Consider the following 72,089-nt stretch of genomic DNA (forward strand, 5'->3'; position numbering starts at 1 on the left):
TGTCTAACATTTAGAACCTGGTCTTCAATGAATTCGAAGAGCTCTAAACTGTAGGGCATTTGAATTAGAGCTGAGCTAATTCTTCATGAATTTCAATTTTCTTCTTGAATGTACATGCTCACTGAAGGAAAAGCCTTTCATGAACACCTAAGGGCTATATGTTACCTTGAATGCTTGCAGCATTGTCTGTGGTTTTTAATTTATTTATTTTCGCTGTAAAGCGGAGGAGCAATTTTCATCAAGACCAGAGCATGCAAGGAGGGGAAGTCTCCAGCTGCTGCCCCAATGGTCAGCCTAACCCCTGGCAGTTATCTTTAGTGGGGGCAAAATACTCCCATTGAGACAAATAGGAGATCTTTTTTCCTGGGGGTAATAGCAGTGTGGGGAGAGTTTCATCAGGACTCCAATTCCCAGCATCCCGGATGAAATTTGGATCCTGCCGTGCTTAATATAGGGGTGGTCTGAGCCCTAAGCTACTCACAAGAAAAAGAAATGTATCTCCCTGGCTTTTGCCCAAGTTGGGTTGTCTTAAATCAAAGTGGGGTGTCTTGGGAAGATTTAGAGGTTGCTAGATGCAAAGTGGAATCTGTACAAGGCAGCACAAGTAGCAGGATGAACACCTGAAGTGCTTTGTAGCACCTTGGTGATCCAGACAGGGGAGGGGGAATGCTATAGGCAAGCATCTATTAAAAGCAAAACTAAATGTCTTGCACTTACCATATCACAAATAACAAGAGAGCGGGGTAAAATCATCCCTTTTGTTTGCAAGCTTGACCTGCCCAATCAAAATGAAGCTCTCCATCTGCCCACTCTGCACTCTTGTATTTGCTCTTTCTTCTCCAGAGGGGGCAGATGGAGAGCTTCATTTTGATTGGACAGGTCAAGCTTGTAAACAAAAGGGATGATTTTACCTGGAACTTACCCCTTTTAGTTCTCTCCTTCCTTGAAAATCAACTGTAAGGTACCTAGCACAAAAGCCCCTGAACCTGTTTACCTGTAATTTAGCAGGTTCCATACCCAGGAGGACCTCTCTTGTGTCTGCAATTTTCAGATCAATTGCCCACAAAACACAAGAGTGATTCCTATTTCACCCATCTCAAAACTGTAATTACTGTTCTTACAAGCAAACCATTGGAGCTATCATTCTGAAATTTGGCAGGATCCATGCTCTCAGAAGGGGCAATTTTGACTGAAAATTTCTGCCTGAAACATACTGTATTGGCCCTAATATAAGCCACACTTTTTTTCCAAATTCCGATCGTGAAAAGTGCAGCTTATATTTGCGATCTTACGCCGCTGGCAAAGCGGCGCGGCTCCCCCCCCCCAAAAAAAAACCCTCAACAGCCTAGGAGTGTGGGAATGGCGCCTGTCCCATCTGCAGCTCCCAAGCCACACCCAAGCCGCCGAATTTTAAAGGTGCGGCTTATTTGCAGGTGCAGGTTATATTCAGGCCAATATAGTATATATTTGCTATACATATTTCCTTTAAAATAAAGAGAGGAATTTCTCAAAAGGTACAGCACAAAAGTCTCTGGACCAATTTGCCTGTATTTTGGTAGGTTTTTGCCACGGTCAAAAGTGGGGAAAGTTATAGCCAGTTTTAAAATTCCTAGCAGCAAATAGTGGGACATGGAGGCGACTTGGACAGACCCTATGCCAGATCAGGCAGTCTATGAAGTCCATCAGGTCATGGCATGCTGTTTTCCATAGCACTGTACAAAGGCCTGATGTGCACACAACCTCAAGCCAATTGTGGGGCCACAGGGGAAAGATCGGGGGAAGCCTCATTGCACAAACAGAAGTCCTTGTGCAGGACAGAACTCCCAAATGGTTAAACAAACAGTTTTAGATATTACAAACTATTATTATTAATAATAGTTTTATTCACAGTAAGATACATTTGGGCAAGTATCAGTGGGATGGCTGAGTTTACATTTTGCAGAAATGTAGGTCATTGCGGGGCCTGAAATTTGTCAGATATAGTCTTGGATCATTATTGATACAGAGCCTGCTATTTTATTTCGTCTTCAGCTTATTTCATCTTCGTAGCAGTCACTGCAAGAAAAGTTATGTCTTGCAAAAGTCTGTACTACCAAATACAAGCTCAGAATAGTTGGGATGCTTTTGGCAACATGAAATCAAAAAACAGAATTTTATATTTGAGGGTCCTATCAAATGACAGTTTGATCAGCTGCTGTTCTTTTTGCACAAAGACAGACTTTGTGACATCAGCTGCAAATGGGTTTCATACCAGCTCAAACTTCTCTCTCTCTCTTTTTTAGCAGAAAAGTAGTGGACAAATTGTGACTAAGCAAATTTCAAATTACCCTTGGCTTCACCATTAACTAACCCTGGTAGCAAATCCAGTGCCCATACAGGGGATTGCATGACAAAAGCAGCACCTGCACATCGGAGGAAAGTTGTAATAGTCACTCAGAACAACTCCCTCTATCAACACCTTGTGGCAAACTGTCACTGGATCTGCCAGCAGCTGCCACAAGTAATTCCCAAGTATTAAAATGTAACACACAAAATGTAAGTGTAGCTTTCTGATGCTTGTCACAGGTGTCAACACAGCATTATAATATGCCAACAAAAACAATAGGTTGTATGAAGCATCGTTGTTGTTAGCATCTGAAAGACAATGGAGTGCAACTTCAGGGGCGAAGTCAAACCACTGCATTAGCAGCACTTGAGTTACTTCTCCAGGGTGCAAGCCTGGGCAGTGTGTATGGAAGTCCTGGGCTACACAGATGACAAGATCCACCACCGCCTCTCGGCCTCACTAATGTGGTCCAAAGGAGAGCAGAGTGATATATTTGGCACCAGCTTGGCTGCAGGAGTTGCTAGAAAGAGGCGTACAAGGTGACAACCAACCATCTTAGGGAATCCAATCTGGATTTGTGTAGGGTTTGCTCCTAGGCCTTTTGTTCTCCTGAAGATGTCCCACAAGGGGATACAGAGTTTTCCTTGGGGTTAACTCCAAAAGCATTTCTCATGATTGAGTATAGTTGTAAGCCAGTGGAGGCTTAGCCTCGGAGTTTTTCTTCTCCTTCCCAGGTTGTCAAGCCCCGGCTGCCCCTCACTTCCCTCTACAGTACATGTAGAAACCACCTTCTTGATTGTTGGACCCATTATTGGTCTTGTCCCCTCAATCTGCTGGAACCTGTCTTCTCACGCAGGGGAAGTCCCTAACTCATGGAGGGTTTGAGACCCATCAGCTACCCTCACCTGGTTTAGCCAGCCATTCCCGGGGGGTGGCCACTGTCACATGCTGACAGCTTCTAGAAGCCACCAGTGAGAGCAGAGTGCATGGTGGGGACCAAAGTGGGCAGACTAACCAAGGAGGAGCATGACGTGTCCCTCACCAGAGGCACTGTCCCTCCCCAACACCCCATACACCCCATCATCATTGTACTAGGTAAAGGGACCTCTGACCATTAGGTCCAGTCGTGACCAACTCTGGGGTTGCGGCATTCATCTTGCTTTATTGGCTGAAGGAGACGGCATCCATCCGGGTCATGTGGCCAGCATGACTAAGCCGCTTCTGGCGAACCAGAGCAGCGCACAGAAATGCCATTTACCTTCCCACTGGAGCGGTAACTATTTATCTACTTGCACTTTGAGGTGCTTTCGAACTACTAGGTTGGCAGGAGCAGGGACCGAGCAACGGGAGCTCACCCCGTCATGGGGATTCGAACCGCCAACCTTCTGATCAGCAAGCCCTAGGCTCTGTGGTTTAACCCACAGCGCCACCCGCATCCCATAATCCCGTAATCATTGTACTAGTTAAAGTTTAAAAGCAATAATTATTTTGAATTTACTCATATAGCCCACAACCCACTAGTACAGACTTCACAAGCCACAGGTTCGGAAACGCTTATCTAAACTGACTGGCAGCTGTTCTCTAAGGTTTCAGAAATGAGTGTTTAACCACTCCTACCTGGTGATTGGACCGGGACCTTCCTCATGCAAAGTTTGTACTCTACCACTTATCTAGCATCCTTCTCTTTAAATGGGCTGTAGTGGTGCTCTCCCTTTCATTGTCGGAATTCTGCATCATCAAGTCATCTCCTCCTCCCTCCAAAACAACAAATGGACAGAGACAAACTGACAATCTAATCTCTTTGAAGGACTCTAAGGAGTTGTGTGACTTAGCTCGGCTAAGCTATGACCCAGCATTGCTGCTTCAGAAATCAATAGGTAAGCTGAAAGAAAGAAATCCAACTCTGCTAGTCCCTAGGAGCTGATTTAGCAAGATGCAGCCATCAGTGTTAATGTATTCAGTTACAAAAGGCAGGTGATATTATCAGCACCTCGCTGGGTGAGACAATTTCCTCCCGATCAGCATCCAAGCATCTTCCACCCAGAGTCTCACAATTAGCTTTGCAGACACATAACATTAGCTTTTTTGATACAGACGGAAGAACTTAATTGGCAATGCTTTTATCTCCAATATTTTTAGCATTCGATTCAGCTGATGTTCTGTGTCGGGCCCCAGTATCATTTAGCTTAACAGAAGAAGAAGAGCAAGTACATTTAATTACTGGTGCTTGTTGCCTGCTCCTGCATTGTATATTTCTTTTAAAGCCCCTTCCTGTGAAAATGAGCCAAAGATTTATAATAGAGGCGGCCTGCTTTGGTGGTTCTTGTTGTTTCAGTTCTGGTGTAAGCAATAATCTGTGTTTCGAGATAAGTTTAATTGGTTTAAAAATGAACTTTTCCCATTGAAAAATTACCCTCACATATGTGTTTGTACCCAATATGGATATAGATCCAGAAGGAGATGGTTCACTTGCAGAGAAGCTCAGCTTTTACAAGGAGCTCTGCTCAACTCTAGTAATTAAAGTCTTACAAAAGTTTTTTTGATATCTAATTGGCTTATTTAAGGTTGCTCAGCTCCTTGCTTCTCCCCTGCTCAGTTGCTCAGGGATTCTAGTTTACCTAGCACAGTGTTTCCCCAAAAGTGGGTCTCCAGCTGTTTTTGAACTACAACTCCCATCATCCCTAGCTAGCAGGACCAGTGGTCAGGGACGATGGGAATTGTAGTTCAAAAACAATTGGAGACTCCAGTTTGGCAAACACTGTGCTAGCAGCAGATGAACCTTCCCATGTGGTTGAGCTCTAATATCCAGTCAACTGGATGGAGATTGGGAAGGTTTCCATATCTTCTCCCTAAGATCTCCCCCATGCTGCTCAGCTAGTTGGCGATTACAGCTCAGCAACATGGGAAAGGAGGCTTGGAGAGCAGAGGTGTGGCCTGGGGGAAAAGGTTGTAGCGTACACAGAGCATTGGGAACTGCTTTCAGAAGCCTGATGAGCTCCAGTTAGCAATTATTCCTGAGACTGTTGAAGAACAGTAACCTTTACTCACATAATGAGTCATAAGTGGTACATTTTGTGCCATTTCTTGTAAATTGCTCTGTGATTCGGTTTCATTTAAAAGTGACTAATACATGTATCAAATCAATAAAAGAATAATAAACTTGTCTTTAGTAGAAAATGCAGCTATACATCTCACGTTTTTATTTTAAAAAAAGTTTGGTAAATTTTTAATTAAACAGCTTTTCTCACCTCAAATCTTCTCTTGATCTTCTATATTCATATATACAGTGAGATGGTAATTAAACTTTTAATAATATATCCTGCCTATGATTGTATCTCGGAAAATGGTTTTTTTATTTATTTATGCAGTACTTTGATTTCACCATGTCTTTAAAATGCATAGGACATTATTTCACAGGCTGTGGTTCATAAGTATAAAGGCTTTGAAAAAAGTTTCCCATATCAGTTCTACTTTTTTATTTTATTTTTCTTAACTTAATACTGGGAAAGAGAGGGGAGGGGAAACCCTCCTGTGAACCCATTTTCTCTGTCACTACTGCAGGATGAAAGAATTCTTGCTGTGAGATGAGCTTTCTTGAGAAATCCATTAAAGTTCAAGTTTGTGTATTGCATCAAGTAAAGGCTGTGCTCATTTTCCCCAGAGTAGATCACAATTTTACTGTCACTTTTGGTTTTGGGAAAATAGCATCTGCAATCAGCATCCTAAAGAAGAAGAAGAAAGTTATTTTTAGCATTTCTTGACTAATAGCTGCGTTAAGGTCCTATGAAAGGATCAAAACACTTGGAGGCCAACTTTATTTATGCTTATTTATTATATTATACCGTACATTACCTCCAAAGATAAGCTTCTGTCCCCAGGTGCTATACCCTTAAGCCAGCTTCCAGATTCAACAGAATCGCTGCACTTGATGTCTTCCCAGTTGTAGAGACTGCCCTGTTAGGACAATTGTCTGTTTGGTTGTAAGTCATTATGGGCTGCCCTGTTCAAGTGACTAACGACTTCAATAAATAAAATAACAATAATAAATGGGGCATTGCCCCACCAACCTCACACTACCCTCAGCCAGCCCCCGCCTGCCTGCCTTCTTATAAACCCAAACAGAGGGGTAGTGCTGCCTATCAGCTTTCTTATCCTGCTCAGTTTCAGTGCCACCCTTGTGGAATTCAACAGGGATGATGGAGATGAGACATGGAGTAGTTGGATCTGCCTATCATTGACTCCTGCTCCGCCTACTGATTGTGCTCCCTCCCTTCTGCCCCAACAGTCCCAGTGGACAGGAGCCACCACTGATTTCCATGCAATTCCCTGGACCTTTCTTATTCGCTGTCAAAAAGCAAGGTGAACAAAAAAGAGTTTTATTTTCTTATTCTTTCCATTAGTGGTCAACCTAACGAAAAGGAAGGGGGAAAGAAAGGAACTCTAGGTGAGTATTTCTCTGGTTTTTCCTCCAAAAGCTTTCTGTTGACTCAGAGACTTTAGGCAAGGGAAAACTGAATGCAGTCAGGCACACAATCTGGACTTAAAGAAGGCCAGTTTCAAAAAGCTGAAAGAGCTACTGGGTGTGATCCAGTGGTCAGAAATACTCATTGAGAAGGGAGTCCAAGAAGGATGGGAGTTTCAAAAAGGAGAAACACTAAAGGCCCAAATGCAGACAATACCAACAAGAAAGAAAAGTAGGAGGCATCTAAGGAAACTGGTGTGGCTGCGTAAGGAGCATACAGATGAGCTGAGAGTTAAGAAGAGCATGTATAAGAAATGACAGAAAGGGGAAATCACAAAGGAGGAGTATACATGAGTAGCCGACAGTTGCAGGGGGAAAGTCAGGTTGACTAAAGCTCAAAATGAGCTCAGGGTTGCAAGAGAGGCTAAAAATAATTTTAAAAAAGGTTTCTTTGACTATGTCCGAAGTAAGAGGAAGAACAAGCAAGTGACAGGTCCTCCATGTGGGGAACATGGAGAAATGCTATTGTGCGACAGAGAAAAGGTGGAACTACTCAACACCTACTTTGCCTCTGTCTTCACGCAAAAGGAAAATGATGCCCAACCTGGCGATAACAGAATAAATGATGCAAGGAGGGAGCTGCAGCCCAAGATAGGAAAAGAGGTAGTAAGGAAACACCTTGCTACTTTAAATGAAATCAAATCTCCAGGACCTGATGAGCTGCATCCAAGGGTACTAAAGGAGCTTGAAGGTGTAATTTCAGAGCCTTCATCTATTATCTTTGAGATTTCTTGAAAATTGCAGGTCCCTACAGACTGAAGGTGGGCAAATGTTGTCCCCATCTTCAAAAAGGGGGGAAAGGAAGACCCAAGTAACTACCAACCAGTGAGTTTGACATCGATACCAGGGAAGATCCTAGAATAGATGATTCAACAGTCGGTCTGTGAGCATTTAGAAAAGGATGCTGTGATTACTAAGACCCAGCAGGGGTTTCTCAAAAACAAGTCATGCCAGACCAATTTCTTTTCTTTTCTTTTCTTTTCTTTTCTTTTCTTTTCTTTTCTTTTCTTTTCTTTTCTTTTCTTTTCTTGATGGAATTTCAAACTTGGTAGATCAGGGAAATGCTGTGGACATAGTGTATCTTGAATTCAATAAGACTTTTGACTAAGTCCCCCATGATATTCTTGCAAGGAAGCTGGTAAAATGTGAGTTGAATGAGGTAACTGTTAGGTGAATTTGTAGCTGGTTGACTGACCAAACCCAAAGAGTACTCATTAATGGTTCATCATTATCCTGGAAAAAAGTGACAAGTGGGGTGCCTCAGATTTTTGTCCTAGGCCGGTTGTTGTTTAACATTTTTATAAATGACTTAGATGAAGGAATTGAGGGGATGTTCATCAAATTTGCAGATGACACCAAACTGGGAGGGGTAGCTGATGCTGCAGAAGACAGAATCAGAATTCAAAATGACCTTAACAGATTGGAGAACTGGGCGCAAGCTAACAAAATGAATTTCAAAAGGGACAAATGTATGGTTCTGTACTTAGGCAGGAAGAATCAGATGCACAAGTACATGTGAAAAGGATCTAGGGGTCTTGGTGGACCACAAGATTAACATGAGTCAACAGTGTGAAACGGTGTCTCCAAAAAATCTTACACATCACTAGGGAAGACAGGCGAACTAATATCAGTGTACTGGATGAAGCAAAGATCACCAGTGTTGAAGCAATGATTCTTCAACATCAACTTCGTTGGACTGGTCATGTTGTGCAGATGCCTGATTATCGTCTTCCAAAGCAACTACTCTATTCCGAACTTAAAAATGGAAAGTGTAATGCTAGTGGTCAACAAAAGAGGTTTAAAGACTGTCTCAAGGCAAATCTTTAAAAATGTAGTATAAACACTGACAACTGGGAAACACTGGCCTGTGAGTGCTCCAGTTGGAGAACAGCCTTTACCAAAGGTGTCATGGACTTTGAAGACACTCGAACTCAGAACGCAAGGGAGAAACGTGCTAAGAGGAAGACACACTTGGCAAATCCACACTGTGATCAACTTCCACCTGGGAACCAATGTCCTCACTGTGGAAGGACGTGTGGGTCCAGAATTGGCCTCCACAGTCATTTACAGACTCACTGTTAAAACTGTGTTTATGGAAGACAATCTTACTAGGCTACAAGTGATCGCCAAAGATAAGAGAAGCAGCAGCAACAACAAAAAAGCTAATGCTATTCTAGGCTGCATCAACAGAGATATAGTGTCCAGTTCAAGGAAAGTAATAGTACCACTCTATTCTGCCTTAGTCAGACCACACTATGGGAATACTATGTCCCATTCTGGGCACCACAATTTAAGAAGGATGTTGACAAGCTGGAATATGTGCAGAGGAGGGTATAATGAAGGTGCCAGGCAATCCTCCCTGGGGAGAACATTCCACAGATGGGGAGCCACTGCAGAGAAGGTTTGTTCTCATGTTGCCCCCCTCCAGACCTCTCAAGGGGGAGGCACATGAAGGAGAGCCTCAGAAGATGATTTCAGGGTCCAGGTAGGTTCATATGGAAAGAGGTATTGCAGTCCTGAGCCGCAGTTAGCACTTGGTGGGATGATATACATATGTTACTGTACAGTGGTACCTCTGGTTACATACTTAATTCATTCTGGAGGTCTGTTCTTAACTTGAAACTGTTCTTAACCTGAAGCACCACTTTAGCTAATGGGGCCTCCTGCTGCATGATTTCTGTTCTCATCCTGAAGCAAAGTTCTTAACCCGAGGTACTATTTCTGGGTTAGTGGAGTCTGTAACCTGAAACGTATGTAACCCGAGGTACCACTGTATCTTGAAGATGAATAGAATCTTAGAGTCCTAGAATCTTAGAATCCTAGAGAGCTAGTGTGGTATAGGGGTTATGAGTGGTAGACTCGTAATCTGGTGAACAAGGTTCGCGTCCCCCCTCCTCCACATGCAGCTGCTGGATGCTGGTCACACTTCTCTGAAGTCTCTCAGCCTCACTCACCTCACAGAGTGTTTGTTGTGGGGGAGGAAGGGAAAAGGAGATTGTTAGCTGCTTTGAGACTCCTTAGGGTAAAGCGGGATATCAAATCCGAACTCTTCTTCATCTTCTTCTTAAGGTAAGGTCTGTTTAGTTAGCTTTGGCAGTTAGTAATAAAGGTTTTCCCAGTAGTGATGTATGGAAGTGAGAGCTGGACCATAAAGAAGGCTCATCGCCAAAGAATTGATGCTTTTGAATTATGGTGCTGAAGGAGACTCTTGAGAGTCCCATGGACTGCAAGAAGATCAAACCTATCCATTCTTAAGGAAATCAGCCCTGAGTGCTCACTGGAAGGACAGATCCTGAAGCTGAGACTCCAATACTTTGGCCACCTCATGAGAAGAGAAGACTCCCTTGAGAAGACCCTGGTGTTGGGAAAGATGGGGGGCACAAGGAGAAGGGGACGACAGAGGATGAGATGGTTGGATAGTGTTCTCGAAGCTACGAACATGAGTTTGACCAAACTGCAGGAGGCAGTGGAAGACAGAAGTGACTGGCATGCTCTGGTCCATGGGGTCATGAAGAGTCGGACACGACTAAACGACTAAACAACAACAATAAAGGTTAAGTTCAGTTCGTCATTGTTGTACAAACACGTGCGCTTACTTAGAATCATATAATCGTAGAATTGTAGAGTTGGAAGGGACCCTGAGGACGATCTAGTCCAACTCCCTGCAATGCAGGAATATGCAGCTGTTCCACATGGGAATCGACATTATCAGCACCATGCTCTAAGCAACGGAGCTCTGTTTGATATCTGTTTAATACTTGTTATTAAAATGTCTGTCCTAAATGGCCCAATGGTCCATATGATGTTGAACTCCAGTCCCCATCAGCTGCAGCATGGCCAATAGTCAAAGACGATGGGCGTAGTAGTTCAGCAACCTCTGGCAGGCCACACATTCCCTGTCCCTGAACTACAGTGTAACTAAAGTTGCTCTCCTAACCAAACTTAAGGAGTAACATTAGATTACTTGCTTCTGAGTATGCATGCATAGGATTGCTCTGCTGGTTTGTTTGTTTCTTTTAAAAAGACTGTATATTGGTTCCAAAACCTTTTAGGATTTAAAAAAAAATAAAGTTTTGTAAAAACTAACACCACTGATCCTTTCTTTTTCTTTTCTTTTCCTTAAGTTCCAATATTTATCCTCTTCTTAGACAAAATATTATGTCTAAAAGACAGGTTAGTAATATGCAGTACAACTGCTGTGTGTTCAAAGCTCTACATGCTCAGAATAGACAAGCAGAGGGGGGGAAATCAAACCACATCAATTGACAATGATTTCTTTTACAGGAGTGGAGTTGAAAAGGAGTCAACTGCATCGCTCACCAAAAAGCCTGGAACAAATAATGCAAAAACTTTGCACGATGTACTTGAAAAGAAGAACTCAAACGTTATTGCTTTTATTGTCGCATTTGTAGTCGATGTGCTTCTTCTCCCCCAAACTTTGTTTCCATGAAAACTAAATGACACCTAGAAAGTAACCTCTTTCAGAATAGAACTCAAGCAAAAAGAAATTGGATTTCTCCCCACCCACCCCCACTTTGCTTGCTTGGTTGCATAACAAAATTGCATCCCCTGTGCAGAAAGGTCTATAAAATGTTAATCGTAACGATAAACTTTCCATAAAATGTTTCAATCAAGCCATTAAAATTTCATACCAAGGATCTAGCTCTGTTTCTCTCTATACTATATTTGAGCTAGTCCATCATCTCACTATTTTCATTGGCTGTTTCCCAAAGCTCTAAAGGCAGGGGCAGCAGAAGGAGGAGGGAGCAAGAATAAATAGGAGGGGATTCACATCTGTAGTAAATGACCTGTGGAGGGGTTAAGGAAAGAATTGGGGAGGGGGCTCTATGTGGTGACAGAGAGGGATGGGGAAGGGTCAAGTGGCTACACTATTTGTTGGGAAATAACCTGTGAATGCCAATTCATCCTGAAGTCCCACATGTGTGGGGAACTACAAGAAAAATGGGTGACTCCTGAATTCAAAAATATTTTTGAATTCTTGACTCACTCTTTAGCAAAAAACCCACAACCTCCATCAGAGTTTAAAACACAAATCTATGCAGCATTTGCAAAGCACAAAAATATAGATTGTTAGACCTTTGTCCCAGTATTGAGCAGTTAAAATGCTGCTCCCTGACCTATACCCCTCTCAGAGCAAATAGACCACAAACTTGAGTAAGTTTAAATGCTTTACTTACAGTACCCATAGGTCTCACTCAAGCACCATTCAGTGCTACAGCAGAAACAGCAAAGGCAAAGGCAAATACCAAAAGTATTTTCAGACATGGAGTCTGGGCGTGGGAGCTCATGTGGTCTGCTCAGCTTACATGATTTAAGTGGGGGGGGGGGGACAGGAAACAAACAATACTTCCTTCCTCTCCAAAGGGGGGAGGCATGACCTAGCTGTACCATCTCTAGCAATTTACACTTCTGTGGTCTTTAACCCCTTCATTTACTAACTAGCATAGATATGCATTGTGAGTTTTGACTGCAAAAACTCCCACACTATTTGTGGGGCTAAACGTGGCATTTGGAGGAGTGGAGGAGGAATATGGGAGGTAGGGAAGAAGGTGGGTGCATGTGTGAGAGAGAAAGCTTTAGGGCTGTGGTGACAGGAGAAAAGGATGAATTTGGAGAAGATGGAAATGGATGGATTTAAAGGATGTGGAGCCCTCAAATATTTCATAGTATCTTCACACAATGCATTTCACTCTTGGCACCATTCCTTCAACATTCCTTTAGAATGGATATTAACAACAAACATCCGCATACGTATGTACAGCATCCATCAACTGAACTTAACCTGCTCTACATGCTAACTGAAAGCCTTGTTCTTACAGTTCTATTTATCTTAAAGATAATGTAACATGTAGCATTGTGGGAAGTATGTTCAAAGAGAGCAGCAGCATAGGAGAGAGGAAGAGTCATGGACTTGAGAGTGGTCTGTGCGCAAGGGAGAGCTGAGATAAGGAAGGAGGAGGAGGAAGGCGAAGGCAAGATGGGGTACAAAAGAAAGTTGAAAAAAAAGCAGGAGTATGAAGCATGGAAATGGAGGTGGAGATGAAAGGGGCAGCGGAATAGGAAGAGACAGTGGCTTCATTAGTGGGCAGAACTTGAAAAGGTTATTAGTGGTTACAATGTGTGGGAGAAGGAAGAGGAAGGAGGTACTATTATTGGGGAGCATGGCAAATTAGTTCACATTAACTAGCTCTGCCTCCATTCTTCTCTCCTCATCCCACCCCCAATAATCTCTTGGTATACACCTCAAGCAGTGTCGGCTACCAACTCATGTCCTCAGTGGAAGAAACAAAAGCCTTTCAGCTTCCATGCAAACTGTTAGCTCTCTTTCTCCTTCCTGTTGACTGGGTATTTCCCTTCAGAATATGGAAATGTTCTGACAGGGCAGTGGGAGTTACAAGCTTTCCTTGAGTGCCTCAGGCTAATGGTGCATTTCTGATGAGCGACTGGTCATCCTTTCAATTCCCCCCACATCTAAACAAGCAAAATACAATTCGTACTCAGCCTTAGAGCTTTGTATGCCTTACGAAGACTGTGAACCACAAGGCAGAGTTTACTCAGTGTAATCGGGTTACCTGAAAATACCTCTCTTAACGAGTTTTACTTTATTCCACAAGTCCTCCAGACTATGGGATTTATATAAGCACAGCAAGTAACCTTGTTCTGGGCAGACAAGTGCACATTTTTACATCACCGAAACAGTGAAGCTTACATTTAATTTGGCTTGAGTACCAAGGCTACATTTGCCCTTTCAGAGAAGATTGGAATAAGCCTGAACTAAGCCAGGTTAAGCAGCAGCAGGATTTATCATGTTCTGGTAGGTGCTGCACAAGAAGCAGCCAACATGTTTGAAATTGTCACACTCAAGAGGCCCAGTTTCAGACGTGAAGGTAATGTTCCTACAGTGCCGACCTACACATTGTCAAGAAAAAAGGTGGGGTTTTGCATAAAAGCTGCATATTCTAATTCATATGCATTGACACAAATTTAGAAATAACCATTGTCATACTTCCTCCACACCATCCTTTTGATCCCAGTGAGCTGCAGAACCCCAGGGTGTCTGTTACCTTCAGAGACCTGCTGGTGAGCCCTTGGGACTCCTGCCATGATTGGATCCCATCCTGTTCTGTCTACTTGCTTGCTGTATTGTTAGCCCAAACCTATCACTATCTTTCTCCCCTTTCTTCATGTAACTTGTCACTGATGTCACTGGCTCCAGATCTTCACCTAAATACTTTCTCTGTTTCTACCTACTTCCCCTCTGCCTGTCCTTCTTCTCCCATTCTCCTCCCCCCCCCCCTTTCAATTTCTCCTTGCCTTTGACTTTTACCTCTCACCCATCTCTCTCTCTCTCTCTCTCTCTCTCTCTCTCTCTCTCTCTCTCTCTATCTCTCTCTCTCACACACCCACACCCACACCCACCTCTCTTCCCTTTTAGGACCTGCTGAGATTGTGCTTCCAGCTGCTCTTCCAACTCTGGAAGAGTTGCTGCCTCACCTCCCCATTTTCATCCTGACTTCTGGTGTGTCCTCCCAGCTGGGGCACAAGATTAAAGGAGCAGCGGGTGGTTTGCTCAAACACTGTCTTCCTACATTACTTTAAACTGGAAAAAAAATACAATGCATCTTACCATAGAGGGGAAAACTCTGACCTGGTGAACTGTGTGTTTGCTGATGGGCAACCTCAAGACCTGTGCACCCTATTTAAAAATAATGCACCCTATGAAGGGAGAGAAGAGACTGCAAGTGCAATACTCTTCAAATAGAGGGCTCTTGCAAATAGACCACATGATAAAATAGCTGTTTCCCACATGAACTATCTGAAATTCCTGAGCGTCTTGGTCAGCCACTAAGGGCTCATCCATGCTTCAACTTTAACTTGCACAGTGAGACTTTCCCTGTTCCTCACACATGCACCAACTAAATCTGTTCTATGGGTCTACACAACCCTCTAGAACCCATTTGGAAAGGTGTGTGGTGCATGCTGGGAGGGGGGAAAGCACCATTGCTCAGTCAGAATTCCTTGCACTGACAGGACATGTTTGTTGGATACTGCCCCATGCACTGAAACCACACACCTCCAACATCCCCAAGCCTGAGAACATTGTGTCAGGACAAAGTGATGCTATGGAACAAGGCCTTGTGATACCATAGGACATGGGCAGCCATGTTCAGATGCCCAGCCAACTGTGAAAGCTCAGTAGGTGACCATGAACTCGTCACTCTCTTTTAACTTAACCTACCTCACAGGATTGTTGTGAAATGGAGGGAAGCTTATAAGCCCACCTGAGAACTTTGGAGGAAGAGAAGAATGAAAATGTAAATAAAGAAAGAAATATTAGGCAGGGCCCAAAGGTCTGGACCAACAGTAACGGGGAGAAAATATTGAAATTTTTGGGGAAACCCTATAATGCAATATTTTCTCTTTCAGACTGCATTTTGAAGTTGTATTTTAAAACAATATTGTTACTGCTGCAATTTTTTTAGCCCTAATATTCCAGGCAGTAGCTGATAGCCCTGAGATCCTAAATGCTTCCACACAAGAGAATCAATGATTGAGCTTCGAAAAAACAATAACTGCTCAATGTGTGAACCTCAAAGATCATGATTTGTCAGAAAGCAGATAGAACTTAAAATGCAAAAGATGCCCCCATCTCATGCTGACATTTCATTAAACCTTACACATCTAGTGTATTGCTTTTTACGGTCTCTAGCTTGTGCAGTTCATTTCTTACAGAAGGACCTCGGTAAGCATATAAAAGGAGTTATTTACCCTGAGACAAGGCAATGACAACAAAGCTGTGAAACGATTCCTTACTGACCTGCATTCCACCACCACCCCTTCTCTAACAGAGAACCAGAGTTTAATTTTGCTTTGCAAGTGTTTGGGGAACAAGCAAAACAAACAAAGGAAGAAACCATCTTTCCTCATTGGACCAAAGGGGGGAAAGAATCAGTCCAGGCTGTGAGAGGATGACATGCATCTCCCAGATTTACAAACAGTTTGGATTAATGGGCTAATGCAGAACAAGTCTATGGGCCGTTTCCCACTGTGTCCCTCTGCCGAAAGAAGGCTCTTTGGGAGCTTCCATGGGAAGAAGAGAGGGGGAGAGTGATTTTTGCAGATTCTCTTTTTCTCTTGCGGCACCCACCCCATGTCACCTCCTAGGCTATTAATTATTATTGTTATTGCTATTGCTATTACTGTATATTCAGTATATTCTATAACCCTCTGGAGTAAACTTTTTTTTTGCAGGGAAGGAGGAAGCTGCGGAAGACAAGGACAATCAACACAAACCATGTCTCTTTCCCTTACAACCTCTTCTGGTTCAACGAGCTTTGAGTTAGTGGAGAGACCCAAACCAGTCATCCGACCCTTTGAATCAGTGTTGCAAGGCATCACGGGGAGTACCATTCCAACTTTCAGGTTTCTGTCTAATAAAGATCCCAACATTTTCATTCTAAAGTCACACTGGTTTTTGGAGTTCAACATTACCTTGTCATATTTCTTTAGTAGAACGTGCTGCCTAGGCTACTTGTGGGGGAAACGAATACAACTATGCAACTCCTTGTTTGCAAGATCTGCTCCGGCTCTCAATCTGCTCCAAGGTCAAGGTCAAGGTCAAGGTCTGGATACTAACATATACTGGCCAACACCTCTCAGGATCAGGTTCCTAGAAGTTATAGGCCCAGGTTATATACTCAGTTAACTCACTGCTTTCTCCTTGAAGTCCCTAAAGTATCAGAATGTTTAATCTGCATTGTTTTTAAATCTACATATAGTGGTTGGTTTTTTGCACTGTTTCAAAAATGATTTTCATGTAAATTGCCTTGAGATTCATGCAGAAGGTAGTTCATAAAGAATTTAAAAGGGGGGGCTCTCCCATTCTGCTAGTGCAAGGGACATGTGCTGGAGGAATGGAACTTTTCATTCCCTACCTATGCACCCTCAAAATCAGCTGTAGAGGACTGGGAGACCCTTCAGATAGGATTTGGGTTGGGGCATAGGGAAGAATTTGTCCATGGAGTTTGGTCCATGAGTCTGACCAAACTGCAGGAGGCAGTGGAAGACAGGAGTGCCTGGCGTTCTCTGGTCCATGGGGTCACGAAGAGTCGGACACGACTAAACAAGAACAACAACATAGGGAAGAATTGATGCTTTTGAATTATGGTGCTGGAGGAGACTCTTGAGAGTCCCATGGACTTCAAGAAGATCAAACCTATTCCCTTCTGAAGGAATTCAGCCCTGAGTGTTCACTGGAAGGACAGAACCTGAAGCTGAGGCTCCAATACTTTGGCCACCTCATGAGAAGAGAAGACTCCCTGGAAAAGACCCTGATGCTGGGAAAGATGGAGGGCACAAGGAGAAGGGGACAACAGAGGACAAGATGGTTGGACAGTGTTCTCGAAGCTACCAGCATTAGTTTGACCAAACTACGGGAGGCAGTGGAAGACAGGAGTGCCTGGCGTGCTCTGGTCCATGGGGTCACGAAGAGTCGGATGCGACTAAATGACTCAACAATAATACAGAAGAACGGCAGAGGTGAATTCAGGGCAGTGTGACTGGTTCTGCCACACTGGATGCTGAGCCTCAAGGGTGCTTCAGGGTGCAGCAACTATGATGTGGTGAGCTGAGCAGAATGGAAGGTGAGAGAGGGAGGGGCACAGATTTTTGACCATATACATGGCACCCCTGAAATTTGAAAGGCCAAAGTCCGTTCCTGAGAGGAGAGCAGATGGAAGCCATGCTATATGGAACACTGCTTGTGTGTGGATACAAGTAGAATTGATATCCTTTGTGTTAACTGTTCCATTTTCTATTTCCAAATATTATACCAAGCCTCATGTATGGGCAGTTTTCCCACAACTCCTTAAACTCCTCTGTTCTTTAATGTCTGTTCACTATATAGCCGGTGACGATGTTACCCCTTTTATAACACAACAGTGGGTGATGACAGTGGCAAGTCCGTCAAACTGAGGGTGGAGGAGAAAGAGTTGTGGTTCATAGACCATGTTGGCCATTCTTGCCCTCTAGAACCTTCTTCAGGAAAGGCTGCTATAGAATCATAGAATCATAGAGTTGGAAGAGACCACAAGGGTCATCGAGTCCAACCCCCTGCCAAGCAGGAAACACCATCAGAACACTCCTGACATATGGTTGTCAAGCCTCTGCTTAAAGACCTCCAAAGAAGGAGACTCCACCACACTCCTTGGCAGCAAATTCCACTGTCGAGCAGCTCTTACTGTCAGGAAGTTCTTCCTAATGTTTAGGTGGAATCTTCTTTCTTGTAGTTTGGATCCATTGCTCAGTGTCCGCTTCTCTGGAGCAGCAGAAAACAACCTTTCTCCCTCCTCTATGTGACATCCTTTTATATATTTGAACATGGCTATCATATTACCCCTTAACCTCCTCTTCTCCAGGCTAAACATGCCCAGCTCCCTTAGCCGTTCCTCATAAGGCATCGTTTCCAGGCCTTTGACCATTTTGGTTGCCCTCCTCTGGACACGTTCCAATTTGTCAGTGTCCTTCTTGAACTGTGGTGCCCAGAACTGGACACAGTACTCCAGGTGAGGTCTGACCAGAGCAGAATACAGTGGCTCTGGTATGTTACAATATATCCATTACCATCTATATGAGGCAAGTCCTTTAACCGAATGCTTCTTTCCCTTTCCAGCCACACATTTAACTACATTCCAGATACATATAAAACACCCCAGCATTCCTGGATTCCATTCAAAAGGAGCTCATTATCAGTTGTGTTTCTTTCCAGAAATGACCCTGACCAAGAAATGAAATGTTAAGTAGAGGTTTTGCTAATTAGCAGAACACTACTTGTCCTTTTGCCAGACAAATCTTATTTTAAAAGCCGGCTTCAAGGGAATCACCTTTAAGGTGAAAGTGGCCAGCATCAGCAAAAGGTGAAGTCCGTGGTCAGATGTAACTCTCATTCAAGCCAAGTGCAAAATGCTTGCTGAGAGATAGAATCATAGAATTGTAAAGTTGGAAGAGACCATGAAGGTCATCTAGTCCAACCCCATGCAATGCAATAGTCTTTTGCCCAATATGGAGCTCGAACCCACAACCCTGAGATTAAGCATAGATGTCTCATGCCAGCTTGGAAATACACCAAGCAAGCTAAACCCACTGGCAGCGTCACCTGTACAGTGGAACCTCAACTTACATACGGCTCTACTTACGTACGATTCCAGTTACAACCTTCAGTAGGTGCTTCGACTGATGAACTTTCCTCTAGATACAAACAGAGACCTTGCCAGCAGCCCAGAGCTCGGTCGGCCGGCTGTGGAGCAGCGCTGGACCCTCTGCTGCCAAGGAAAGGGCTCCCATCCCACCCCCTAAGCTGTGGAAGAGGTGCCGCCTGCAAGAGGCACAGCAGGGCGCACTGCAGCCCCAAACCCCATCAAGGAGCTAATCTGAGGAAGTCCGGAGAAGAACCTGGCCTGGCAAGAAAAAAAGTGACCCTGGTCAAAATGAATCAGGTCTTTACTGACCCTTGCCCCATCCCCAGCTTGTAGCCAGTTAAGCCCACCCACCCTCAGTGCACGTAAGAAAATAATAATAAAAAAATCATCTACAATACAGTGGTAAAGGTAAAGGTAAAGGTACCCCTGCCCGTACAGACCAGTCGTGTCCGACTCTGGGGTTGTGCGCCCATCTCACTTAAGAGGCCGGGGGCCAGCGCTGTCCGGAGACACTTCCGGGTCACGTGGCCAGAGTGACGAAGCTGCTCTGGCGAGCCAGCACCAGCGCAGCACATGGAAACGCTGTTTACCTTCCCGCTATAAAGCGGTACCTATTTATCTACTTGCACTTAGGGGTGCTTTCGAACTGCTAGGTGGGCAGGAGCTGGGACCGAAAGACGGGAGCTCACCCCGCCGCAGGTATTCGAACCGCCGACCATGCGATCGGCAAGCCCTAGGCACTGAGGTTTTACCCACAGCGCCACCCGTGTCCCCAATACAGTGGTACCTCAGGTTAAGGACTTAATTTGTTCTGGAGGTCCGTTCTTAACCTGAAACTGTTCTTAACCTGAAGCACCACTTTAGCTAATGGGGCCTCCTGCTGCTGCCGCGCCGCAGAGCACGATTTCTGTTCTCATCCTGAAGCAAAGTTCTTAACCTGAAGCACTATTTCTGGGTTAGTGGAGTATGTAACCTGAAGTGTATGTAACCCGAGGTAACACTGTACTGTCTTATTTATTTTACAGTACATTGATTATTGCCTTCATTTTATGGATCTATGGTCTCGTTAGTAAAATCTGTGTTAAATTGCTGTTTTAGGGGGTGTTTTTCATCGTCTAGAACGGATCAATTCACTTTTCCATTACTTTCTATGGAAAAGTGCACCTCTACTTATGTACATTTCTAGTTATGACCGGACCTCCGGAACGGATTATGGTTGTAAGTAGAGGTTCCACTGTACAAAGGCCAGGAAAGGGGCAGAAACTAGGGATAGCCCAATTTCTCAACTTCAATTTCTCTCTGTTTCTCATTCTTCCAATCTTAAATTCAGTTCTCTACATTTCCACATCAATTTGCTTTATGGATATAAAAAATGCCCTTCTGAAAATTCATCAGCATTTGTGTGCAACTTTCTGCTAACATGCACATTTTTGCAAAGTGTATTTTCTTCTAATATTTATGTCTTCCCCACTCTAATGCATTTTGTGCTATTTTTTTTAGTGGCATGTGCATTTTTTATGCACACTTTACCTCAGCACATGCATTTTTCTACACATTGCTTGGCTACAGAATTGCATTGCAAAATTTGGAGAAGTGCAAATTTTGAAGGATGGCTGTAATTTGGCTTGAGTATTATCCAGACACTCTTGAAGGAAACTGATATTCTACATCCATTTCAGTTGCATCTTAGGCATGGTTTTGACATGGAAACTGCTTTGGCCGCCCTGTATGATGGTCTCTGTAGGGAGAGAGATAGGGAAAATGTGTCCCTGTTGATTCTCCTCAACTTCTCAGAGACTTTCGATACCATCAACCATGGTATCTTTCTGGAGTGACTGTGCTGGGGATCAGTGGCACTGTTTTGTTGTGTTTCCACAAAGGTGGTTCCTGTTAGAATTCCTGCTCCATGATTGCAGTCATGGGACTTTTATCTATCACATGATGATATATGTTTTGACTCCACAGAGTGGGAAGTGACAGAAATAGGATGTTTGTGTTACTGTGTTCCATGAAGTGGGACTATTGTCCTTTGTTCTTTTTCTCTTTGCTGTCTGATGCTAGAGAGAGAGGGAGCCATGTTGCAGTGCTCCGTGTGTGTCTATATGTAAATAAAAGTAGATTAGCCAAAATGCTGAGTTGCTGAGGTCTGTTACACATGATGCGCAAACTCTGCGGATCCCTAAGTGTGCTGGTGTTTGTTGGTATCAGTCTCTGTGATGTTTGGGCTGAAGAAGGCTTATGAAGCTACCGAACAATTGACCAGAAGGGAGGGAACATGCCAGTCGGGCATATGTCTCTGCCAGGGTCCTACTTGAGTGTAGGCTGAACTCCTGACAGTTCCTACTTGAATGGTTGTTTCCAGAGGGTGATACTAGGGTTTGGCCCAGTGGAACTTTCAAGGTGGGGTTCTTTGGGATTCTATTTTATCCCGTATGCTGTTTGTCATCTACATGAAATGTCTTAGTGGGGTCATCCAGGGTTTTGGAGTATGTTGTCAGCAATACGCTGATGGCACACAGCTCTACTCCTTTACACCTGCAGGTGAGGCAGTGGAAGTACTGGACTACCTGAAAGGCAGCAAACTAAATCTCAATCCAAAGACTGACACCCCTAGAAGGGGTGGGTGGGAAGTTGCCTGCTCTTGGTGGGGTTACACTCCCTCTTAGGGAGTTGGTATGCAGCTTGCGGGTACTTCTGGATCAGTGTTTCTCAACCTGTGGGTCCCCAGATGTTGTTGGACTACAACTTCCATCATTCCTAGCCAGCATGACCAGTGGTCAGGGATGATGGGAGTTGTAGTCCAACAACATCTGGGGACCCACAGGCTGAGAACTGCTGTTCTGGATCTTTTGCTGTCACTTGAGGCTCAGGTAGCCTCAGTGTTGCAGAGTGCCCTCCATCAGCTTCAGCTGGTGGCCCAGCTGCACCCCTGTCTGGACAGAGATAGCCTAACTTCTGTCATCAATGATCTGGTAACCTCTAGGTTGGATTACTGCAACAGGGTATATATGGGGCTGCCTCCGAAGATGGTTTAGAATCTTCCACTGGTGCAAAATTTAGTGGACAGGTTCCTCACTGGGGCAAGACGGTTTGACCTGACTTTCCAGGCTAAATTCAAAGTGATGGTTTTGACCTAAAAATCCTTAAATGGCTCAGGACCACAATACGTCAGGGACCACCATTCCTCATGTGAACTGACCTGGAGACTGCACTCATGTTCTGAGGCCCTTCTTCATGTGTCCCTTCTACGAGAGGTCCAGAGGGTAGCAACTCAAGAACCGGTCTTTCCTGTGGTAGCTCTCTGTTCACTGAATGCTCTCCCCAAGGAGGCTCACCTGGGGCCTTCACTACATATTTTTAGGCACCAGGCAAAAAAACATTCCTCTGTATCCAAGCTTTTGGCCTTTAACTATGTGGCCTTTTAGTAGTGAGTTGGATGTTTTTAATGTATTTCTCTTTCCTCTTAGTTTTAATGTATCTCTATGTGAGATTTATTGCCTGTTCTTTTGTTTGGTTGTAAGTCGCTTTGGGTTGCCGTGAGCAAGATAAAGTGACTAACAAATTGTTGAATTATATTAAAAAAATTAAAAAATTGTCCAGTAGTACCTTAGAGACCAACTAAGTTTGTTCTTGGTACAGTGGTACCTCGGGTTAAGTACTTAATTCGTTCCGGAGGTCTGTTCTTAACCTGAAACTGTTCTTAACCTGAAGCCCCACTTTAGCTGATGGGGCCTCCTGCTGCCACCGTGCCGCCGGAGCACGATTTCTGTTCTCATCCTGAAGCAAAGTTCTTAACCTGAAACACTATTTCTGGGTTAGCGGAGTCTGTATGTAACCTGAAGCGTATTTAACCTGAAGCGCATGTAATCTGAGGTACCACTGTATAACCTTTTGTGTGCATGCACACTTCTTCGTATCTGAAGAAGTGTGCATGCACATGAAAGCATATACCAAGAACAAACTTACTTGGTCTCTAAGGTGCTACTGGGGACGCGGGTGGCACTGTGGGTAAAAGTCTCAGCACCTAGGGCTTGCCGATCGAAAGGTTGGCGGTTCGAATCCCCGCGGTGGGGTGCGCTCCCGTTGTTCGGTCCCAGCGCCTGCCAACCTAGCAGTTCGAAAGCACTCCCGGGTGCAAGTAGATAAATAGGGACTGCTTACTAGCGGGAAGGTAAACGGCGTTTCCGTGTGCGGCTCTGGCTCGCCAGAGCAGCGATGTCACGCTGGCCACGTGACCCGGAAGTGTCTCCGGACAGCGCTGGCCCCCGGCCTCTTGAGTGAGATGGGTGCACAACCCTAGAGTTTGTCAAGACTGGCCCATACGGGGAGGGGTACCTTTACCTTTACCTTTAAGGTGCTACTGGACTCTCTCTCTCTCTATATATATATATATTTCGACTGTATCAGACCAACATGGCTACCTACCTGAATCTAACAAATTGTTGTTGCTGTTGCTGTTATGGAAACATGGATTATGTTGATTCACCCTTAAATGTGAAACAAATCAAATGTTATCTGCTCCTCTCCCCACTTGCCACTAGGGAAGGGCAGAGCACAACAGATTATACTTGGGTTCACTCATCCCTCTGGAATAGGACAAGGCTAGAGTGGCTCTTAAGTAATGTATTGTAGATGTTGAATGCCAGCATGATCTAGGCTCAAATTCCAAGAATGCTCTAACTGACAGAGCACTCCAGTCCAACAGAGCAGCTATCCTTCTGCACTCTCAGTCCAAAAAGCATTGCAGAGCCTTGACACTGATGCATTTAAATGCCATCCCCCCAGGAGTCCTGGAGGGAAGATACTTTAAAAAGAAAAGGAAAAAGAAATTTACCATGGAACACAAGTACTCCAGCGACTCTGGAAAGGTTGAGTCAGAGACCCATGTCTTCCTGTACTGCTCCCTTTTCTGTGGTTTGTGTTAAATCTTTATTGAATCCTTCTTATCAAATCTGTCTGGGTGTTCAGATGAATTTTATGTCCTTCTACTCCTTTTGGATAAAAATGGATCCATCACTCTCAGTGTGGCCAAATACTGCACCCCACCAGGAACTGATCCCAGACATATAATTTTTTTCTTTGGAGTTCCTGACTTTAAATTGTTGATGCCTATTTTGTTTTATTCTATGGTATTTGTATTTTTTTTAATTCTCTTTTACTCTATTATACACATTTGGAGAATGTGCTTTATGGGCTTTGTATCTTGTCTCAATACTGGACGTTGACCTGGACAATAACAAGTTGAGTTGAGTTGTTGTAGCCACCAGGGTTGGTAGCCTCCGATAGCCTTCATAAATCTGTCTGCTGCACTTATAGGACCACCCAAGTTATTGGCTAACACTACCCCTTGTGAGAGGGAATTTCATAGTTTGACTATACACCATGAGAAAAGGTACATTCTTTTGTCTGTCCTGAATCATCCAAAATTCAGCTTCATTGAGTGCCCATGAGTATTACAAGAGGAGAGAAAATGCACAGCTTTCCATGTTTAACAAGTTAAGTCATAAGACTGCCAAACCCCAGTCCTTTTGCTCCCCCTGAGATGGTTTTGCTCAGAGAATCTCCTGCCTATGTTGTTGGGGTGTTGTTGTTTTTTAATGGAAAGTAAAATATTTATTTGCTTGATACCCAACCTTCTCAGGTGCCATAATTAAGGCTGGGGGAAGATTGCATTCTGTTAAATCATTTATTGACTTAATTAAAAGGATAGCCTTAATCCCCTTTCCTTGGGGCTATGGTTTGAATAAAAATCACATTAAAAAAAGCATGAAACAGGTAATAAACCCAAGACACTGACTAGTTAATTAAAATGAGGGAAAGGGAACCTCCCTTCTTTCCTTCTATTGAGTGGTAACTGATTCCGTAATTGCCACTTCAGATGATAGCCTACCCAATGCTCCAAGAATTCTGCAATGTACTGTCCAGCAAGTGGATGGAAATGCCGTTTCAGCTGATGGCATCTGGCATACTATGGACAGTTTTTAAATAGCCTGCTGCTTGCCCATAGATGTCAAAACTGCCCATAATCTCTCTCTCTCTCCTCTATTTTCTCACCACAGTCTTTCCCCAGTTTTAGAGGGCACAATTGCTTTCTTCAGGGAAGAGTTTCTCTCTGTTTTATGTATGTTATGAATACTCTTCCCAATTAATAACCCGAACTTTCTAAGTGGCTATTGATTTTCTTTGAGAACTCAGATAATTTCATGTTTTGCTTGCTCCTTTTTAAAAGGACCTTTTAATTAAAGAAACAGGACTGCTCTAAATGTTTTAACTCTGTATGTCAACAGAAATTATCTACTGCTGTGTCAAAGAAGGGTTGGCCAGCTCTTATGAAGCCAACTGGTTACTATCTATCCTGTGCTCTCTCAGGATCTCACTTGTCATCACAAAGAAGAAGATCCAGAAAACAGGGTGTACCCTTTGAACTTTGGAACAGGTGGTGACCCAACCCCATTTTGTTAGGAGTGTTGGGTGAGGGTCTGGGAGACTATGGCTCAAATCCTCATTGATCTTGGGCCAGTCAAAGTTTTTCAGCCTAATCTACCCCAAAGGGCCATTGTCAGGATTAAATGGGGAGGGAAGGAACTATGTACATCAACCTCACTGGAGGAAAAAGGTTGGCTGTGATTGTTACAGTAAATAAATAAAGAAATATTTTAGCTTGTTCTTTGTAAGGGTTTTGTAAGCCTCCACAAGAGACCATAGCTGCACTCTAAGGTGTGTTATAGGTCTTAACACAAAGGAGAATTACTCACTAGGAATGCTTGAGGAATTTGATTTCTGTGAATTCCAGTGGAAACTGGTCAGATGATGGACTAAAGTGAAGATCAGAACATGCATTTCACACTTTTCCAAAATTTGTGTTACAGCTCTTGCCTCAGAAAATATAGCAAAATGCACTACCAAATGTGTTAAGATGCATTTAGAATTAAATATACAGTGGGATTTTTTAATTAAAACATGTAATAAAACACGTTATTTCAACATGAATTTTCATGTAAACTTTTAAGAAGATTCACAGATTAATGCAGAAACAGAATGAGGCAAGTGCATGAATAAGCATGTGGAAAATTGATATGGACCAGAAATAGACAGATTTATCCACCCGTATTCCAAATTCCTATGACTTTGAAAGCTTGGTCCAAACTTAACTTGACTCTGAAAATCTCCATTACATCCTTCAAACCCCACTGGGTCTCTCACACAGTACTTTCTTTTTTAAAAAAGTGTATTGCTAGTGTGATTTTACAGTTTAGCCACTAAGTGGCAACAGACTTGGTCTGCATCTGAGTGGGCATTTCCTATGTGGGTACTGTTTTTGTCAGAAGAAATTGAGTTCATATGTCACGTCTTCACTGGAGCCTTCTCAGCCTTCCATGAAAGAAGGAAAATCTTTCTTTCTTTCTTTTTGTTAAATCATTTTTATTAATTTTCCAATAAAAAACATCCAATTAACATATGAAATCATAATCCAATTAAAATAAATAACTAAAGAAGAAGAAGAAGAAGAAGAAGAAGAAGAAGAAGAAGAAGAAGAAGGTGGTGAATCTGATTCTTATAAACAGTTACCACAGCTACCTCAAAGAGAATTTACAGCACCAGGAAAAATGGGGCAGAGCAGAAACATGTGGTAATGGCACTTGGAAAACTGTAAAAATGCTTCTTCTTTTTCTTGAATTATAGAAAAATTCAATGAAAAAAACAAAGCAAAAACACCACCACCAAGTAAGAAGAAGCTGAAGTTTAAAATCTGCAATACTTTTTTTAAGAATACATAAAGCAGTGCAGGTGAAGAATCAATAACTTATTTCTCTCTCTTTCAGTTTATAGATGTTTAAAGATACTGTCACAATGACAACACCCTAAGGCAGCAACTTTTAATAAAACAAGCCTTTTATTTTCCCATAGTAGATTCTGGAACTACATTCCTCGCTGATTTAAGAGCATGGAGGGCTGAATATATATTACAACAGAACGGTTTACTTGTAGCGGGGTCAATATTCATTAGATTATTCTAGACTCGCAGCAAACTTCTGCAGCAACCGTATTCATACTAAGGTTGGCTACCTTTCCCCCAGTTTGGAAGTTTCAGGTGCCCTGTTTTGGGGGCTTTCAAGAGCTGACTGACGGCAGCACTTCCTTCCACTCGCACATCCAGCAGATGGAATGGGGAGTCCTATGCCAGGGATGTGATGCTGGCATCACTCTGCAGGCAGAGACTGGCAAGGCTGGGCAATGGGACACACAATCCAACATCCTTCATCTCCCCCAGGCCAGCACAAAGGGGGTTTGGACTGCAGTGTTAATGCAGAGATGTAGTGAGGAGAATTACTGTTGTTACAGGGTAGAAATAAATCTGTTATCAGAAGACGTGATGTTGTTTGGTACAGCAGCCACTAAAAATGTAAATGTCAGCTTGTTTAAAACTAGTGCTGTTGATTTTAAAGGTGATGATTGAGAGATGCCTGTGTTAATTATTTATGCTGGCCAGTTTGTATTCCTTGTATTTTGACTCCTATATAATCTGTCCCGATTGTTATGGCCTTCAGCTATGCAATAAAATTTTGATTGCCTGAATTTTTTATTTTTTATTTTTTTAAAAAAAAAGCTGCAATGACATGGTAAAATTCTCCTTGCTAGGCAGACAGATGCTCAAACAAACATCTCCCTGTGTGACTGTTTGCCTTCAGCAATAAATTACCAATTGGCAATTGGTGACTCACCTTGAATAGGATTGCTGCATCTGGGGACATCTTACCCAACCACCCTAGTTTCTTGATGGTAACATGGAGAGTTGTTCTTCCCCTGGGAGATCAAGCAAGCAGCAAAACTGGTGAGGGGTGGGAACTGAAGGTAAAACAGAGATTGAGACTTGACACAGTAAGCGTAGACATGTCTACTCAAAAGTAAACCCAGCTGAGTTCAGTGTGGCTTATTTTCAGGAAAATGGATGTAACAGGGACAGCTAACCTGTGGCCCTCCTAATGTTATTGAATTCCCATCAGACCCATCCAACACAGCCAACAGTCAAAGATGATGAGAGTTGCAGTCTAACAACATCTGCAAAATCACAAGGTTAGCCACTCCTGGATCATTTTGCAGCCCTAAGAGAGGACCACCCTATGGAAGTAGGTCTGCGAGACTTGAGAATGACTGGTGGGAAATTTGGTGGGAGCTGGAATGGAAGATCACTATCAAGAAATAGGAACAAAGGTAGCTTTCAGATTGCTGCATAGAATGAGACCACATCTGCACATTTTAAGCATGACATGTACCAGCTTCCTTATTTTTAGTTCAAATAATTAGACCATGGAAGGTAGCATCATCAGCACCGACTGGTAGCATCCCTCCTATCATTCAAAGAGAAGTCTTTCCTAGAAGTACTTGGAGATGCAGTTGAGTTGAACCTGGCAGCTTTTGCATACACATGTGCTCTACCGCCTAGCTGCAGCCTGCATCCCGCTTGCCCTAGAATGGATGTTCCTACCCATTGCCTTATCGCCTGTTCCAGATAGTTGACTTGGCTCATCTCTCCTATTCTTCTATATTGGCTCCTGCCAAGCCCTGTTTGCTTGCCTCTGGTGCCAGCTGCCCCTTCAAGCCCAGATCTTGTCCAGAGCCACTCCACAACTGTGCTTGGCCCTGGCTGTTAATCGCTGCCTTTGATCTGATACATGATGGCATCCGAAAGAAGAAAGTGAGGAAGCAAAGAGCTTCCTTTCATTTCCAATTGTGCCAACAGCAAGTCTCGGATATATCTTAATAAGTTATATCCCATGAACTCGCTGAGTTATCTGTTGCATTTAAAACACCTTGTAATCAAGTCCGCCTAGTATTGTCATCCGTGGCACTTTATTAACATGGTTTCTGATGGGTTGTTTGTTATTGCTGGGTTTCAAAGCCTGATTGCATGGAGAGATTTGCATTATCTGTTGGAGGACAACAAAGGAAGCCAGTGTTGTGGTTCTTTTGTTAGCCGCTCCTAAGAAGACAACAGCGGGGTGCTTGTCATTTCACAGCTGATTGTAATGTTCAGCATAAAAAGAAAAACAACCCAACAACCAAAGGAAATGCTTAATGATTCATAGATTTCCTGCTTTTATGCGATAGTAGAGTTAGATACAAACGCCTTGAACTTTTGCAGTTCTTTTTTAAAACATATTGTAATCAAGCCTGAAAGGAAGATCTATTTCCCAATTGTGAACTGCTTGATTGTAAAATTCAACACCCACCCCCCCCCAAAAAAAAAACCAAGCCAAAAGGGACCTGCAGAAGTTGAAGGAACAAACAATGGACCCAGTCTTTGTTTCCTACTTTTTAAGTCACCAGGAGTTTACTGCAACCACTTCATCTGTTAATTACTTCATCTCTGAACTGCTCGGGATGTGGGTGGCTCTGTGGGTTAAACCACAGAGCCTAGGGCTTGCTGATCAGAAGGTCGGCAGTTCAAATCCCTGCGATGGGGTGAGCTCCCGTTGCTCGCTCCCAGCTCCTGCCAACCTAGCAGTTCGAAAGCATGTCAAAGCGCAAGTAGATAAATAGGTACCACTCCGGCAGGAAGGTAAACGGTGTTTCCGTGTGCGGCTCTGGTTTGCCAGAAGCGGCTTAGTCATGCTGGCCACATGACCTGGAAGCTGTACGCCGGCTCCCTCGGCCAATAAAACGAGATGAGCGCCGCAACCCCAGAGTCGTCCGCGATTGGACCTAATGGTCAGGGGTTCCTTTACCTTTACCTGAACTGCTCATGCTGCTGGATAGCTTTGGGTGTGACAATGGTTTGGACGAAATAGGAAGTGCAGGTGACAAACTATTCCTGTTTCACCATCTATCTCTTGGATAAAAAATATAACTTGACAAGAAACAACTGAGGAAAATGAAACTTTGGGAAATCCAGTGGAGTACAATGGCAAACTCCTGTGTTATTTCTGTCCTGAACAACAGTCTCAAAACAGCAAGTGATCAATATTTCCTGCAATACCTGCTTCCAAATGGGTGAGTTAAAAATGGAGTTTCATTAATTGAATCCCCACTCTGTGCATGGCTGGCTATTTGTTCAGTTCAGACTCTCTGCATTATCTAAGCCTACATTTGCTGATATCAAAACATATCGCTATGGAAGAGAGATGGGCAGTTGTCGTCATTTCAGTAAATGGTCATGAGATCCTAGAAGGTGAGGCACCTTTGCTATCTCCTGCAGGTTTTCCTTTGACATCTGCACATAAATACTAGCAGAGACCATCAGGAAACGCTTCAAGGTTGAGAGGGGAGGGGGAGAAGCCTCGGACAGTGCACTTGATCAAAGTCAACCGCAGTGTCAAGAGATGGTCATTATTGCCTAGTAGATTTATAGCTTAGGTCCAAGTAAATTACTTTGGCTTTTCTCGAAATTCAGCTGCTTCTGTCTTCCCCACACCTCCTCCACCACCACTCTAAACTGCAAACACTTCAGATGTCACTTTGTTGGATTGGGATCCGGCTTTTTGCTTTTGTTATAATTATGTTCGTAATTGTGTTCTGCCGAAAAACAATAAAGATTCTGAAACCGCGCCTCAAATACTGGCAGATTTACTGCGGTGCAGATTTAGGGTTTGCCTTTAAGGTGCCCAGAGACACTACTCAGTGTAGGTTTTATTGTAGGAGACTGAGTACCCTGCCTCTGAAAATTGTTTTGAACAGGGGTGGGACACTAGATCCCATATGGCTTCCCACCTGTCAATTGCCTGGCATTACAATGACATTCATTGACCCATTGTGGCCCATGCAGTTTGAGCCACATGGGCCAAGGTGTAGTGACCACTGACCATCATTCCCTTTTGGCACAGCCATGGCTTTACCTGCCCCACAGGTAAAGGTGGGGAAGGTGGATGTGGCTTGGCTGAAGCAAACTTACAGGCCTAATGGGGAAGCTGGGTGGGTCAAATTAGGCCTGTTGGCAAGAGATTCCCCCACCATTAGCTTTTCATGTTGCCAAAGTAGACAAGGCTGCGCTAGCTGGGCAAATATTCTGATCTGTTGGTAAAGTATTTATGTATATGGAAAGTGATCGTATTCATGTTTCCACATTTGAAAATAATAGGCACTTGTCCCCAACCTTACTCTTTCTAATTATCTTTATTTGCTTGTAAGCATTTGAGAATAAAGAATAGTTTGAAGGTTATTGCAGTCAGGTGGAAGAATGAAGACTATGAAAGAAAGAAAAATGTTTCATTGCTAATGGCAGAGGAACACCCCACATAAAGTGTTGTTAGTCACACTATTTTTACTATAGGTTCTTTTTTTCTTGAAAACTCTGCAGTTGAAGCAGCAAAGCAGTCCTTTTAAAAAAGAAAATTAAAAAAGAAGTGTTTGGTCTTATCCTGAGGTCAACAACTATGTTTATTTGCTTCTCAGAGCTGGCATGCAGAATATTTTGCTAGATGAATCATACGTGGCTTCTCATGATAAAGGACATGAAATCCTACTGAAGTAAAGAAGAATCTTCTATAGAGGACAAGAAAGAAATCTTCAGATTTTGAATTTGGCTGAGTGGACAAAAGTCCAGAAACATTCGCTGTGGTAGCCCTTAAGATGTGCAGTTGGCTCCCCACAAACGTACATCTACCACCTTCATTGTACAGCTTTTGTTTTATGTTGTATGTATTTGAATGTCATCACACAACCCCTAATGGAGGATTTGTAGTGCTGCATCACAAGACTGGGCCTGCAAGTCAGGGCACAGTAGGGGTGAGGGCAGGTTGCGCAACATGGCATGGTAGTGAGGCAGGATGTACACTGACATGGGAAAAGTGGTGGTTAAAACAACAGCGGATGCTTTGAGTAAAGCAGGGTTGAAGAACACTGAGAGGAAAATGGCAATTTTAAACAACAATATATGTTTGCATAAATTAGGGAATGAGGGTCACTAAGAGGAAAACAGTTATTTCAAAAAGCAGCAGATGTTTCAGTAAACCAGGGATGTAATGTCACTGAGAGGGAAAGAGTGGTGATTTTAAACAATGGTAGAGGTTTGAATTGAGTTGAGGAATTATACCAGAAAGATATGGAGGTCTCGTACACCCCAGATAGTGTGGTTGCTGACCTTGAGCCAGACATCCTGGAGATTGAAGTCAAATGGGCCTTAGAAAGCACTCCTAATAACAAGGCCAGCGGAAGTGATGATATTCCAGCTGAACTATTTAAAATTTTAAAAGATGATGCTGTTAAGGTGCTATACTCAATATGCCAACAAGTTTGGAAAACTCAGCAGTGGCCAGAGGATTGGAGAAGGTCAGTCTACACCCCAATCCCAAAGAAGGGCAGTGCCAAAGAATGTTCCAACTATCGCACAATTGCAGTCGTTTCACACACTAGCAAGGTTATGCTTAAAATTCTACAAGGCAGGCTTAAGCAGTATGTGGACCGAGAACTGCCAGAAGTGCAAGCTGGATTTTGAAGGGGCAGAGGAACCAGAGACCAAATTGCAAACATGCGCTGGATTATGGAGAAAGCTAGAGAGTTCCAGAAAAACATCTACTTCTGCTTCATTGACTACGCAAAAGCATTTGACTGTGTCAACCACAGCAAACTATGGCAAGTTCTTAAAGAAATGGGAGTGCCTGATCACCTCATCTGTCTCCTGAGAAATCTTTATGTAGGACAAGAAGCTACAGTTAGAACTGGATATGGAACAACTGATGATACCTTGTTTTGTATTTCTTACTGTTATGCTGGGAGAACGGAAATTAGAACTTTTCACTTCCATCCTTTGTTCTGTTCTCTCTCGGAGCTGATGAGAGAAGACACACACCATGATTCTTTTATTTTGAAGCTGTTGTCAGGGCGTGCAGGAGCCAGGGCTTTCCTAAGTTTTTTCTGAAGAGGCAAGGCAAGGTGAGGCTGACTCACAGCACCTGGTGGCAAGAGCTGGGAAGGGATATAAGGTCAGCATTTCCCTTTGGCTCTTTGCCACAGCAACACGCTTCCTGCCTTGCTGCGTTTGGTTTCCTGACTCCTGGTTTCTTGATCCTCAGACCCTTGACTCCTTGACTCCCGGGTCTCTGATCCCTCGGACCCTTGGCTTCCGAACTCCCGTTCCTGCTACCTCCCCGCCATCTTGCCCCCGGTCCCGACATCCTCTGCCAGGATTTCGACTGCCCATAAACTGGACCGTGACAGCTGTAAATAAAAATTCCATGCCACATTCCTACCAATCCAGTTTTCGCTTACTTTGCTAATGCATGCACACACCTCACAGTGTTGTTGTGGTGTTTCCTGAACTCCTGAACTCCAGACGTTTGGATGTTCTGTTACGCTGTTCCGGAGGGTGTTGCAGGCTCGTATTTATCGATATAGGGGAAGTCAGAGAATGAGAAAAAGAACTAAGCAGAGCCTGAATACTTATATGCTGTCTTTTGTGTGGTTAATGTAGCAGTTCCTACCCACCTCATGTGAGCAGTTTAAGTGGCAACACTTGTTTGCATTTCTAATTGAGAGCCAAGGGTTGCTTTTCAGGAGACTGAAGATCTTTTGTTAGAGCTTGATAGGTTCTACAGGTTAAGCCTATGCAGTCAGAATCAAACATACTTAATTCAATGGAATTTGTTCCCAGGAAACTGCACACAGGCTTGCAGTCATGCTGATCTTAATGAACTTGGGTGTCATGCTATGTTCTGCTGCCTTTTGGTGTGTGGGAGCAAGGATAAATTTGGATTATGAGAATTTTTGAAAAAATGCCTCTGCCATTGAGCTTTGACAGTCCCTGCTCAGGGAAAATGTCAGAGGAGTTACAACAGAAGCCAAAAGGAGTTTGAGGAAGAGGGGATTTCTTTGGGGTGTGAGGGGTTGTAGCTCAATGGAAGAGCACATGTGTCATGGCCCCAGGATCAAGCAATGATCTGGACACAGATCATCCTGGATGTCATCCCTGTGAAGAAATCCACTGTCCTTTAAGTCATGGAACCTCTAGTTCCTTCTCCTCTGTCTGAGACTGAAAACATTCTCTGAATTCTCAGCATCTTGGGTTTAAATTTCCAATTTAAACTATCATGCGGGGGCAAGGGAAAGTGAAACTTAAAGATTCCAGTTTTCTATAGTGTTAGGCAAGTTCCAGGTGAAAGCACAAAAATTAGATTCATTTCTCAATGTGAACGAAAGGTAAACTGCCATGAAATGGGGCTGTCATTTTTAACAATGCCTCTCTGGAGTTAGAAAATCATCATGCAGTCGATAATAATATTATGCGTATTCTGTGGGCAAGTTGGGACTCTGCTGCTAAATACAAAGAGAGTTAATATTCAGGCATTTATGTGTCGGCAATCATGAAGGCACAAAAAAGGCACAGCAGGACTTCCCAGGCAGATGAAAAAAATAATTTTTAAAAAGCTGTTGAAGTTTCAAAAAAAGATAGAAAGCAATAAACTAAGTAGCACTAGATTGGGTAATGAGTCAAATGCAAACCTGGACTCAGTAAACCTTGGGACGGTAATAATAATAATACTATATTTTTAAAATGAAAGTATATCAGCAAGAAGTTAATTAACATTGAAGAGATATTCTTCAGGTTCTTTCTGCATCTTTATTTCTTTTTTGAGAATTGCACCTTTATTTCTTAAAGGAGTATTTCTACATGGGTTTGGAAATCAGGGGTGGTTATGATCCAGCTGGGTTTGGAAATCAAAGTTAGGTCATGATCCAGCTACAGAAGTGAAAGGGAAGCTTGACAAGGCTTCTGTCCAAAGGCAACTGGCTGGCTGGCTGGCTATCTATCTATCTAGCTAGCTAGCCATTTAGCTATCTAATCTCCTATTGTTTCTTCTATCATGGGACTCTAGGACATACATATGGGTCCACATGAACCCCCCAGTCAAGCATTAAACCGCCCTGGACCTGCTTAGCTTCAGTGATTTTGCTGTACTGCATGGCCTGCAGGTGTACAGTTAATAATAATAATAATAATAATAATGCCCATCTGGCTGAGTTTGCCCAGCCACTCTGGGCGGCTTACAGCATATCTAAAAACATAAAACATCCAGTGTTACAAACCTCCCGATACAAGGCTGCCTTTATAAGCCTCAAATTCCATGATTTTTGTGCCACTCACTAAATCTCCATGCGTGAGGTTTACAGGTAGTGCCATGGACGCAAGAAGAGAAGAAGAGTTTGGATTTGATATCCTGCTTTATCACTACCCTAAGGAGTCTCAAAGCGGCTAACATTCTCCTTTCTCTTCCTCCCCCACAACAAACACTCTGTGAGGTGGAGAGACTTCAGAGAAGTGTGACTAGCCCTAGATCACCCAGCAGCTGCATGTGGAGGAGTGGGGACACGAACCCGGTTACCCAGATTACGAGACTACCGCTCTTAACCACTACACCACACTGTAAGCAAGCTACATTCCTTGGGCCCAGTGTAGGGGCATTGGCTGGGGCCCACACATGCTTTCAGGGTCCACCAGTATCAGTGTTTTCCTTGGGGCCCGGAGTTGGGTGTATTTAAAGCATGTCTTTCTTTTAAAAGCTGCCCAGTTGAAGTCCAGTTTAATGATAAAGAGCCATAAGATAGGGAGAGGTGACTTTCCTTCAAGTTACCCATCAACAGGGAGCAGACTGAGTAGGCAACACAAAGGTCACCTATTGACGGCCATCCCCACTTTGCTGAGATGCGCTGTATTTCAGTTTATAGTCTTTGTCTCTTAACTTTGCATCTATATGGCTCAATTAGCATATGGATATTTTGTGCAAATCCGCCTCCTCTTTCTGGCAATGAATTGCCACTTTTTAATGCGTAAGTGACCAGCCTACTTGGGGTCCCTGGAGATGGCAGTGCTACATCTCTCAGCCTTCTCCACAGTTGCTTATCTGTGGCCTGACTTCTGAGGGTGCGTGAGTGGGCAGCGGTCTTCCCCACGTGGAGAGATCATTTCTGCCTATTCAGGCTTCAACTTAAAGCTGCTTCTGCCATTGCAATTTCCTACCTGCCCTTCACCATAAGATCCCAGGGCAAGTTGCCTCATTTTAAAAGTACTCTTGCTGTTGTTGTTGTTTAGTCGTTCAGTCATGTCCGACTCTTCGTGATCCCATGGACCAGAGCACGCCAGGCACTCCTGTCTTCCACTGCCTCCCGCAGTTTGGTCAGACTCATGTTTGTAGCTTCAAGAACACTGTCTAACCATCTCGTCCTCTGTCGTCCCCTTCTCCTTGTGCCCTCCATCTTTCCCAGTATCAGGGTCTTTTCCAGGGAGTCTTCTCTTCTCATGAGGTGGCCAAAGTATTGGAGCCTCAGCTTCAGGATGTGTCCTTCCAGTGAGCACTCAGGGCTGATTTCCTTAAGAATGGATGCGTTTGATCTTCTTGCAGTCCATGGGACTCTCAAGAGTCTCCTCCAGCACCATAATTCAAAAGCGTCAATTCTTCGGTACTCTACTCCCAGCTTTCTGGCCCAAGTAGTTTACCTTCCCTTTATCCAAAAGTGCTTTCCATTTTATTGCTTCTTTCTGATTTTATTTCTCAGCAGATTGATGCAGCTAGCTGCTGGCCCTGTCCTCACTACCATTGCTCATTTGTTTTGTCATGCCCACCCCTTAAAAACAAAAAAACAAAACCCACTCTCCCATGCCTTTTCTTTTCTCTATTCAACAGGGATAGGAGTAGCTGGTAGGGTTTGCCTTTTAAGGCCACCTACATTCCCACTTCCAGTGGCTGGGATGTCCCTTCAAAGGTGGATGTATTGGTCACCCTCCATTCTGCCACAGGCATTGGTGGGAAACTGACTCACAGAGCACCATTACACCGGTGAAATTATGGTTGCATAATATTTAATTTCTGATCTGATTAAGACAGGCACAGAGAGCCATCTGCCCTTTAGATATTTTGGACTCAAACTCTGTTGGAAGTGCAACAGCTGGAATCATTCATTTTTATAAATTAAGGGGTTAATTCTGTCCTCCATGTTAGTCAACTACCCAAGAGGGGTGTGGAGGTGTTTAGTAACCAGGTGGAGTAGCATGATCTCCACTAAGGTAGCATGTGCTCTGATTGGTTAAACAGTCATACCTTGGATCCTGAACACCTTGGTACTCGGACGTTTTGGCTCCCGAACGCCGCAAACTCAGAAGTGAGTGTTCCAGTTTGCGAACGTTTTTTGGAACCCAAATGTCTGATGAGGCTTCCACGGCTTCCTATCGCTTGCAGGAGCTTCCAGCAGCCAATCAGAAGCTTCACTTTGGTTTTCGAACGTTTTGGAAGTCAAACAGACTTCCCGAACAGATTCCATTCGACTTCCAAGGTACAACTGTACAGGTCTGAGGCAGCTTTCCTCTGCATGTTTGGCTGAATATTTTCCTGCTTTCTGTTAGACATGAACTAAGTAAGACAAAAATTCTCTGTTCTTTTCTCTTCAAGTTATACACTTTTCGCTCAGTTTGCTCAATAAAGTGTTATGAGGACTTCCCTCTCTGGACTCCATTTGTGTTATTTAAGTGACTTTGCTAACAAACTCCCATCATGCCTGACCATGGTGTTTCACAACATCTAGAGGGTTACAGTTTCTCCATCCCCAGACAATGGGTAATAAGGTTTTGAACCTAGAAGCTATAAATAAAAGCAACAAATACACACACACACTCACACTTTACCTTTGCAGCAGTTTGTTTCTGTGCCTTCACAGCCCATTAATCACCTTTTTCAGGTTAGGAAGTTCAGCGGCAGCAAGGCTATAACTTTAGAAAAGCTTAATGAAAAATAATATTGGTTTCCTCTTTAAATGCATAGATGTGCCTTCAGCGATACTTCAGAGTCAGTTGGAAATTCATTTCTAAGATTCAAACAGTAACAATACATCTTATTATTAAATGTGCAACACAGGGGGTTCTCCTGGCAAATAAATCTCCTGACAGCACCAGGTTCTCCAGGACTTTCTCTTCCGTTCCATTTCACCTTCCATTTCAGCCATCCCCTAGGCCGCCTTCCTGCCCTCTCTCTAAAGGATTTGTTTTCTTCCCATCTGCTGTCCTTTCCTCTATTGCTCTGCTGTCTGGTAAATCATTTTTGTCAAGATAACTGGAGCTTCAAGGGCTTGATGCACAGGTTAAAGTCAAAGGCACATATTTATTCTTTCCCTTAAAACCAACGAATCAATTTTCTCTCTCCCTGGCACCCGCAAGCAACTTCTCTTCTAAGAAAACATTTCCCTCTTTTTTTTTTCCTTTTCACTAAACACTCATCAATACATCTTGGAGCTGAAGAACATCTCCAGCTCTTCATCTTGTTGCCCAATCTTTCTGAAATCCACAGAATGAACATATCAAAAGTCTGGCATTATGGACATGTGTGTGTTTGCTGCTATTTGCTCATGGCTGCTGTTTCCTTTGAGGGGAGGGGGAATCATGCAGGTTTGTTATCCCACATAGCAGCAAATTTACCAGGTCACTTTTTAATAGGGTGAGTCCAGAAAAACAAAAACTCGCCTTTGACTAGAGAAAAGACAGCCTCTAGTGCTGTTCCACAAACGTTTCCATTATGACTGAGAATTCTTCTGAACTAAGGATAGCAAAATCACAGCTAAGAAACTCAAATTATATATATGAGTAACACCCTTCTTTGGAAATTAAACCAATGCCCAGACTTTAACATTTACTCACAGAAACTTATAGCTGAATAATATTTACAGTCACATGCTTCTCCAAGCATGGGCTTACAATCTCTTCTTCTAACTTCCAACAACTGTATTTTCCTCTCTTTCCAGAGCTCAGCGCTCAACTTTCTGTATCTCAACTAGGCCATGCCTTGCAACTCCTATGAGAGATTCCCACTTTCACCTTATCCTGCAACTTTGCTCTTGTTCTTTCAAGCAAAGAAGCACTCCAACACTCTATTCAACTTAGCAGTGTTCACAGTGGATTCTAAAACACAGTCCTCTTGCTTCCCGTAAAACAGATTCTATCCTTTGCTAGATACCTCCCATGTGAGTAACGTTAACCAATCACATTAGAACTACTAGAGAATTCTCTAGAATTCAATTGCCAACCAATCAAAAGCAAACACATAGCAATGCATACAAGCATTTACAATTTCTGTGAATTAAATTCTTATGTTTCACAAGTTCAACAGAAGTTCTAAACAGGTTAATTCTGAAGTAGTTCTCATGCTTCTGCAAGGACATAAGAACCTTGCTGGATAAGAAAAAGGCCTATCTAGTCTGGCATTCTGTTGCCACATAGTAGCTCTCCCCCACTAATGCCACAGCAGCTGGTATTCAGATGCACATTGCCTCTGTTACTGGTTGTAATATATATCCTTCAAGACTAGCAGCCATCAACAGCCTTACCTTCTATTAATTTGTCTAGTCCTCATGTACAGCTGTCCGTGTTTGTGGCCATCACTGTTACTTTGGGGATCCAATCAATTTGAGGGCATTCCAATTCCTGGCCAATGCACCAAAGCTATTTGGGCTTTTCCATTAGGGTTTGATTTTGCTCAGCAGCAACCCAGTGAGACAGGGAGTAAAGCACAGTCAGAGATAACAACAAGCGAGTCAAGATTGTAGCACAAACACGTCTATTGGCTTGTTGGTGTGCTAAACTTAGTGGCATGGTGAAATCTGAAGAAAAGAAAGCAACTCAAAGCAACTTAAATATTACGAAATTTAAAGAAAATGAAGAGAAAGTAAAGTGACTTAAAGCAATGAAACATAAGCTGCAGAAAGTTATTGACAAGGTAATCAATGAAAGTAATTAATGAAGTCCCCTTCTACATTCCACCAGCCCATCTAGTTGTGAAACACTCTTGCTAAGTCACCTAAATATATGAGTGAGCTGGAAATTAATATATAGTTGTGAATCGACAAGTTTGTGGTCTTCAGCCAGGCAAAGCATGCAAAGCAGAGTTGGATTTAGGTAGCAGGCAGCAAGAGAAAAGGGAGTTATTCAAATCCCCTTGATCATTTTGTTTAGTTTTTCTGAATCATTTCCAAACACTACAGCAACCTTTATGTGGTGAGACCGTACACAGTATTCCAACTGAGATTTGTAAAACGGCATAATTACACTGGCAGTTTTACTTTCAATCCCTTTCCTAATGATCCCTAGCATGGAATTTGCCTTTTTCACAGTTGACACCTGATGCTTCTAATGGTACTCCTATGCGTCACCTGAGGCAGGCCGCTTCATCCTGGTGAATGGCGCAGCTGCTCCTGGCTAACCTGAGTTCAGTTGCAAGCATTTTGAACCATTCTAAGGACTGGTTCAGCAAGCATTAAGCAACTTACATTGTTGATTTCTTCAAGCTAAAATATGATCGCTTCAAGTTCATAATGTTTCTCAATCCACCTGCTCATTGAGTGAGCACCCAGGGTTCTTCTCCTATCAGACTTATCTTGGTTCAACACCTTTTATAATAATAAAAAATCAGGACATTTTTAAGGCGCATCGGAGAAGTGGTTCTATAAACAACACGCATGCTGGGAGAAAGGGAATGTGATTTTTGTGAGATGTGTATTGCTAGGGAATGGGAAAGATATATAGAAGAATGGATCTAAGGAGCAAAACCAACCTACAAGTTGTAATCTTGAGTTGTGAGGATTATAGAGAACCCTGAATTATGAATGTGGTTTCATAAAACGTATGATCATAGAATCATAGAATCATAGAGTTGGAAGAGACCACAAGGGTCATCGAGTCCAAAAGCATATCTAGTATACCTTCCTCTTCTGTTTCCAGCTAGATGCCTTTGGATGTTCACAAGTAGGGCATTGTTGTTCCTGCATTTCAGAGGCACACAATCTGGATTTCCTTAAGCACACGTAGACAAATAATATTATACTTCTTTATTATACTTCTTTGTTTCACTTCTACTCTCCCTTGCTTTGACTTACCCAAGGGATGGAGAGGCTGTGGCCCTCCAGTTGCTGTTGGACTCTAACTCCCATCAGCCAACATCACCAACATTCAAGAATGAAGGGATCTGTAGTTCATCTGGTGGGCCACAGATTCCCCGTTCCTGACTTTCACCATTGCCCTAAACATAGATATTAAATGAATCCCATTTACGTACTTTCCAGTGTTTTGATTCTAAGCTTTGGAATGTTAGGTTGGGAGGAATCTACCCTTGATAGTAGACTATGACTTGGCAATTGTGGTGACACCACCTCTGACCCTTCCTCTTGGGGCAATGGTGAAGAAGAAGAAGAGTCTGGATTTGATATCCCAATTTATCACTACCTGAAGGAGTCTCAAAGTGGCTAACATTCTCTTTTCCCTTCCTCCCCCACAACAAACACTCTGTGAGGTGAGCGGGACTGAGATACTTCAAAGAAGTGTGACTGGCCCAAAGTCACCCAGCAGCTGCATGTGGAGGAGCGGAGACGCGAACCCAGTTCACCAGATTAGGAGTCTACCGCTCTTAACCACTACACTACATTGGCTGGTGAGGGTGATGGAAGAATCACATTGGTGTTGGAGAGCACAGGTGTCTATGTATCTGCACCCACCAACAACCCGGTGTTCTCTGGCCCTTACTGCTGCCCTTCCCCACCCTGGTCCTGCCAAGTGGTAGAGCTACTGCAGCCAAGAGGGGGCAGTGCTGGTGCCCCCGCTTCATATGCCACGATGACAAGCGAGAAACCATTCCTATCAGTGACTGCCTTTCCCCCTTACATATTTCTTCCATTTGTCCTTCCTTGGCTTTGTATGAATGCCTAGAGCCATAACTTGTAGTGATTGAAAAACTGAAAGCAGAAGCTTTTACAGGGAATGTAGACTAATATCCACTGAAGACAGGAGGTGATGCCTTTTCTGCTTCTAAGCTACTTTGAAGGGGGGGATATGAATCGTTTGATCTGAGAAAGCTGGAGGTAGAGGACTGCAGAATGTTTCTGTTTACACCTGCTGGGGTGTAGGATTGTCCTGCAACATGGGAAAGGACAAAATACAGACACCCTTCATTTCACTGGGGAGGGGATGTATATTCAGAAAGAAAACTATGTTGCAATATTCTTACGGTTTCAGAATTTGAAATTCAAATTTCTTCCTGAGCATATAGACCTGATCCAATGCCAGCAGATGATGGCCAACAATCCTAGACCCTCTTACCTGTTAGGAAGCCACATTGAGAACAATGGACCCTACTTCTCTCTTTATTTTTTAATAAATTTCTATACTGCCCTTCATCTAATGGCCACAGGGCGGTTTACAAGATAAAAGCACAAAAATGCACAACATAGTAATAAAGTAAAACAAAAGCCCCTCAGTAACCCTTTCTGTGTAGATACTCATTTATTTTATTATCAGTCTCACCTTTCCTCTGAGGAGTCCAAGGTGTCACGCATGGTTTTCCTCTTCCCCATTTTATCCTCATAACAACCCTGTGAGGTGTATCAGACTGAGAGGCAATGACTGGCCCAAGGTCATCCAGCAGACTTCATGGTTTGGTGAGGATTTCAACCCTGACCCCACCAGGTCCGAGGCCAGCACATCTAACCATGGCTACATTTGTATACAATTGCATTGTCCAACACCCTGGGAGCCTTCAGTATGTAACATGAAGTATTGCACAATGTCAGACAATATGTTTAAGCAAATTAAGTATTTCTGTACTTTGCTTTTTTCACTCTTAGATAAAATCTGACAGAGGTGGGCAGTGGGCTGGAGAAAGAGAAACTTCTTTTCCCTCCTCAGATTTGCCTCAACTTCTTCTCCTACCCTGCACCCACTTTCCCAAGAACTGGTGCTTTGCAGGGCGCTGCACATTTCATCAATGGATCAGGAGCCTACAGCTTGTTTTGGTTTCTGAGCTCTGCAGGAAGGGTTCAAGAGGCTGAATCTGCAAACTTTGTGAGGCTGGAAGGGGGAAGATGGATGACTAACCTGGACAGGCTGTCTCCTACATCCTTCTCCACAACCTGTGAGTATTCCCTCCCTGGACGTGCAGAGAGATCTGCAGGTGGTGGAGACAGCAGACAGAACTCTGCAGGGCCAGCTGTAATGTCACTGGCAATAACAACGAAACCTCTTAAATGCTTGGAACGTGCAAGGAGCTTTACGGATAGTGGAAACCTTAAACAAAATCAACAAACTCACATAAGGGGGAAACCATTTAAATGTACAGAGTGTGGAAATACTTTCCCAGATCCCGGAACCCTAATGAAACATCAGCAGACTCACACAGGGGAAAACAACAGGTATTATGTGTATTTTAACAAACTTAATAGAATTGAAGATTATAAGTCATGGGTGTGTGGAGAGTGTGTGTATGAACAGTGCTTAGCTTATTTATTTTTTTAGTTGCTATTTTGTTAATATGGTTTTAAAGATTATAAATGCTGTACTTATTTGTTAATCATAAGACTTTTGCTGTAATTGTGATGCTTATCTTACTTTTTAGTTGCTGCTTTGCTAATAGTGTTTTATAGATTGCAATTGTTTTGCTGGTGATTTGTTAATTGCTTTATATGATTTGTGCAGTATTTGTGATGTTCCACTATGTCATTTACTGTTTGTAAGCCGCTTTGAGATTCATTTGTATGAAAAGTGGCATAAAAAAACAAACACACACAAACCTGGGACCTGGGTGGAGTTTGGGAGGCAAGATTTGGCATGGAACCTACAAAGAAACACAAAAGAAATATGTGGGCCATTGAATGGAGTTACAAATCTTTCATCCCCAAGCAATATTATCCACCCACAATAGGGTAGGGTAAAGTACGATGCCCCCACAGATCATAACACCACTTTCACTTCATGGGTTTGATCCATCTTGAGCTTTTCCAGGTGTGCCTGTTCCTACATGAGAGAGTGAAAGTGGTTGGGTTTGTGGTTTGCTTTCTAAGAAAGTGAAAATGTCTGCTCACTTTCTTCAGTTACCTGTTCTACATATAAGCAATTTCCCACATTATGTTTGCACATTTATTGTCTGGATTCTGTTATGATCTGTGGGGGCATCAGAATTTGTTGGCCATCTTTCTACACCAATCAGCATGGGCATCATTTGTGAACTGGAAAGGTGGGAGATATCTTAAAGGTAAAAGGACCCCTGACCATTAGGTCCAGTCGTCGCCAACTCTAGGGTTGCGGCACTCATCTCACTTTATTGGCCGAGGGAGCCAGCGTACAGCTTCCAGGTCATGTGGCCAACATGACTAAGCCACTTCTGGTGAACCAGAGCAGCACACGGAAATGCCGTTTACCTTCCCATTGGAGCGGTACCTATTTATCTACTTGCACTTTGACATGCTTTCAAACTGCTAGGTTGGCAGGAGCAGGGACCGAGCAACGGAAACTCACCTTGTCACGGGGATTCGAACTGCCAACCTTCTGATTGGCAAGTCCTAGGCTCTGTGGTTTAACCCACAGCACCACCTGTTTCCCGGGAGATATCTTAATAAATATTAAATGCGGAAAGGGGCAGAATCAGATAGCAACACATACAAATCCCTCCCATTGTGTTAGCTCTTTTGCTCTTATTTAACGTCGGGTTCCTAGCTGTGTATTTCTCCCTGTGCTGCTCTGGTCATCTGATTCAGCAGAACTGCCAATGCAGATATACTTCCATAACAATTGAGGTAGTTCTCACATTGCAGCATTCCAAAGCAACTTTTGCTCTGCCAGTGCTTCATTTTTTATGACACTTTGTCCCTAGTGGTGAATTTGTGTCTGGAAACATCTGCCTTCCCTTGGCTGCATGAAATCAAGTGGTGCAGGAAATTCATTATTCAATGTAAGATAAAAGGATAGTTCCCTCAACTCCTCCTCTCTCTTGCCGAAATGCATGTGTGCTGCATATATCTCTGAAAATGCTCCTTACCTGTGTGGCACAGGGTTCCTCTAAGATTGGATGAAGTTGATCAGAAATAGCCATACCAAAAGGTCAGAGGGGCGCCAGGAGGCTTCCAGATGAAGTTGGAAGTTGAGACATTTCTCACTCCCCTCTCAACTGACCCTTCACACACACACACACCCATTTTTGCGCATACCCACAGTGCAGAGCATTTCCTTTCAGAAGAAGGGTAACTGTCTCACCACTGCACCCACGGAACACAGAACACATGGCCTGCATCTCCCAGAGAAGAGCCCTTAATCCCAATTTTATTTTATTCTTTGGTAGATTTACAAAACAAAACACACACTAATACAGTGGCACCTTGGTTATCGAACGGCTTGGCTCCGAACAAATCGGCTCCTGAACGCCACAAACCTGGAAGTAAGTGTTCTGGTTTGTGAACATTTTTCGGAAGCTAAACGTCCGATGCGGCTCCCACGGCTTCCGATTGAGTGCAGGAAGCTCCTGCAGCCAATCGGAAGACGTGCCTTGGTTTTCAAACAGTTTCAGGAGTCAAACAGACTTTAAGAATGGATTAAGTTTGAGAACCAAGGTACCACCGTAAATAAGTTTCAGAAAGGGGCAACAACATCATCATCATCATCTTCATAATTATCATCATTTATTTATACCCCACCCATCTGGCTGGGTTTCCCCAGCCACACATTAGATGCAGATATACAAATTCTTTTTTTCTTTTTAAAAAATCAAGACTCCCTGTTTGGAACAGGGATAAGTCTCCCGCTGCTCTACTTGCCCCCACCACGACCCCCTCTCCCAAATGCCCCTGCTTCAGAACTTACCTCACTTTTGGCTGAGTCTGGATGAAGGACTTCAGGCAGCGTAGTCCTGTCTGAACCCAGGCTTAGCTGGCTCAGCCAGAGAACCACCTCTTCCAAACTCTGCTCATCTGAGCAGATCTTGGGGTGGTCTGCTTCTTTGCTATTTTCTGCGTGAGAAACCATAGCCAACAGCAAATAAAATATTGTACTCTTTGGCCAGAAGTACATTTTTGGCACAAGGAATTGGGAAACCTGCAGGGTTTTTGCTTTGCTTTTCTCTCTCTCTAAAATCACCTGGATTTAAACTATACAATATAGTTTACAATATACAACAATATGTTTAAATAACGGATTTAAGATGCACAATATTATGGTCATGTTGTTGCCATCTAGTGGCCAAAAGCTGAGTTAATTTGTTTAGGACAATGGAGGCTAAGGATGTGCGAGAGCTCAAGTTGTTTATAACCCTCCCTTCAAAAATGGATGCCACTCTGAGGCCAGTGTAAAGAAACAACAGCAGCAGCAGCAGCAGCATACTTGTTGAGTCACATTTCTGAGTGGAGCCTCCACAACGCATTCTGTGAACAAAGGGTCAGTGTGTTTAAACAAGTTCTTTATACACCCATGGGTAGAATAGTTTGCTTCCAGGCAAGCGGGTAATAAGACAGCTGAGTCCCTTCCAGGGTTGCCATATTTCAAAAAGTAAAACCAGAACACCCTGAAGTTGTTGAGCTTCTTTTTACAAAAATGCAATTTTTCAATTGACTTGCCTAAGGTCCAGGGCAAAGCATCACCTTTCCACCCAGTAATGTTTGGGGAAATCTGGATATATAGAAGCCCTATGTACTGAGCTGAATCCTAGAACAATAGGATCCAGAATGCAGCAGTCTGATTGGTCCGCAGGAGCCACCCAAGCCAGCTCCAGGTGGAAGTGAATCAGCAACCTGACTGGCCTGCAGGAGCAGCCTGGAATTAGCCAATCACGTGGAGCCCATTCTGTAAATAATATATATATATAGCTAGACATTTTGGGGAAAGATTCATTCATTGCTATTATGAGCTGAATAAAGAGCATGAAATTCACACTCGACTCTGAGTATATTTCACCTATGCACCTCCCATCAAGAAAGATGGCAAGGCTGATTGACTCAGAGACCATATTCGGCCATAGCCCACCCTCTGGGCTACATTCCAGCCATGGACAGGATGTGGTCACATAGACAGGACACACACAGGCAAACACACAAAGGTGCACAGACCCCTTCCTTAGTGGATCCATGTAAATCACCTCTCTACTCAAATGATCGACTTGATGAGTGGGGAGGAAGTGGTTTGCAACACCATCAGGACACTGGGCTCTGCCTTCTGCAGGACTCTGTAATTATTGTTTTTGGAGTGCCACTGCCAAAAGCAATGGACTGTTGGGAGCTAGAAAAACATTGATCGGGGGTCCCAAATCAGGCCTCCTAACTTGGAGGTTGCCACCCCTGCGATCCTTGAATTCAAGCGCTTTTTAAAAAACAAATGCATCCACACCACTTACTGGTTGGGAAAGAACCCTTGGAAAACAAATTGTTTTTTCTCCTAAGCACTCTGAAAGAAAGCTAATAAATACTGAGCCAATTCTGAATGCAGCCAAAATGCTGTTGCTCCCTGGAATCTTAATCAGGTTTGGCACCAGAAAGAAAGAAAAAACCACTGATACAGTTGTTGGGAGGAAGAACGAGTTGGAGGTAGGCTGAAAGCCCATTTCTACCTTCACGGGCAATAGGGGAAGCATGGAGAAAGGGGGGGGGAATGGGCAAAGAAATTTTTTTTTTTTGGGGGGTGAAAGTAGCTGCAGATAATCAACCTGTTCCTTTTCCAGTTTAGTAGATGCCTATTTCCCAGGTTGCAAACCTGCCTACCTTACACTATAGCATTATAAAATGGAGAGATGGGGAACCTGTGGCTCTTTATATGTGGCCGAATTCCAACTCAGGCTCAGCCAGCATTGCTAAGGAAAGGCCACTGGTTTGTTTGTTTGTTTGTTTGTTTGTTTGTTTGTTATTAATACTACTATCCCACGTTTTTCTCCAAGGAGAACAAGGTTGGTGTACATATGTCTACCCTGCCTCCTCTAATCTTCGCAACAGCCCTATGAGGTAGGTTAGGCTGAGAGGCAATGACTCACCCAGTGAGCTTTATGACCAAGTGGGGATCTGAACCCTGGTCTCCCAGGTCCTAGTCTGATACTCTTAACCACCATACTACACCGGATTCCCTGCCTATAAGGTGGAACCACACCTGCAAGGCTGCAGGTTCCGCACCCCTAGCTAGTGTTGTGGGAGAAATTTGTTTCAGTTCATAATTAAAGGCGAATCTTACCAAACTTACACTATCTGAAAAAAATATGCAAACTGAAACACAGCCACCCTTCAAATTCGCACTGCTCTGAATTTTGTGATACAGCTCTCCTGTCGTAATGAGCCCAGAATTGCACGTGTTAGGGTAAAGTGTGCATAACAATGGATATATTAACGAAAATGACATACAAATCTGCAATATTTTTAGGAGAAACTGATTTCAAAAATGTGTGCATTAGTCAAAACTGCACACACAAAAATGTGTAAGTTCAGAGAAACAGGCATGCAAATGCTGACAAATTTTCATGAGGATTTTTAAAAATGCAAATTTCTGAGGAAATGTGTAGGCTTAATTTAAGACTGGGGGGGATGGACGAGAAACTGAGAAACCAAAAATGATAGAAGTATCAGTCCCTACCCATGACTTTAATGCAGCTTCAGTGTAGAAGAGTTAAAATGTGCTAAATTAGCTTCTTGTCCATGTTATTAAAACTTTTGGATTGATGTTTTAAATTGGGACATCACTTGAAGCATTCCAATAATATTTTCTTTTAAAAAGCCAAATTGTTTGAGTGAAGCTTCTGGGTTGTTTTTGGGAAGCCTCTTAGTCCCCAATCATGCCCAGCATTATTCATTCTCTCCTGCTGTGCCATCATTAGAGGAACACTTTGCATTCCCAGGGATTTTGCTTTCCAGCAGTCTGTAGAAAAGATAAACCTGGCATGAAACTTTGAAAAATAGACCTAAAACAGAGTAATATCATCAACGTATAGTGTCACAACTTAAATATTGTCCGGAGGCTCTAATCTGGAAAACATTGTATGCATAGGCTTCCCATTTCTAGTAAGTCATGGGGAAAGACTTGAAGCAAAGACACGGTTGGTTCTGGGAGTTAGCAAACCTGGGCATGTGCCAACATCCATGTGGCACTAGGGGCTGCACTACCAACCCCAGAACCTTTGACATCTCTTTGTTGTCACTGCCTGCTCACCTGTCCTCTCAAAGGCAAGTACCAGAGCAGTTTAACAATCAATCCCTATTCACAGGGAATTGTAGTTCTGGGGGAAGAGGAATAGGGGTCCCCTAATAAGTCTCAGAACCCTTAACAAACTACAGTTCCCAGAATTATTTTGGGGGAGCTGTTTAAAGAAGAATAATCCTCCTCTAATTGTAGAGTTGAAATATGAAGCTGCAACAGAATCAAGGAGAAGCAGCCGCAACCCCCACTGTTCTTTTTTCCTCTGGCTGTTGGCATGGATTGGGTCCAGGGAGATTTCAGTTCAGCATGAAGCATGCCACTTTGCTTTGTGATCTGGGATTTGTGAGCCAGTGTGGTGTAGTTCAGAGTGGTGGACTTGTAATCTGGTGAACCGGGTTCGATTCCCCGCTCCTCCACATGCAGCTGCTGGGTGACCTTGGGCCAGTCACACTTCTCTGAAGTCTCTCAGCCTCACTCACCTCACAGAGTGTTTGTTGTGGGGGAGGAAGGGAAAGGAGAATGTTAGCTGCTTTGAGACTCCTTCGGGTAGTGATAAAGCGGGATATCAAATCCAAACTCTTCTCTTCTCTTCTTCTTGTCCGGATCTGATGCACAGTCCTAATAAATCATATTTGTGTGTCCATATAAATAAAGCTGTTTCACAAACGAAATCAGAAACGCAGGTTGGATGGTGTGAAGCAAATCAGCAAATGCCATATTTGAACTGGCAAAGTGGCTTCAGGTGTTTATACATAAAGAAACTTTCTTTTTTTAAAATGAAGCAAGCTGTTTAAAAGGGGGGAGGAGTAGCCAATTTATTACACAGGATTTGCTGTGCATTTTGCAAGGCTGTGTCAGAACCCTAGTGTTAAGCAAATGCATGAGCTCACATTGTTAATGAATCATCCCAGCAGAAATGGCAACAGAATCTAATTTGGTCTGGGAAGATCCCATGTTGACAGTAGCCTTTCCAAGATTAATTGCATCTACTCAGAGTAGGTCTATTCTTTCCATACCTGATGGAAATATGTCTAAAAGTTTTTCATTGTATTTCCTGTTTACATATATGAGACTGCAATTCTACCTAATATGTATAGAAGAAACACAGAGGAACAATATTATCAAACACAAAAAAGAAATTGTGGGGAAATATTTTACCAGCTCCCCAAATCTCCCTCATAGCATTGAAGGGAAAAATTTCTGGTGTTTACCTCATTTTACAATATGCATTTTCAAGCACTTGGAGGACAGGATTAAAGGGTTGTCTCCAATTAAGACAAACTCAGAACAAACTCACTGAAATCAGCATGATTAACTTCCTCTGGGTATGTTGTAATGGATTCAATTCTGACCACATCTCACTTGAGGTAAGTTAAAAAGATTTGCATGTAAGACCAATCCAGAGCACTAAAACATCCTCAATTAAAGTATACAAACAAAACAAGTTGGTTAAAAAGCACGACAATTATAACAATTAAAACAACAACAAACCAACGTAAACAGTAAGACCAGAAGTTGAAGTTCAGGGGAATGCATGGCTAAACAAGTCTGTCTTCAGAAGCCACTGGAATGCCAATACAGTGGTACCTCGGGTTACAGATGCTTCAGGTTACAGACTCCGCTAACCCAGAAATAGTACCTCAGGTTACGACCTCCAGTATCAGAGGTGATATGCCTCTGAATATCAGTAGTCAGTGAGCACATGCAGGAAGGGTGCTGTTATTCTTGTGTACTGTTTGTGGGCTTCCATTTTTTTTATAATAACATTTATTAGTGGTTTTATAGTTACAGAAGAAAAAAGAAAAAATATGAAAGAAAAAAAACAATAAAAAATTAACAAACAATACATCAAAAGTAGAAAGAAAAAACAATACATCAAGACAAGAAGAAAAAATAAAAACATTTAAAAACACATCCAATTTCCATAACTTTATCTTTCATTTACTTGTTTCCTCGACTTCCTCACACCTCCCTTTTTTGTATTCTAGTTCAACTTAACTAATTCAGCAACTCCTTTCCCTCTTTCTCATTTTTTTGTTCTATAATTTATCTTAACACAATCTAAATTTAAATTTTCCACTTTAACCCATTAACAATCAGTTTTTGCTTAAATCTTTATAACACTTCTGCTAAAACCTTATTACTTCATTCCAGTATTCTTCTAACATTCATTAATTTTACAGTATTTCTGTAAATATACTTTAATTTTTTTCCAATCTTCTTCCATCGACTCTTCTCCCTGGTCTCGGATTCTGCCAGTGTTTGTGGGCTTCCAATAGTCATCTGATTGACCATTGTAGGAACAGAATGCTGGAGTAGATGGGCCTTTGGTCTGATCCAGCAAAGCTGTTAGGTTCTTTTGTGGAGATACTTAAGAACTTCTATCTCGGTCACAACAAATTGGGATTGTTTCCCAAATGGAAGAATGACATTTCCTTGGATGTTTGTTCCAAAAAAGAAGCAAGGCTAAATGAAAGTCTGCTTCTTTCAATTAATAATTGCAATGCCTATTCCAAGAAGCAGAACTCTTTACTAAGGGGCGGCTAAATAAATCAACAAATTAATAAAGAAGGTTTTTATAATATTCCATTCCAGCTCACAGGGCTGAAACGAACGATGCACACACTACAGTTAAGGGATGTATCATTTAATAAGGGTATATATAATACATATAGACACCCCTGCTGTTATAATTATGCCTTTTTAAAATTCTGTTGCATGACTGTGTACCTTCCTTGCCAAGAACATAACAGCAATTATCTTTGGCTCTCTTGTTGCTTTAGTTTTAATGCCTTCTGCTTCATAATAATCTGAAAGAGTCTAAGAGCCTGGCAGCATTGTGAATTCTGAGATTAATGATCAAGAAGGAATGGCAAAATAATCATCAAAATTCACAAGCCAATGGTTTTGTTTAAAATACTGTGGGATTGAAAACTATGATAGGAAAGTTGTCTGTGTTGTCAGGAAAGTTGTCAGGAAGATGAAATGTGCCTTCATTTTTTAAATGTTCTTGGTCAAAACAAGAATGAAATACACATTTAAAACAAATGTTTGAATAATCAGTTATATAGTATGCTTCTTCATTTTTAAAACTCAAAAGCGTCGCTATCAGCATGTGCCTTCAGGTGTGATGTAACATGGAAGAATCTCTGAATTGTGCTTCCATGGTGTTACCCATGGAAAATCTCTTTATGTGTTTGTGGCCACAAGCTCCTTTTTAACTTCTTCATCCTATGTGTTGAACTGAGGAGGCTTCTAGATGAGCCAGGAAATAGCCCTACCATGAGCTACTTCTGGTGCAGCAGATAATATGTGTCAGCCGTTGTCAGTAATCAGTACTAGACGGAGTTGGCCTGGCCCAATACATTTTGGCACCTGAGGTGAACCACAAAATGGCACAGCCCACCCACCAGAGAAGAAGGGGTGAGAAGAAGATCTACATTGTGAGCAAGGTGGGGGAATCAAATCAGCTTTACCTGATGGTTGAAGTGGGAATGGAAGTATGTCGCAGGGGGCAGAGGGGCCCACTTTGAATCATGCCGTGTGAGTGCAAAGCCTAGGACCTCCCAGAGGGCAGCCCCCATCATTTCCTCCCTAGGGATGGGAGGAGACCAGCAGCACCTCTTATTTGCCAAAGGACTGCTATGGAGGCATCACTGGGAAGTTTCCAAAGAGGTGGCAGCAGATCTGTTCTCCAAGGAGCACACCACAGCTGCCAGTGGCACTGTGATCGCAGCAGCGGCAGCAGGCAAGGCATTCCTTGGCCAGATCTGCTGCCCCTGTGGATCATGTGACCTGAGGCGATTGCCACACTTTGCCTGATGGGTGGGCCAGCCCTGGTATTAGGACCGAAAAAGGGGAAATGTTTGGCTGTGTGCGCACATTGCAATTGCCCCCTTTGATGGCATCAAGGCCAGGCAACTTTGTTACCTCCCTTTTCTTTTGATCTCCTGATCTCTAGATCAGAAATGAAGTCTCATAATATGCCAGTCAGTGGAGGCCAACAGAGTCTCTGCACGGCAGGCAATCCGTTTGTTGAACTATTTGTGAATGTAAGCATCTTCCATGACTGAAATTGGACTCTATCTCATGTTGCTGTCCATAGGAACCAACTCCCAGGGGCCATGGAGGATTTGGCCCCCACAATAAAACATTTGAGGGGGCCGGGCACTCACAAAGTTGATGGTCATTCCCATTCAAATGGTGTGTGGGCACTGTATCATGTGATCAATTATGTGGGGCGGGGCTTACCTGGGCCCCCACAATATTTTGTTCAAGTTGGCACCCCTGTTGCTATCTCACTGCCAACTATTATGCATGGTGGCTTGTGCTAGCCCACAGAACAAACAGGGTCAGGGAAATCGCTTGCCTGCATTTTCCTCTTCTGAAACGTAAGCCATCCAGATAGTAGATCCCCATATTCCAGTAACGGAGCTATTCTAAAGCCATACAAATGAAAGTAGCATCAATGAAGCTGTGGCAAGCTCCCTCAATAAAGATGGGAACTGTTAAGTTGTGGGTGAGCATATCAGACAACACAACTCTTCTTACAACAGCTCTTGTTTATTCACAGGCCAGAACAGAACTGAACTGAACTGAAGGGTTCAGCCAGCCAGCTCCACTACAACGCAACAGTAACCATTTTCTGTAACTATCCAATCACTGAACGTCACTTTCGATCCCTTATTTGCATATGTGGACCTGAGTGAAAACAATCTACAGTATCCCCTGCTGGCCCAGGGTGAGAACTTCAGTACATAACAGAAACTAGGTAACGTTACTGGGCTTAGACACTCCTTGTCAGTAACACCTGAGAGGTCAGAGAATCTGTATGAGGTAGCATTTGCTAATATCCAGCAGCAAGGACTCTTAACTACTTTCCCCTCAGCCAGAGGATTAAGGCAAGGATGAGACATCTAAACTAAATGGAAGTTTATTTAAACACACTTGATGAGGATTAAAGCTTACTGTTATAAGGCGCAATCCTTCATCTTAGTCAAAAACACTTTGCATAAATAATTAAGAACTGGCCTTATAACTTCCACTTTAAACCTGCTTCAGGTTAAACTATTTCCTCCTAGAATGGCTATTTGTTCTACTAAGCCAATACAACACTTCCATGACCTTTTCCTTCCTCTCAGGGAAATAATCTAGGTTACCCTGCCTAGCAAACCCCTAACCATCCAGCTAATCCCTAGCTAAGTCTTTTTTAAGACCAATCCCAGCCCTGTTTGATGTCCACTCTAACTGACAGTTTAATTGTCAGGTTCTAACTTTTTGCTCTCTACTCCCTCCTGATTGGTTGACACAGCACCCAACACTATTGGGCTTCCAGGTTTCCAGGAGGAGAACCCAAGGTCAATCACAGGAGTAACTTTATGCTTGCTGCAGGAAGCAGTTGACCGGAATGCACAATCCACACTGATACCTATACATATACATATCTAGTCAACTCATCTCTAGCTGTGTGACCCTCCTGGTACATTTTTCAGAGTGGAATTGCTTAACAACCAGTTGAATAGTGGGTAGACATAGCAGACGACACAGCGATTCTTCCAAAGCAGCTCTTTATTTGTAAGCTGGACAGAACTGAACAGCAAACAGCTCAGCCGGCCTGCTTTTATAGGCAGCCAGCTGTCAACAATGTAGTAACAACAACCCAGGGTTTCCCCCTTAAAATAACTGACGTGGACCTGAGTGAAAACTACATACACAATACCCCTGGTGGCCAGGGTGGGAACTTCAATACATAACACAACCTTTATACTAGGAAGATTTGAAACAATGGGCATGACCCATACCTTTGTACCCAAACTACCAGTGTAGCTCCAGGTGGGGAGGACTACATCTGAAAATGGGAGATGTGCATAAGGCTCCCATTGTTCGTAAATGGGTACCTGCACTGCTGTGCTCCTACAAATTATTACTACTACTATTATTGTTGTTATTATTATTATTTATACCCCGCCATCTGGCTGGCTTTCCCCAGCCACTCTGGGCGGCTTCCAGCAAAATATTAAAATACAATAATTCATCAGATATTAAAAGCTTCCCTAAACAGGGCTGCCTTCAGTTGTTGGTGGAGAACAGGATGCTGAGATAAAGATTTCCATTCATGGGTGTATCCTCCCACTGAGGATACAGGACAGGGTGCAAAATGACTCAAAGGTTACACAAAGGAAGAATGACCAGAACCAGAATAACAGAAATGATAGGTATCTGAAGAAGTGTGCATGCACATGAAAGCTCATACCAATAACTGAGTTGGTCTCTAAGGTGCTATTGGAAGGAATTTTTAAATTAAATTAAATAAAATTTGTTTTGTTTCAGATACGGCAGACCAACATGGCTACCAACCTGTAACTAGAAATGATATCTTTATTTGTCTTGACAAAAGAAGACAGCAGGGCTGGATCTAGTCACGTCCAAGAAGTGATTCAGTTAAACGTGTAGTAAACTCATACAGGGAAATTCGGTAGCGAAAGACGGGACTCCACTGCGCCATCTGGTGCCACAGTGTTATATCACATTACAACACGTATAAAACGATTTTTCTTTACCAATCTAGCTGATTCCCAGGTTTTTGTGATTCTTTGTCAGACAGATAGCCTTGTTTTCCAAAAATACCAGCAAAGTTGGTTAAATACAAGTCAACAACAAAGCTGTTAATTGTCTAGGGAGGCAGTGCTGCAACGTTTTATTCAGAGCTGTGCTTATTGCTTTAATTTAACTAAAGACTCTCGCATGCAACCACTAATAGCAGCTTAACCTTTTTATGAAAAAAGATGATAACAATCATGGCATAGTGACATTTCCTCTTTTTAGCTAACAGTAATTCCAAAGGAAGACAACATTTCTTCTCTTTGGCCCACTTCAGAGGCAGAAAGAAACAAAGGGTAGCATCTGAAGTACAGTGACTGGAGGCTGCTGCATGCAAGATAAACACTTCGAAATGTCACCCGAGACTTCAACACTCCATAGAGTATACGTAAGACTAATGGTAATGTTTACAGATAATGAAGGAGGACATTCAATACGGTATGAGAACATTACAAAAGCAGAACTCATTTAGTACTATATATAAGCATTGGTGAGGTACTATATAACTAAAATATATTCCTGGTCATAAATCAGTACTATTCCTTGGTGCGAATGGTCACATGATATTTTGTGGGGGGCTAAAAATCTTCCTCACAATAAATAATCGGTTAAACTGCATTTCCTTTTTTAAAGAGAAAATATTGAAATTATTGCAACTTTAGAATAAATTTATTTATTTGTGTACAGTGGTACCTCGGGTTAAGTACTTACCGTATTTTTCGCCCTATAGGACGCACTTTTTCCCCTCCAAAAATGAAGGGGAAATGTGTGTGCGTCCTATGGGGCGAATGCAGGCTTTCGCTGAAGCCTGGAGAGCGAGAGGCGTCAGTGCACACTGACCCCTCTCGCTCTCCAGGCTTCAGGAAGCTCTGTGCAGCCCTCGGGAGCCTGGCACGAAGTCGGGCCGGGCTCCCGGCGGCTGCATGGAGCTGCCTGCATTCCGAAGCCTGGGACGCGCTGAAGAGCGCGCCCGGGCTTCGCGCACCTCTTCAAAAGCCTGGCGCGACTTCGCGCTGGGCTCCCTAAGCTTGTGGATAGCAGGCTGTTCTGGGGGCTGGGGTTGGGGGAAGCTTGGGCTTCCCCTGCACCAGCCCTGCGCCTGGGGGGGGGGGGAAATAATTTTTTCCCCTTTATTCCCCCCCCCCAAAAAAAACCTAGGAGTGTCCTATGGGGCGGTGCGCCCTATGGGGCGAAAAATACGGTAATTCATTCCGGAGGTCCGTTCTTAACCTGAAACTGTTTTTAACCTGAAGCACCACTTTAGCTAATGGGGCCCCCTGCTACAGCCATGCTGCCGGAGCACGATTTCTGTTCTCATCCTGAAGCAAAGTTCTTAACCCGAGGTACTATTTCTGGGTTAGTGGAGTTTGTAACCTGAAGCTTCTGTAACCTGAAGCGTATGTAACCCGAGGTACCACTGTATTCATATTGTATATACACTGAGGGTATGCACTGCAGCACTGGGAATCAATCCGATCGGTTCCAGGTGTGCTCCACATCTTTATAATTATTGAGGTCCAAATCAGACCTATTAAATCCAAAGTACTTTCCCCACCCCCAAATTATACTGCGGAATCCCAAAATGCAAGAAATAAAACAAAACCTTTTCACATAAGCAGACAAAGGATCTCCCCCTCCCTGCCCCAGGATGATTAATTCTGCCAAACTGCAGAGAGAGCCATCCAGGGGTCTTCATGCAGTGAACCTTTAATATTTATTTTAAAGGGGTGGAACTATCTAACTTACTTTACTGCCAGATTTGAATGCAATTTGCAGGCATAGTAGTCCCTTCTGGAGGGAATGAAGCTTGCCAACTTTGAGAATGGTAGATGCAATAGTTTTCTCATGAGGGAAGACTTCACCGTTTTGAAGTGGATAAAGTAGAAATAACTTAAGCTCCCAGTTGTCCCTGATTGTCAGACTGATTGCCCCCTGTTTTGTGGGCAATCAGTCTGAAAACTGGTAACATTAGGGACATTCCCTCCAGTAACTGGGTAATAACAGCCTGGCAATGAGCGGTACAAACTGAGAGCTTAAGACACAAGCAGGGTTGGGGATGGGGAAGCAGCAGGCTTAGAGGAAGAAGGAATAAACCATAGTAAAAGTATTGGTAATACCGAAGAGCAATAATTTAACATCATGAAATCTACAGATACTCCAAAAATGAAGAGAGGGGGATAAAGCTTTGAACAAACAAGCAAGAAACTGGGAGGGAAAACAACTGGAAATGAATAAAAAATAACATGCAAAAAACAGTAGTGTGTGTGTGTGTGGTCATAATAATAATAATAATAATAATAATAATAATAATAAATTTTTATTTATGTCCCGCCCTCCCCAGCCGAAGCCGGGCTCAGGGCGGCTAACAACAATAAAATAATACAACATTCTAAAATCATTTCATTGTAAAATTAATTCAGATCAAATTGATGGCAACCATTGGGCTAGAGTTCTGTGAAGATTGCCAAAGGAGGGAGTCAGGCTGTGCCCTGGCCAAAGGCTTGGTGGAACAGCTCTGTCTTGCAGGCCCTGCGGAAAGATGTCAAGTCTGCACCTTATGGTTCAAGCACGATTATATCACTTTAACAATCATGGTTTCTCCCCAAAGAATCCTGGGATCTGTGGTTGTTAACTGTCATTCAGTGTGTAGGGGGGGGGACATTGATCTCACTAATGGTTTTGGGGATGAATTTTCTAGCCAAATGAGATTCCCACCATATGGGGGGTTATTTTGTTTTATTTGTTTATTTCATAAAATGTATACACCGCTTGAGTGTAGAAAACTTCAGAGAGGTAAACAAACTTTCAATTACAAATCACTGGAAGAAATTAAAAAATTTTGATAATATAAACTGACTAGGAAATAACTTCATTAAAACTGAGTACTGACATTAAATAATGCTAATCGTTTTGTAGGATGCTTTCCCAACTCCACAATGGGCCTTGTCTGTGGTGGCTCCCCATTTGTGGATCGCTCTCCCCAAAAAAGCTTGCCTGGTACCTTCATTACATATCTTTAGGCGCCAAGCAAAAATGTTTCTTTTCAACCACGCCTCTGGCTTGGGCTGATTAAAATGATCTTTTAAATGTGTTTGTGAGAGAAGTGTTATTGGTTTGTTTTTGTTCTTGCTTTTATTATGTATTTTGTGATCTCATTTTGTATATTTATATTGGAACTGCCCTGTGATCTTCGGATGGAGGGCAGTATACAATTTTAATAAAATAAACAATTAAGAAGTCTGCAGCAAAACTCTCCTTGGTTAGACAGATGTGATTTGTGCCAACCCAACACACTTTCTTCACATTTCCTTGACCATTTGTCTATAAAAAAAATTATGGGATGTTCTACTACCTGGAGCCGCTAACATTGTCTGGGATAGTAAACACACCCCAATGGAGGAAAATCAATGGATCTGGGGATCATCTCATTCTTCAGGGTTTTCTTGTTTTGTTTCCAGAAGGAAAACAGTAAATGGTGACTGACTGGTTGTACAGATGACACTTCTTGGCAATATCCTAGAAGGACTATTCTGTAGGTCTACTTATGTGTGGATTGCACAATAGAAAGTGTCTCAGGTGGGATAAATTGAATGAAGGTTAAGGGTGCTGAGAGTTGTTGGGAAACTCCTAGTTGCATCATGCAGCTACAATTCTCAGACTACAAGAAGTCTGCACAAACCAAAGGATAAATAATGGAAGACAAATGAAATGAAAAACAAATGATTAAAGTAGATTCTATTCGTTGGTAAATGGAAAGGGATTTGAATAAAAGGGGGGAAGCCATACAACTGTACTGAGGGAGAAGGATAATGGAAAGACCATTTACTGAACTCTCCTAAAAGTTTGCAAACTACGAACAGAACAAACACAAACCAAGGGAAAGGGGGGGGGACAGCAAAACGAAAGCAAATTGATTGACGTATTGATTTCTAATTGTTAGTAAACAAGGAGCCAATTGGTAAGGATGCCAATCATCCACCATTTTGCTTTTAAAGGCACAAGTCACAGAAGAGCAACGACTTTATTAACTTTTCAGATGTACCCTTGTCTCTGTGAATGAAGGTGTGTGGGCCAACCAGAGAGCTCCCCTCTGTCTGCCTTCTCTGTTTTGCTACTGCCAGATGGAAATACTTATTTCTCCCAGGCTGCTCCACAAAACAGCCTAAAACTCACTTGGGCATCTGAGAGAACACGTCTAGGTAGTGACAGGGTCGGCTCCTAAGTGCAGGTGGGTAAAATAGGCTTTCTTCTGGATGTGATCTGCACATGGGGTGACTTTGTTTGGTGGCATGCAACCTGGAGAGCAGTAGGGGAGCACTGTTATGTTTTCCCCATGCTGTGATCACGAACCACCCTGAGGGCCTCTTCTAGGTGGAAGTCTCTCCCTTGGTCACCCAATGAGCCCCCTAGATGCTTGGCTTGCATCATAACAAGGTTCAGCGCTGAGTGATTCCCAATCCCCAATGGCATACTGTTGCACCAGCAGGGGCTGAGTGGATGAAGAAATGATCATACTTCTATGCCAACCCTGCTTTCTGCTGTAGTCCATAAAGATTTGGCTTGATTTCATCTAACATCTATGTCTTGTATCAGTTATTTCACTGCTCTTACAAGTTCTTGTACACTTTGCATCTGCCACAAGGCTTCATGATCCAAGATTATAAGTTAACTAAAAGGTTTTGTTTAAAAAATGTTGTTGTTGTTTTTTAGAGTTTCTGCCATACGTCTGGTGGAAGCTCAACAAAGCTCAACAACTTTGGGAAATTTCTAAAAAAAACAACTCAACAATTTGTTTGTGTTCGGATTTTCACTTCTTGAAATGTGACACTTTATTTTTAACATGCAAATGGTTATGTGCACACAAAACAATTCCCAAAGGAGGAATTAACTGTTTCCCTAAGTTTTTCATAGGATTTTACATCAGACATGCAGCTCTCTCCATATCCTCCAGCAGAGTGTATAAGATCTTTTGTTCTGAGATCCTCCTAACCCAATTAGCCCTGAAAGAAACCCTCTGATTTTACTTTCTAGCCACCTTATATCTTATATCTTATATCTTATATCCAATACACAAATATCCCAAAACATGAAAGAAACACACTTGTTTCCATCCCATCTGCAGACTGGTCTGATCACAATCCGCATCCTGCTTAATTAATTTGTTACATGTTCTAAAGAGTTTGCCAGCCAGCAAGGGCTGACTGCATACAATATATTAAGTTCTTTTTAAACAGTCCCAGCCCTCCCTATATCCCTTGTGTGTTTGTGTTTGTTTGTTTGTTTGTTTGTGTGTGTGTGTGTGTGTCCCCCATTTTGGCAAAACGAAAATCCTCCTCCCAAAAATAGAGATTTGGGATACAAAACCCAAAAGTTATAAAAAGTCGGCTGAGCCCTACAACAGCAGGATATGTCTGTGCCTCTGTTCTAGTCACAGTCTCCCTCCCAGTAAGTGGAGTCGAGTGGCAGTTGCCTAGCAACTCTCAGCAGAGAAGACTCTCTTTTCTCCCCCCAATTCTGCTACAATAGTCTAGTTTTGGTGGGGAGATGAAGCCTTGCCTGGAGGTTCTGTTTGTGAGAACAATGGAGAACAGCTTCTTTTTGTGAAACAGCTGTCTCAAACAAGACATCTGAGATAACCTCCCATCCAAAAGTTGCACTGAAAAGATAACTCCTGCCACAGAATGAATACTGCGGGCTTCAATGCTGCCTCTCTGATGTCTGGAGGCTGGGTTGAAAGTTTCCCAACCTTCATCCTGTTATTTTTTTACCTTTCATTGTATGGCTTTTGAGATCTTAATGAATGGGAAGGCAGGCTTTTTGCTCAGAATGACTGAGATATATAATGCAACAGGCAGTACTGAGCTGCTGAGAAGAATAATTTTCCTCTGTGTGGGGATCAGCCAAATGCTGATGAATGAGTGTTGTGCTCATATGCAGCATGCAGAATACCTAGATATTTAAACTCTATGAAGGCAGGTAACAAGACTACCTTTCTGCATATTCCATATTGGTGACAACATTGTGATGTAGAGGCCTATAAGTCGGGATAGCCTGGGAAAACATTGATATGGCCTCAACGATTTTGGTGATTTCCTAAAAAAAAACTTCTACAATTTTTGCGTCTTCAGGAATTTTACTTTTTGAAATATGAGAGCCCTAGGATAGTCATCATCTTATGATCTTTGGCACATCAAGTTATATTTCGAAATGTACCAGTTAAGATCAGAGGGTCCAACAGTACAGAGCTCTGTACTCGGGTAAATATTTTGATTCAGGATTCAAGTGGGGGAAGGCCTCACTTTCCACCTTCTTAATTTGGACTAGTATGGTGGCTCAGCTGTCCCCCTCACTACAGAGACCATCTTTGCAAGCACAGTAGGTTTCAAAAGTGCTATGAATGGTCCAGGGAGCTTTATGAAAGAACTCAGATTGCCCTGGCTTGGTCTGAAGCTGTGATTTACTACTTCACAATGGTACCCACATACCTGTCAACAGTTCTGATTCGACTGGGAAATCCTGGAATTACAGAAGTCATCCCAGCTGCTGATTGGATGTCTTGTTTTTGATGCCAAGCTTTCATGAGAGCCAGCTGACTCCCGCAAGAGCTCAACACCAAAAGACACATGTCTTTCATGTGAAAGTAAGCACCAGAGCCCATGGTGGCAGAGAAGAGAGAACTGCTGGTGGTACAGGTCAGGCTGCTCCTGCTGGGCCCAGAGGCCATGCCTTCTCCGTCCAATGATGCCCCGCTAGAGAAGGAGAAGAAGTTGACGATGATGGTGGTGAAGAGGAGAAGGAGCTGGAGGCACCAGTCTGGCACTTACTGAGGGAACTGTTGTCAGTAGCAGAACGGAGTTGGGGTGGGGAAGTCCCAGCTGGCTCGCATAGGAGCACGGCACTGAAATATGTGTGTCCTGTTTTGAATCAGTGGGATGTTGGAGGCTATGGACTCACCAGGCCCTTTGACAATAGTCAACCAGGTCAAGCACAGGCTAAGGGACTCAATGGTATAGAAAGGCCTGTTCTAGCTATGCCACCACACACTGACCTTCATGCTGAACCCCCAGATGAACATTTTAGCAATGGGTAATCATCAGTGCCACTTCTGAAGCAGAGCCAATTCTGGCTCCTATCTGTGGTGCCAGGCTGCCATCTTAATTTACTCAAAATGCAATCCCCTGATCTAGGAAAAATCTAAAATGACCATCCAGAATCCAGTAGGGAAGGCAGGCAATGGTGTTGCTGACACTGCCCAGTGCTGGGGACTTCAGAGGGAATCAGCAAAAATCACCTCTTCTGCCTCAAGCTGAAGTCTCCCCTGGATCTGCAAATATAAAAAGCCCTTCCATTTGTGGATTGAACCCATTCATTCCAGATCATTTCTGGAGTCAGACAGGCCTCCTCCTCACTAGGTTCATGTAGAAAAGATGACACTTCACTAATGCATGTCACTTTCAAAGCCCTGACAAATAACATGTGAAAATCATGGTGCTGGGACTGCATCTTTAAGAATAAATTTGTTTAAGTGCGACCTAGGATAAAGAGCAGATATGTCACATAAAACAGCAGCGCTAAGGAACAACCTCTCTCTGAATTCCTTGCCGAAGCCTGCGGCTGACACATACCATATTCTGATGTGATTTTATTGAGATAACTTATTCATTCATGCCGTTGGTGCATTTCTCTGCTATAGTTCTGAAAGCAATCAAGAGGCCTCCTGTGGATTACTGTGTTGGATTAAACATAATCATGAGTATCTGCAAAGAGAGAGAGAGATGGGAGGGGGTGTTTCTATTGCAGACTAGCCAACCAAATTCAAATGTAAATGAAGGCTGGAAGAAGTGATGGCACAAATCATACCTGCACACCTCCTTTTCCACATTCCCCTGGTGATATTTAGTTAATAATAATAAAAATGCAATATGATCTTACTATGTAAGTTTACCCACCCACTCAACCTCAGGTATGCAAAAGGGCAGGGCTTAGGAAATGCACAGTGTAAAGGCATCCAGCCTAAATGGCTACCTTAATGACAGGTGTGTGTGTGTGATGAAAAGCCACTCTCTTTGTAGGAAGTCCATGAATTCACTTGTTCTGCTTACCTGGTCTAGCATTGTCTATTCTGACAGGAAGCAGCTAAGGGAGCTGGGCATGTTTAGCCTGGAGAAGAGGAGGTTAAGGGGGGATATGATAGCCATGTTCAAATATATAAAAGGATGTCACATAGAGGAGGGAGAAAGGTTGTTTTCTGCTGCTCCAGAGAAGCGGACACGGAGCAATGGATGCAAACTACAAGAAAGAAGATTCCACCTAAACATTAGGAAGAACTTCCTGACAGTAAGAGCTGTTCGACAGTGGAATTTGCTGCCAGGGAGTGTGGTGGAGTCTCCTTCTTTGGAGGTCTTTAAGCAGAGGCTTGACAACCATATGTCAGGAGTGCTCTGATGGTGTTTCCTGCTTGGCAGGGGGTTGGACTCGATGGCCCTTGTGGTCTCTTCCAACTCTATGATTCTATGATTCTATGATTCCTGAGCATGAGCTAAGGTTGTTCCCATTGCCTACTACCTGGTTTTGTAAATAATATTGTAAAACGCCCTGTGGTCTTTGGATGAAGAGTTGTATATAAATTTAATAAATAATAATAACTGGAGATGCCAAGGGATTGGGCCTGAAACCTTATGTGTGCCATATCCTCTGCTCTGCACCATGTAAACCCTCATGATTATGGAGGATGCTGTCCCATCACCTGTATGAAAGTAAGATTCAGCTGCTATTCTGGTTGGCGTCTGAACATAGAATGGGGGTGTGCTATCTTGTACCACACCTGAAGCATAAAAATACAGTGGTGCCTCGCAAGACGAAAAGAATCCGTTCCGTGAGTCTCTTCGTCTAAGCCCATTAGCGGATTAGCGGATTAGCGCTATTAGCTGTTTAGCGGCTATTAGCGGCTATTAAAGGCTTAAGGGATTAGCGGATTCGCTGCTAAAAGGCTATTAGCAGCTTAGTGCCTTAGAAAAAGGGGGTGGGGAGCGAAAAAAAACCCCCAGGAATCGCAAGACATTTTCATCTTGTGAAGCAAGCCCATAGCAAATTCATCCTGCGAAGCACCTCCAAAACAGAAAACCCTTTTGTCTAGCGGGTTTTCCGTCTTGCGAGGCATTCGTCTTGCGGGGCACCACTGTACATTGGACCAGCCCTGTCCTTTGAAAATTGCCACAAACATAGTGCTTCCCAGTGAGAAAAGTTCACACGTTTGGCTACAGTTTATCAAGAGTTGAATAATTAAGAGATGAGGTAAAGTGAGCCATTAAGCACTATACATGGATGTGTGAACCAACTCTGGCATCTCTCTACCAGCTCACAGTCATTTGAGATGCGAAGGAAATGGCTTCAAAGACAGAAGGCGTGCTTTTGAGACAGGTTAGTGTTCCAGCATCGCCACGTTCCATTAGAAATAAAGTACTAGAGAATCTATGAGGAGCGGGGAAAGAAAGTCTTATTCAGAAGGGCAAAGATGATAGCAATTTACTTGAACTTCTTTTGGGGGGTTGTTTCTTAAGGCCAGCAGTGTGTGCATTGGGTAACGCACATACAGCAAAATAAATCCAGGTAGCAGTATCAAGCCACACAGAAGCATTTTTTCCCCCAACTAGCATTTCATATCAAAATAAAGCAAATAAATCTTGGCTGTTGTGTTGAGAACTTTTGCCATATATACTGGGCCCATGGGCTATACGATAAGACTGTCAAAGTTCCTCTAGCAAAGAGGGAAACAACTGCAACTGTCTTGGAATATAATCAAATCTGAGCATCACTAGTTCACACATGCATGCACCGTACAATATATGTTTTTTCAACACATTGGATGGCAGGCTGCTGAATGTACAATCGGATATATATATTGGGTTATGTAAGCCATACACTGTGAAAAAGGAAGCAAAACTGTCTCGCCTCCTTCAGTTTCCAGGGTGGAGGCACAGAACTCACTAGCACCCACTCAGCTTCTTCCTACTGCTGGCCACTGTCTCTGGTTTCTCATCATTCTCCCAATGCCAATCCTTCATTGGCAAATATGGGACACCAACAGTGGTCTACTATACATGGGGTGTTACAAAGTTTTGCAAAACTTCCAGTAAGGGAAATAATTACACAAATACACAACGTTAAAATTTAAAAATGTAAGTATTAAGTTAAAATAAGTTTAAAATAGTAGTAGTGGTGGTACAGTGGTACCTCAGGTTACATACGCTTCAGGTTACAGACTCCACTAACCCAGAAATATTCTCTCAGGTTAAGAACTTTGCTTCAGGATGAGAACAGGAATCGTGCTCCGGCGGCACGGCAGCAGCAGGAGGCCCCATTTGCTAAAGTGGGGCTTCAGGTTAAGAACAGTTTCAGGATGGGCAGTTAAGAATGGACCTCCGGAGGTACCACAGTAGTAGTAGTAGTAGTAATTTATTTATACCCTACCCATCTGGCTGGGCTTCCCCAACCACTCTGGGCAGCTTCAAACATACATTAAAAATACATTAAAACATCAGTCATTAAAAACTTCCCTAAACAGGGCTGACTTCAGATGTCTTCTAAAAGTCAGATAGTTGTTTATTTCTTTGACATCTGGTGGGAGGGCGTTCCAAAGGGCGGGTGCCAGTACTGAGAAGGCCCTCTGCCTGGTTTCCTATAACTTCACTTCTCACATTGAGGGAACTGCCAGAAGGCGCTAGACCTCAGTGTCTGGGCTGAACGATGGATGTGGAGGCGCTCCTTCAGGTATACTGGGCCGAGGTCTGGGAATGTAAAAATTAAAATTAAAAATTAAAATGCTGCTTCTGTCACTGTAGTTAATGCACAATGGTTGCACATATTATTGTTGGGAGCAACAATATTAGTGAGTACTGCCAGGATTGAAATCACAAATTGCTTTATTGCAAAGCTGTGTGTGTTTGTGTGTGTAAAAAGATGTACAATATTAACTTCAAGAACTATACATCAAAGCAATTAAGGTACAGAATGCAGTAAGGACCTCATTTTAAAGAGCAGATTTCAAGTAATTTTGCATGCCACCCCAATCTCCAAGCGATGCAGGATTCCAGGGATTCGAGGCACTTACCCAGGGTTCATGTTGTATTATTTTACTGTTGTTAGCCGCTCTGAGCTTGGCTTCAGCTGGGGAGGGTGGGATATAAATAAAAAATTATTATTATTATTATTATTATTATTATTATTATTATTATTATTATTAATGTTTCCTTTTGGAAATGAGGCACGGCAGAGACTGTGGTGTCTTTATGATACATGGTTTATTTACACGCATATACAACCTGAGCCTACAATGGAAGGGTTCACAGCCTTAACAGCCCAAAAGGGTCTTGTTTCTCCCATAGCTGCAGCCTTGGGTTCCGGGATAAACCAAACATTGTTTTCAAATGTTGCTCTGACCCCCTCTCCAGGTTGCTGTTTTATTTTTAGGTCATATCACTTCAAAACTCTGCTCTAAACTCTGGCTTTATCTCTTGAGGGAAGGGGCCCCACCCATTTGCCATCTTGTTGCTTAATGGCTCCTCACTCAGTCTATCACCTCACCAGGAGGCTAGCCAGGCTATTCCAAGAATTAGAAGCCTTGATTAAATTCTAACACTTGCTGGATCCAGGGATTAGTGGGATCTGGCACACAGCTTAACACCCCAAGTTCATAACACTACGTTACATTTGACTGTTTTTTTTTCAGTGTCATTTTTGCATGTCCTTGACAAGGCCGCTCTTAATTACTTCTGTGGGGACATTATCAGGGTGGTGAGGAAGATGCCATTAAAAAGTGCCTTTGCATACATGGTTGCTGATTCTTCAAGCACTGCTCTAATTAAAGAAGAGATGAATGCCAAAATGAAACCGGCTTCCAAAGCTCTGAATCAGGGACATGATCAATCTCAGTGCTTATCAAACTATGTGAAGTGGTGGACCAACAATTTCCCTGCAATGTGATCCCTGACGTGTTTCACCCATCCAGGGCTGTGGTGGAGTAGGTGCAGACCATCACCTATGGCTCACACACAGGCAGTCGTCTGTGGACCACTACTTTGAATAGCACTGATCTATCTTACATTCAGCTGAAATCAATGGGGATTGAGGCCTGAACCCTATTTTTGGTGTTCAGCATAACACACCTAGAATTGCATAAGGCAGGTGAGTTGGGACAGGTGAGTCTGCCATTTCTGATTTTGCTCAGTGCTTAATTTTTCCAGCCTTAACTTCAGTTCTCTACATTTCTACATCTGTTTACAATAATAAAAAAGACCTCAGGAATTTTAGTGAGACTTTCTCCTAATATATACATTTTTGCCTAATACACACAGGTTTGCAAAGCAATTTCCCCTAATACAATGCATTTTTGTATGTTATTTTCACAAATATACACATTTTAACACAAACTTTGCATTTCCATACACATTACTTGGCTGGAGAAGTGTATTTCAAACATTGGATGGCTGTGTTTTAGTTTGTATATTGGCTTGGAGAGTTAAAATTAGGTAGGTTCACCTCTAAATGTGAAATGACTGCCTTCCCCATTCCTGCAGATAAATGAGGGTGGATATACACACAGGGGAAAATATGCTATAAATAAGTCAGAAATCAAATCTATATAACAAAAGAAAGAAAGAAAACTTAGAAATTTTTTTTGCTCTCCAGGGCCATCTGGTGTTGCATGTTTATAACGAATTCAAAACATTGTTTTTTGACTAATATCGCTAAGTTGTGAGAGTATACACATTCACCTTGCACATGTCAGGAGTTCAGCCTACACTCGAGTAGAACCCTGGCAGAGACACATGCCCGACTGGCATGTTCTCTCCCTCCCGGTCTTTCATTTGGGAGATTCAAAAGCTTTCTTCTGCCCGAACATCACAGCGACTGATGCCAACAGACACCGGCACACTTGGGGATCTGCAGAGTTTGCGCAACTTGCGTGGCAGACCTCAGCAACTCAGCATTTTGGCTAGTCTACTTTATTTACATATAAACACACACGGAGCACTGCACATGGCTCCCTCTCTCTCTAGCATCAGACAGCAAAGAGAAAAAGAACAGAGGACAATAGTCCCACTTCACAGAACACAGCAACACAAACATCCTGTTTCCATCACTTCCCACTTTGTGGAGTTAAAACATATACAGTGGTACCTCGGGTTAAGTACTTAATTCATTCCAGAGGTCCATTCTTGACCAGAAACTGTTCTTAATCTGAAGCACCACTTTAGCTAATGGGGCCTCCTGCTGCCGCCGCGCTGTTTTCATCCTGAAGCAAAGTACTTAACCCGAGATACTATTTCTGGGTTAGCGGAGTCTGTAACCTGAAGCGTATGTAACCTGAAGCGTATGTAACCCGAGGTATCACTGTACTGTCATGTGATAGACAACAATCCTATGACTGCAATCATGGAGCAGGAATTCTAACAGCACGTGCCCCTATGCCCCATGCTGGCCCTTCCCCAGTGCTAACTGGGGTCCTTTCTGCAACAGACCAGCCTGTTGAACATATGTAAGCTTCCACTGTGAGCTGGAACCCTACAGACTGCCCCCTCCCTGTAGCAGTGCACAGTTAGCATTGGGGAGGGGCCTTTGCAGGATGCAAGGTGGGCATGTATGGCCCTGCTGCCCTTGTCTACACTATTATGACCATCATTCTGAATATCCATATGCAACCCTAGTCTGCCCAGAATGATGTACAGCTGCAGCACCCATGGCTGCAACCCATCTCCCATGGCTGGCCATGCCATGGTGTGCTGTTCCACAGCATGCCAGAGCAATGGAAGGAAGGGGTGAAGGAAAGCAACCTCTCTCTCCTCTCACTGTACACATCCCCTCCGCCTCCCACCGCCAACTGATGATAAGAAATCGGAGGGGAAGTGTGTTTGGGGGCTCTGGGTAGCAAGAATGAATTTGGCACTGGTCCACAAGGGTGAATGTGGCACTGACTCTACAACTTCCGTCTGCCCTCAACCAGTACACATCTGCCTGCCTTTTGTGAAGACTGTGAAGTTGAAAGTTTAGTTTTGCTTCAGCTCTGGTTTCCACCACACTAGAATAACTTGACAGACAGGCCATTGGATCCATCGCAATTCAAAGTATGAAAAGAACGTGGCAAGTTTTGCACTGCCTGAATTACAGCTTAAAATTCAAGAGGGATCATCTTTTAATATCCCCCCTTAATACCTTCACTTAATTTATCACTCTGGTATGAGCAAAAAAAGATTTGGAAGTATTGTTGTCGTTTTCTTTAAATCCTTTCCTACATGAATTGAAGATGAGGATAATTGGTATTGACAATAAGCGCAGATGAAATGTCAAATCCACATTGATCTTGTTCTTCCATATGCAAAAATCCCCCTGATCATATTGCCCTTTTATAATTGGCATAATGATCTTGAACGGCCCTCTACTGAATGCTTGGCAGGATGTAAGTGTCTGGGGCTCGGGTTTTTAAAAAGAATGTATTGATGAAAAACAGATATCTAGCTCTGCTATGATGGTTAATGAATATATAAATAAATTGAAGGGCTGTTTAAGGAACCTCCAGGCCTTGGATCTAAATGGCATATCCTCCAACATTTCTTTGATGAAAATAGGAACGTCTTATTCATTGTTGTTGTTGTTGTGTTGTTGTTGTTGTTATATTGATACCCTGTCCATCTGACTTAGTGGCTCCAGCCACTCTGGGTGGCTTTCAACATATAAAAACATAACAGAACATTAAACATTAAAAAACTTCCCTATACAGGGCTGCCTTCAGATGTCTTCTAAAGGTAGTATATTTAATTATCTCCTTGGCTCGAGGGGGTTGCATAACTCCATCCCTGCCAACTTTTCTCTTATGAAAATAGGGACATTCTACCATACCCTCAAACATTTCTCTGATGAAAATAGGGATGTTCTAAGGAAAAACAGGACATTCCGGGATCTAATCAGAAACTGGGATGGCTTCTATAAATCTGGGACTGTCCCTGGAAAATAGGGGCACTTGGATTGTCTGAAATGGGCCCACTAGACATTCTCATTCAGCCTGGAATGTGGTTAAGAAACTCTCTGTCTTTCAGTCATAATTTTAAAATGAATAACTCCAAGTAAGTAACTCTAAGATCTCTGAAAGAAAGTAAAGTAAATTTGATAAATACGTACAAGCTGGTCCTAAGTTTCCAGTAAAAAATCTAATCAGCAGCACTAGGTTATGTGTGTCTATTCATAAATAAATCCCACTGAGTTCTCATAGAGAGGGAGGCTACCTCAAAGATAAGTGCAGAGCACTGGGAGGGGGGAAATTGCTTCCTCCCAGCTCCCTCCCCATCCTGAATGGCCAAACAGCCATCATGAGTCAAAACTGACTCCTCTGAAGGGCAAACCAACTTAAGTACTCTCCTAGGGAGGTTGAGGTGTGGAAAGTTCACCTTCATTTGAGTGAGGAACCAGCATTATCAGAGTTCAGAACACATTCCAGCCAGGAAGAAACCTCTTGAGTAGGGGTTACAGAAAAGTGGGTAACAGGTATGGCCTGAGGAGAGTCCCCACAGCCATATAGGGAGCTTGGACTCAGGTTCCTCACTCCTCTTAACAATAATAATAATAATAATTTATACCCCGCCCATCTGGCTGAGCCCCCCCAGCCACTCTGGATGGCTCCCAATCAAGTGTTAAAAACAATACAGCATTAAATATTAAAAACTTCCCTAATCAGGGCTGCCTTCAGATGTCTTTTAAAAAGAAGACAGCTGCTTATTTCCTTCACATCTGAAGGGAGGGTGTTCCACAGGGCGGGCACCACTACCGAGAAGGCCCTCTGTCTGATTCCCTGTAACCTCACTTCTCACAATGAGGGAACCGCCAGACGGCCCTTGGTGCTGGATCTCAGTGTCCGGGCTGAACGATAGGGGTGGAGACGCTCCTTCAGGTATACTGGACCGAGGCCGTTTAGGACTTTAAAGGTCAGCACCAACACTTTGAATTGTGCTCGGAAACGTACTGGGAGCCCACACAGATCTCTTTGGACCGGTGTTATGTAGTCCTGGCGGCCACTCCCAGTCACCAGTCTAGCTGCCGCATTCTGGATTACTTGACATCTTTCCTCAGGGCCTGCAAGACAGAGCTGTTCCACCAGGCCTTTGGCCAGGGCACAGCCTGACTCCCTCCCTTGGCAATCTTCGCGGAGCTCTGGCCCAATGGTTGCCAGTGGCTTGATTTGAATTAATTTTATAATGAATGATTTTAGAGTGTTGTTTGTGCTGTACTTTTGTACTTTTTTATTGTTGTTAGCCGCCCTGAGCCTGGCTTCGGCTGGGGAGGGCGGGATATAAATAAAATTTATTATTATTAAAATTTATTATTAATTGCAGTTTCCGGGTCACCTTCAAAGGTAGCCCCACATAGAGCACATTGCAGTAGTCCAAGTGGGACATAACTAGAGCATGCACCACTCTAGTGAGACAGTCCAGGTAGGGTCTGCGTACCAGATGGAGCTGGTAGACAACTGCCCTGGACACA

At 43.1% G+C, this 72,089-nt stretch overlaps 1 long non-coding RNA gene across 1 annotated transcript; it reads right to left on the reverse strand.

Moving 5' to 3' along the window:
• Positions 1–5,952: 5,952 nt before the first annotated feature.
• On the reverse strand, positions 5,953–33,344 carry LOC310680471. Its single transcript, XR_014512799.1, has 3 exons — positions 33,293–33,344; positions 27,790–27,913; positions 5,953–6,048 (listed from the first exon to the last, which is right to left on the reverse strand). It is a non-coding gene; the product is annotated as an uncharacterized lncRNA (long non-coding RNA).
• Positions 33,345–72,089: the final 38,745 nt, after the last annotated feature.

The sequence above is a fragment of the Podarcis tiliguerta genome (assembly GCF_965153285.1).
Source record: "Podarcis tiliguerta genome assembly, chromosome: 6".
Lineage (NCBI taxonomy): Eukaryota > Metazoa > Chordata > Lepidosauria > Squamata > Lacertidae > Podarcis > Podarcis tiliguerta.